The 72,089-nt window shown below is 35.0% G+C and overlaps 1 protein-coding gene across 1 annotated transcript; it reads right to left on the bottom strand.

The window, feature by feature from the left end:
• Nucleotides 1-26,873: 26,873 nt before the first annotated feature.
• Nucleotides 26,874-64,603, bottom strand: HSPA4 (heat shock protein family A (Hsp70) member 4). The gene is made up of 19 exons (XM_051978255.1): nt 64,147-64,603; nt 55,117-55,174; nt 54,568-54,708; nt 52,294-52,416; nt 51,111-51,210; nt 48,771-48,904; nt 43,233-43,477; nt 42,130-42,206; nt 40,441-40,592; nt 39,648-39,754; nt 39,133-39,266; nt 37,756-37,937; nt 34,702-34,791; nt 33,434-33,586; nt 32,640-32,765; nt 30,079-30,186; nt 28,873-28,992; nt 27,633-27,794; nt 26,874-27,284 (listed from the first exon to the last, which is right to left on the bottom strand). Exons 1-19 carry the CDS (start codon nt 64,251-64,253, stop codon nt 27,081-27,083), a joined length of 2,523 nt encoding a protein of 840 aa, XP_051834215.1. The 5' UTR covers nt 64,254-64,603; the 3' UTR covers nt 26,874-27,080.
• Nucleotides 64,604-72,089: the final 7,486 nt, after the last annotated feature.

Below are 72,089 nucleotides of genomic sequence, written 5' to 3'. Positions count from 1 at the left end.
ACGCTTTCCCTTCTTTAAAATCTCTTTGGGATATAAGCCCAGTAGTAACACTGCTGGATCAAAGGGTATGCCCAGTTTGATAGCTTTTTGAGCATAGTTCCAAATTGCTCTCTAGAATGGCTGGATGTGTTCACAATTCCACCAACAATGTATCAGTGTCCCTGTTTTCCCACATCCCCTTCAACATTGCACATTATTTTTCCCTGTCATTCTATCTAGTCTGACAGGTGTGTAGTGGTATCTTAGAGTTGTCTTAATTTGCAGTTCTTTGATTAATAATGACTTGGAGCATCTTTTCATATGGCTAGAAATAGTTTCAATTTCTTCATCTGAGAATTGTCTGTTCATATTCTTTGACCATTTATCAATTGGAGAATGACTTGATTTCTTATAAATTAGAGTCAATTCTCTATATATTTTGGAAATGAGGCCTTTATCAGAACCTTTGACTCTAAAAATGGTTTCCCAGTTTATTGCTTACCTTCTAATCTTGTCTGCATTAGTTTTGTTTGTACAAAACTTTTCAATTTGATGTAATCAAATTTTTCTATTTTGTGATCAATAATGATCTCTAGTTTTTCTTTGGTCTGAGAGGTAAATAATCTCATTCTTTCTGCCTAGGTCATGAACCCATTTTGACCTTACCTTGGTATATGGTGTTAAGTGTGGGTCAATGCCTAGTATGAAAAAGCTTTAATAAATATATATATATATATATATATATATATATATATATATATATTTTAAGATCCAGAGGTAGGATTGAAACCCATTTCTCTCCTGGCCCCAAGTCCAAACTTCTTGATTCCATGCTGATCTATTTTGTTGTTAGCTCATTTTCAGTCATGTCTAGTTGGACCCCATTTCATGATTCCATTTGAGGTATTCTTGACAAAGATACTACAATGGTTTGCCATTTCCTTCTGCAGCTCATTTTACAGATAAAGAAATTAAGGCAAAAATGGTGACCCTTGTCCAAGGTTACACAACCATTAAGGGTCTGAAGCCAGATTTGAATTCAGGAAGATGTCTTCCTGACTCCAAGCCCAGTATTCTATCCACTTCAATACCTAGGCTGTCCTTATCTCTTTCTATAGATGGTAGAAAAACTATTAGAACTCTCTTCCCCCTCTATATACCACTTTGTAAACTCCTTGAAAAGCAGGCTGTCTTTTACCTTTTTATATTCAAGTGCTTAACACAATGCCTGATACATAGTAGGGATTTTAATAATTTATTGGCTAGCTGATTTTGCCTCCTTTATTGTAAAACTGGAAAAGCTATATAGGATTAAGGGTCATTTCTTTCATGAGATGCCATATGTGATAGTCAAAAAATACTTAAAACCCTTGAACTACTAAGGGTTCATGGGGTTCACTGGCAGCAAGCTGCCAATGCTATAAACGAGTATTTTTGCCACACATAAACCCCACCCAAGTCTTTTGACCTTTTCAAAAATCTTGCTGATTCATTTCAGTTAGGCCCAATTCTTTATGACCCCATTTGGAGTTTTCTTGTCAAAAAAGTTGGAGTGGTTTGCCTTTTCTCCAGATAATTTTGTAAATTTGGCAATTGGGGGTTAAGTGACTTGTCTAGGGTCATACATTTAGTAATACATCTATCTGAGGCTGGATTTGCACTCATGAAGATAAGATGAAGATAAGTCTTCCCAAATCCAAACCTAGTATGCTATCCTCTGTGCTATCTTCCCTCTCCATCAGGGATCTTACATATGTCACATTTCCATGCCTATCTGATATGGTGGAGGTCACTTGTATTAACCTATACATAGTATAGCTCAGTGTGATATATCAAAGGTAGGAAAGCAAAGATGTGTCTGAGAGAACCCATCTCTTCTTTATAAAGCCTTAGGCTGCCTCTGTGTACTGCCCTGATGAGAAGGAAGTTGTGACCCAGGTACCAGATGCTGAGTTGGGGCACTAATTGTGCAAAGTTTTATGAGTAGCATCCCTAAGCTGCCTTCCTTGTACTCTCACCTGAAACCCAGCTCATAGTCTTGCAAATATTTGTTTCTTCTTTTGGCACTACAATACACATCTTCCACATGATGTTCCCGTAATTAAAGTACTCCATCAATGATTTTAAGCATGATGTGAAATTGTACCAAGGACAATTTTTTTTTTTATTTCTCTTTTATAACATGGGAAAAAGGTACTTCTTGCTGAGCATGGCCCATAACCCTTTCTGTTCTAAATGTCACTGTGACTATTTAATTTCTCTTCTTCTCTAATTTAATAACTAATGGTTCTGCTGGTCATATTTATTGGCTAAATCTCTGTTCCAAAACTAGACCCATAGTATTAAATCACACATATCAATGAGGCAGAGAAAAGAGAAAAATATAGCTAAGATTCATGATAGAAAGGAAATACACACAGAAAGAAAACAGATTATTGGAAATAGGTATGAAAGACACAACTTATAGTCTTCAGGAAGATAGAAGAGAGTAACAGAGCTTTCTCAGAGTTTTACTGGGCTATGCTTGCTGGGGTGCTTCCCAGCAAGTATTTCTGGAGCTCTGGTGACTTAGCTCAAGAGTGCAGAATGGGTACAAAGATATAAATTATCCTTATTTTAATAGTTCATGGTAGTGTGCATCCAGAAGCATACCCAAGAAGGAAAAAAAAGTTAATTCCATGTACATGGAATGTTATATATATTTTGACATAAAAAATTGAGAGAAGTAAAGGTATTCACCCTTTTCTGTTCTGCATTTAGTTATTGTTTGGGCCAGGTCCAGTCCTGGGGAAGTCTCATTTAATAGTCAGACTCCCCATTCTCAAATCATTTGGCTCTTTAAACTCCTCATCATACATTACCAAGGGCAAATTTTGTGTCTTTTGTCTAGGATCTCCTGAAAAAAGGACAGTAGGGGGGGAAAAAGGGTAATCATTGTACAATATTAATCAGTTATGTGACAGGTAGTTTATTTCTGTCCAAAAAGAAATGGTAAATATAAAATCACAGCATGCATTAATAGAACCATTTAAAGAAGATCCAGTAATAATTTATAAATAGGTTTGATTAGAGGTCATCAGTACATAAAGCAGCTTGAAAAGCTACTGTGTGGAAAGGTGAAGAACTTACAGATTAAGCACATATTGATCAGACGCTGTTAACTAAAGAAGATCAGGCCTATATGCCCCAGTCACGTGATTTTAGATGAGACCTGGACTGCATTCCATTGTCCAAAGAAGGAATTAAGTGGCCAAAGCTGTATATCACCTTTTTCACTGCATTCCACTGACCAAATAGGGAGATAAAGGTTTATGTAACCAATCACAGCCTGTAAAGGGTGGGATTTTGGGGGTTCTTTGTCTGAAATGTATAAAAGTTGTAAGCATCTTCAAGTGAATGACTCTCCTCCTGTGGGTATCTCTGCTGTCCTTTCTGGCCCACAGGCCAGGACAGTCTTCTTCACGAGATTCTAATAAATTCTTTCTGTACATCATTTGGAGTGACTCCTGAGTAGTCAGTTTGGGTAGGTGCAATTGCCCCAAACAGTTTTGGGGGCTCGTCCAGGATGGTGTCTTTTGGGGAGACGGGTGCGCACCTTGAGCAGAGGCGGGCGCCCATGGAGGAATTTTTCCAGTGGTCTCCAACTCAAGTGTGTACGTCCTCCCTCCCTATCAGACAACAGACCAAAGCAGGGGGACTCAATGATGTACAGAAACTAATATTTTGGAAGGAACGAATATCCTGACTGGCCGGCACAGTTTAGAATCCGCACCGTGTGGCTCGGTAAGCTTTTGGAATAGTTTGGGGGTTTTATTGGCTGGGTTTTAGGGAACCTGAGGGAATAGCCCTTGCTAAATTTTGTTGAGTGCTGGACTGTGACAGGCCCCAATGGTAAAGAACTGTCAAGGGAGGCTGCCGAGAAACTGCTGAACTTAGTTTGAGAAACTAAGTTAAATGGGGAAATCACAGTCCAAAAGTGAGTGTCAGGACCTTAGCCAGGAAATTCTAGGTATACAGCCCATTAGGAAGTCAACTTAAGGACTGGGAGGAACTTCCCAGATACAAAGAAAAGGACAAAAGAAAGATCATTAAATATTACTGCTTTGTTTGGAGTGGCCAAAATATTGGTGGGGGGACGATTTGGCTGAGATTTGGTTCCTCTGAGGAATGGGTATGTCAACAATTGAATTTGTATGTGAATGGTAAAGACTCTTTTAACCCAGAGGAATCCACCTATGCTAATCTCTGGCTTGATGGGTCTGCTAAAGTCTTTTTGAACCAGCCCCAGAAACCAGAGTCAGAGAAAACAGAAAAAGAGCCAGGGGCTAAAGAGAAAGTGGTCAAGGAAGAGAAGCAAGATTGGGACGCTTTAGAAGCTCTGCCCTCTCCCCCAGGGGAGGAACAGCCGTTTGAGGCCCAGTTCGTGGCTGAAGCTCCAGGAGAGCAGATAAGAGAAGGCCCGTATTCTCCTATTTCTAGGGAATTGCACCAGGTACAGAAGGATGTTCAGAGTCTCCCCTTTAAGGAGGAGGCAGGATTACTCCCAAGAAAGACATGAGGTTCAGTGGGAGATGTAGGTAGAGAGGTCCTCTTCCCAGCAGGGGATGCTGATATGTTTCCCCTCAGGGAAGTCCTGTTAGATGGGACTCAAGGGGGCATTGGATATGTGAATGCACGCCTAGCAAAAAGTGAGGTCAGGGCATTTAAAAAAGAATTAGTTTCTGTTATGGAGGACTCAGTTGAGGCATCAAAACAGATCAATTCCTGGGCCCCAGTTTATATACTTGGGGGGGAATTAATGCATGTATTGTCAATATTGTTTACTCCTGAAGAACGCTGCTCAATTCGGGCACAAGCCATGAGGGAATGGGAAAGGAGGCACCCACCCCTGAATGATGGGGTGGTCCCCATCACAGAAGTATCCTGTGAATGACCCAAAGTGGGATGGTAATACTCAGAAGCATAGACAGAATATGCAAGATCTGAGCGAGTTAATTGTTGTGGGGTTGAGGGATGCCTTCCCAAAGAGGCAAAATATAAACAAGGCCTTAGCTATCACCCAAGAAAAGGACAAGTCACCAGTGCAGTATTTAGAAAGAATTAGAGAAGGAATAAGAAAATATTCAGGAGCAGATCCTGATAGCCCAGAGAATGAACAGATGTTAAAGGTGCAGTTTGTATCTAATGTCTGACTGGACATAAATAGGAAGTTACAGAAGACTGAAGGGTAGATGCGGTCTTCTTTGGAAACTTTATTGGGGAAACTACTAAGGTTTATGTAAGGAGAGATGAGGGCCGGGCTAAGGAAAAAGAGGGGCAGAGAAGGGAATGGGAAAGCACAGGGATAAGAGAGAAAGAAAGAGAAATAGGTTCATGATTCAGCAGATCCATAACTCGGATGCTGCTAAAAAAGGAATATAAGGGACCCAGACGGGGCTGGGAGTCTGAAAGAAACAATAAAGGAAAGGGTGCATTGAGGAATCCAAATTTAGAATGTTGGACATGTAGAAAACAAGGAAACATATTGAGTAATTTGTTAACATTGTAAGTTATGTTTTATGGAGTTTTTCTAACTATTCACTATATTGTGAATCTTAAAAGTTCTAAAGAGAACTGGAAGGAAGAATGCAGGAGATTTATGAAGGATTGATTTGTAGGAGCAAATTGAAAGCCCAAATAATATCAAAAAGGAATCAGTTGGAAAATGAAAGGAAATAAACTAATTGCCTAAATCTTGAGAAGGATTCCTAAGTGGGAAATTGAGTGGAGAAACAGGAGGGAATCTTTTGTCTAAGAGTGCAGGAGTGGAGGAAGGGTGGGCACATGGAATCCTCTCTTCCCCTCCTCCCCCTCACCAAGTGCATTCCAGTCACTTTCTGTAATGGCTTGGTTAATTGACTGAATATTTGTTTCTTTGAAACATAATGATTTTCTTGTTTAAGGAATAGGATCATAAATGTGATCTATAGTTTGAAAGTGTTATTTCAAAAAGTTTAATTGATGTTTTAAAGAACTTTTCAGATTCTTTCATGTGAAAATAGGAAGTTTTAATTAACTGTATTGATGCCAATTATTTAAAGGGACTCTAAGGATAATAGTTTTTGCCTTTGTCCTTTTGAAAAAGTTTTTGTTATGGACAATATGTAGTTTGGGATTTTTCTGTGTATTGGGTATTTTAAAAGCAAAATGATTGGTATAATATTCAATTTATGAAACATCTACTTGTGTATGTAAGAATTGTGTGAACATTCTGGGATAAATTTCTTACTGTTAAAAGTCTTACAATATGTAGATGATCCTTTTGTGGCAAGAAGGAAAAAGAGTGACCTTGTCCAAGTCACTATCAGTTTGTTAAATTATTTAGAAGCACAGGGACTGAGAATCTCTTAAGACCAAATGCAATTTGTGAAATGTGAGGTAAAACATTTAGGCCATTGTATAAGTGAAAGAAAAAAGAAATTAGATCCTGTAAATTACTTGGGGGAAAGAATGGAAACAGTAAAGGGAAGGGATTGGCACACAGGCATTGGTCACTGAAATTTTGACTAATCTTATGTTATTTAAGAACATTGCAGTGATTCATGTGCAGGGGCACCAAAGAAGAGATTCATTTGAGACAAGGGGAAACTGCTTTATGGATGAGGAGGCGAAATGGGCTGGAGGAGAGGAATCTGTAAGCATGGAGGAGATGATGGTGCTAATTCTGGCATTCTGCCTCCAGTGCCTCCACCTTTCCTTACCCCAGAAGAGAAGCAGGAAATTCAAAGCCTTGGCGCTCAGGAGGTTAAAGAGGGGCACTGGCTCCTCCCTGATGGCAGAGAGGTACTGACCACAGCAGGTATAGGAGAAGTACTCCCACATTTATCAGGGCAGTCCTTGGGGTGTCCAAGGCCTGTGTGACGTGGTGCTAAGTCTGTGGCACTGGTTTGTACACACTAGCAGGCAACTGGTCAGCGGGTATCCTGTTTGTCAAAGGATGAATAGGGCAGCCCAATGACAAGCCCAAAAAGGAGGAAGGCCCCCCTGGTATCAGGCCTTTCCAAAGCCTTCAGGTTGACTTTACCATCAGTGCTGCCATCAGTGGGGCATCTCAAATACCTGTTGGTCATAGTGGACCATCTGACCTCATGGGCGGAGGCCTTTTCCCTTGCCCGGGGAACTGCCTCAGCAGTTGTAAAAGTCCTCCTTGAGCATATCATTCCAGAGTGTGGGATGGTATAGCAGGTAGATTCGGACCAAGGCACGCATTTCACAGCTAAGATCCTCCTATCTGTGGCCCAAACTCTAGAAATATCATGGTACTTACATACCCCATGACCTCCGCTCTCATCAGGTAAAGTGGAAAGGATGGATAAGGAAATTAAACAGCAACTGACTAAATTGGCATTAGAGACACAATTGCCCTGGACCAAGTGCCATCCCCTTGCCTTATTAAGAATAGGACAAAACCCCAAAGGGAGATGGGATTATCACCTTATGAATTATTGTATAGTCACCCTTATCCAAAAGGGATTCAAAATTCTTCCTGGGATCCAATATTTGAGACCAAGGATTTGTTTTTAAAGAAATATGTTCTGTCTTTACTGTAACCTCTGAAAGCTTCAAAACTAAAAGGGCTTATTGCTCAGACTCCTCCCTTAGGATTCACAGTGCACAAGTTTTAGCTTGGAGACTGGGTCCTGGTTTGGACGTGGAAGGAGGACAAGCTGACCCTGAGCTGGGAAGGACCGTTCCAGATCCTGTTGACTTCAGATACAGCAATACACACCAAAGAGAGAGATTGAATACATCATACTCAAGTCAAAGGTCCCGTGGATGTGCCAAAGAAGTGGGCAGTAGAGACTGATCCAGGAACATTGAAAGTGCGGCTGAAATTACAGGAAACTTAGTAAAGACTGATGAATTATGCATGTAAAATCTTTTTGACTTGTCTCATTTGGGGAACTCTCTTGGGACTTTTCTTGTTTGTATTAGATATTACATTTTGTTGAACTATATTGTTAGGATTAGGGATATTATATACTATCAGGAAGAATGGGGTGTGAACCAAACCCAAAGGGTTGGAGACTGTGTTTTGTATATGCATGTATGATGTTATGTGGGTACATCTTTTGTACTGGTACCTCGAGAGCAGTGGGGCATGAAAATACCTTTCAAACCCTGATCCAAACAATAGCCACTAGCTTTAGATTGACTGACTGTTGGATATGTGGGGGACCTGATCAACTTACACAATGGCCCTGGTTCCTGTTCCTTGTCTCCAGCCTGAATCTCGAGCAACAGGTCAGTAATACACAACGGAACAGGTTTTTGTTCAGCAAAAGAAAAGCATCACTGGACTCTGACCAGTACAGTTTTGGGAGATATTGCCTGAATCAGACTGGTACAGGGCCATGGATGGGAGAAAGTGAATGTAATGGACATTTACTCTCAGGCCAGAGAAGGGAGCTGCCATAGACTGCAGTAGGTATTGAATAGATGGGACCAAACCAGTATAACTTGGTATGACAGATCAGTGTTCACTTTATCCAACATTCTATTTTTTTTTTTTTATCATTTCACTTAGCTAATTTATTTATTTAAAAAGTGTTTTCTGTTTATGTTTGTATAGTTTCTGTGCCTATTTTGGTAGGTATACTCCCAGGTATTTTATGCTAATTATTTTATTTATTTTTTAATTTTTATTTAATAATTACTTTATATTGACAGAATACATGCCAGGGTAATTTTTTTTTTACAACATTATCCCTTGCACTCATTTCTGTTCCGATTTTTCCCCTCCCTCCCTCCACCCTCTCCCCTAGATGGCAAGCAGTCCTATATATGTTAGATATGTTGCAGTATATCCTAGATACAATATATATTTGCAGAACCGAACAGTTCTCTTGTTGCACAGGGATTTATCCAACATTCTAATAGCAGCGAGGGGTGTGCGAGGAAAATGCCACCTGCCTGTTTAATCCCTGACCCAGAGGGACCCCAGATATGGACATGTATAACCTTGAATAGCATAGCACTAGCTTCAACTTACACTTCGATGGAATGGAAGTGGGAGAATAGAGAAGGCACTGTTAGGAAAATGTTTAATAATTTCTGGAGCCGTCAGGATCTAACTGGGAAAAATGGTCAATGGGTAGTTGAAAGGCATCTTTGGAGATAAAATTCTAATACAGGAGGAGAGCCTTAGGTTCCTGGGATGTCAGGTATTTTTCACTTTCAAGTGGACCTGTTATATATGTTATATTTTGGTATGAAGATAATCCTGCCCCGAAGGGGCATTATTGGATCTGTGGTGAGGGGGCTTATACCCATTTACCCAAAAACTTAACTTGGGTTTGTTATGTAGGTATAATTAGACCTAAATTTTTCTTTCTCCCATCAAGCGTTGGAGGCAATTGGGAATATGGTTATATGAAGATTTGGAAAGGGAAACACGAAGTGCAGACCGCTCCCTAACTTATATTGATACTTCTTTGACCCAGACAAATGATGCCAATGGGTGGGAGATGCCTGGCCTCCAGAGAGAATTATAAAAGAGTACAGACCGGCAACATGGGCCCAGGATGGTAGTTGGGGATACCGAATGCCGATATAGATGTTAAATCGGTTGATTAGGCTACAGGCAGTCCTAGAGGTAATAACCAACCAAACTGCTCAAGCCTTAGACTTACTGGCTGATCAGGCAACTCAGACAAGGGAAGCAGTGTAACAATATCGGCTAGTCCTAGACTCTTTGCTAGCAGAGGAAGGAGGGGTCTGTGGGAAACTGAATTTGTCTATCTGCTGTATGCAGATTGATGATAATGGGCAAATTGTTAAGGAAATCACGAAGAACATCCGTAAGGTTGCACATGTACCCATGGAGGTTTGGAAATCTCCCTTTACAAATGGCTGGTGGTCATGGTTCAGTGGAAGCTGGTGGAAACAACTGTTGGGATCAGGGTTAATAGCTATAAGTGGAATCATCCTGTCGCCACTATGTTTACCCTGTATGATTACATTGGTAACAAAAATAGTTTGGAGGTCACTGTCAAGAATCTTACAGAGGATGCCATTAAAATGATGATTTTACAAAAGGAGGGATGGGAGGTGGTAGCAGGGGATGATCCTGATGAAGCGATTAACAAGCAATGTGTAGAACTGTTAATCTAATTTGACCACAATGTTAGTTCTTCATGAGGAAATATATATACATATATATTTATGAATAACAGGGGTGATTGTGTGGAAAGGTGAAGAACTTACAGATTAAGCATATATTGATCAGACGCTGTTAACTAAAGTAGATCAGGCCTATATGCCCCAGTCACATGATTTTAGATGAAACCTAGACTGCATTCCATTGTCCAAAGAAGGAATTAAGTGGCCAAAGCTATATATCACCTTTTTCACTGCATTCCACTGACCAAATAGGGAGATAAAGGTTTATGTAACCAATCACAGCCTGTAAAGGATGGGATTTTGAGGGTTCTTTGTCTGAAATGTATAAAAGTTGTAAGCATCTTCAAGTGAATGACTCTCCTCCTGTGGGTATCTCTGCTGTCCTTTCGGCCCACAGGCCAGAACAGTCCTCTTCACGAGATTCTAATAAATTCTTTCTGTACATCATTTGGAGTGATTCCTGAGTAGTCAGTTTGGGTAGGTGCAATTGCCCCAAACACTACTCATTAGCTAGTTTACATTTTGCTTAAGCTTGACACTATCCAATCAACTCTGGTGAAATAATAACTAAGCTGGGCTAACCATCTTCCCCTTGGTTGCCATTTCTAATACATAAGCTTCCCTTGCTACTGTTTTTTTTTGTCCATAACCACAAGTAACTGCTCCAGTGGATAGTGGAGTTCTATACTTTCAGGCCTTCCAGGACCTTTGAACCTTTTAAAGCTCACAAGACAAAAGCTAGTCCTGAACATGTCCATGATATTCCTTTTCCTAAGGTTTACAAAGAACCACATGCTCAAAGTACTGTATAGTAGAGGAAAGAAGAGAGAAAAAAAAAAAGGGGAAAGAGTGAGGGAGAGGGAAAAAAGAAATGTGTGGGTCAGAAATCATTTAACAAAAAAAAAAGACTGGATAGATCTCTAGAAGCAAAGCAAAGTTTATTATACATTCTCCAGCATGGTGTCCCACCCATCAAACAGACAATAGAAGGGAGGAAGCACCGTAGGGGGCAGGGTCGAGGCTTTTAATTCCTGACACAAATTCCTCCTCCCACCACTGACCCTCATTCTTATTGGCTAAGGATCTTACATTCTAAATGTAGGAACTACCCAAGAAATTGAACTTGACCAATAAGTACATAGGTGTCCATATTTGGCTGAAATGGGGAGGATAACAAGAAGGGGACTTAAGTATGCCCTTAGGGGATAAAAGGGAGGGGATGGCAGGGAGGAGACTTTAAGTATGCCCTTAGGAAAATAGCAGGGAGGAGACACTTTAAGAATGCCCTTGACTTAATACTTAAAGTCCTTCAGGCCTACTCAAACTTTGAAATAGATGAAGCCTTACTCAATTTTCACAACTGTCTTGAAAGATCTCACTTTATCTCGTTCACAAGTCTTGAATGTTTCCTGGTGTAGGGACTCTCAGAGATTTCATACATTCTGTAGTTACTTTGAATAGGCTTTTATTTTTCTGTTTCTGCTGGGTTTTCTTACAAGAGGAAATTTTCTCACTGAGTTCATGTAATAGGCAATTGCTGCCAAATAATATTATCACACTGCAGAGATTCCAAAAAATTAAAATCTAGGTTTTATACTGCTTAAGCTCAGAACTCAGAAAAATAATTCTGAGCTCTGATTAGAGGGCTAACAAAAGCTTTCTTAGAGTAAAATTATGTTAGAGACAGAGAAATGTTTTGAAATACAGCAATCACATATCCTCTTATTTTGTATAAGTCAGATATAGACATCAAACAGAATTATAATCTCATACATCCTCTAAGAAAACAGATCCAGCCAAACAAACTCAGTTATACATTAAAAGTTAAGTTTCCAAGATTCAGATTTACAATGAACTATTTCAAAGGACACATTTTCACATTACAAGAATAACCAAATATTTGGAGCGAGTAGGATCCTTCCACAAATAAAGCAAGTTAAATTACTTTGGGAAACCTTGACTCTTCCTTTTGGCTTCTTTTCTCAGGAATGTAACCAGTTTCAGCCCAGTCAAACAGCCTCTTAATCAGAAGAAATTGATGTGGGAAAGATTCCTTTCTAGATTCCCACCCCCTCCTAGTTAATGTAAATTACCCTTTAACTCACAAATCCTGGTCCCTTTGAATTCCAATAGAAGATCCGGACTTGTCCCAGCCCCACCTGGATATGAGGCAACTTTGGGGCTACACCCAAAAGCCCCTGGAGCTAAATCTCCTATTATAAAAGGGACACGCTGGGACCCCCTCTTTGCAGAGATCCCAAACATGCTAGCCATATGAGGACTCTCTGTCCACTGGACCCTCTATCCAGTGCCCTCCTTATCTCTATCTTCACCTATAATAAACCTCTTTTATCAATCTAGCTTTTAGACCAATAAATGCCTTTATTGGGGACTCGCGCTGCTACTAGACCTCATTTACCCCAAATCTAGACCTCAACAAGAAGCAGAGGAGTGCAAACAATTATATCTAAAGACTGTTATAAAGATAGTATATAAAAGTATATATGTGTGTGTATACATGTGAATATATGTATAGCTAGATAGATGTATAGTTATATAAAACCAAGTTTACAAGATTTTAAAATTAGTCTAGATCCTTTTAAAGTGTGGTTTGTGACTCAATATGGAGTCTCATAATTGAGTGTGGGGGTCATGAAATTATGATTTATTATCAGGAAATGTTTGATTTATATAGCTATTTTATATACCTATATCCTTAGGGTTGCATGAAAATTTCTCAGTGAAAAGGGATTACAAGAAAAAATTTAAAAAGCCCTATGTTGAGAAGTTCTAAAATTCAGTCCACAAAATAGAAAGTTATTGTTCACTTATATACCAAACAAGTACTAGATTACCTGGGTTCAGGGGTGTGTTGGAATCAATTCCTCTTGGTTCTTGAGAGCTGGTCTACTCATTTTCCAATTCTTTGCTACCACAATGCTAAAAACATTTTGGTACATGTGGGTCCTTTTCCCTCCTTTATGATTTCCTTGTGAAACAAACCTCATATTGCTAGGTCAAAGGATATGCACAGTTTTATAGCGCTTTGGGCATAGTTTCAGATTGCTTTCCAGAATGTGGATCATTTCACAACTCCACCAATAATGCATTAGTGTCCCAGTTTCTCTACATCCCCTCCAACATTTATCATCTTTTCCTGTTATGTTAGCCAATCTGAGAGGTGTGAAGTGGTACCTCAGAATTGTTTTAATTTGTATTTCTCTAATCAATAGTGATTTAGAGCATTTTTTTTCATATAACTATAAATGACTTATTTCATCTGAAAATTGTCTGTTTATATCCTTTAACCATTTATCAATTGGGGAATGACTTGTATTCTTACAAATTTAACACAGTTCTTTATATATTTTAGAAATGAAACCTTTATCAGAAATACTCTATAAAAAATCTTTACAGATTTTGTAAATCTAAAAAGATTTTTTCCCAGCTTTGTACCTCCCTTTTAATTTTGCTTCTGTTGATTTTGTTTGTGCAAAACCTTTTTAATTTAATGTAATCATTTTGCCTTTCATAATATTCTCTAGTTCTTCTTTGGTCATAAATTTCTCCCTTCTCCAAAGATTTGATAGGAAAATAATCCCTTTTTTGCCTAATTTGTTTATGGTATCATCCTTTATGCCCAAATCATGTATCCATTTTGACCTTATTTTGGTATGGGGTGTGAGATATAGGTCTATGCCAAATTCTGACATATTATTTTCCTGTTTTCTCAGCAATTTTTGTCAAATAGTAAGTTCTTATTCCAGAAGAGGAGTTTGGGGGTTTATCAAATACTAGATTGCTAAAGGCCTTGATTATTGTGCCTTGTGCATCTAATCTATTCCACTGATCCACCACTCTACTTTTTAGCCACTACCAAATGATTTTGATTACTGGTGCTTTATAATATAGTTTTAGGTTTGGTACTGTTAAGCCTCCATTCTTTGTATTATTTTTCATTAATTCCCTTGATATTCTTGATCTTTTTTCCTTCCAGATGAATTTTGTTATTATTTTATCTAGTTCTATAAAATAATGTTTTGGCAGTTTAATTGGTAGGGCACTGAATAAGTAGACCAATTTAGGCAGAATTGTCATTTTTATTATATCAGCTCAGCCTAGCAACGAACAATTGATATTTTTCTAATTGTTTAGAACTGATTTTATTTGTGTGAAAAGTGTTTTGTAATTCTGTTCATATAGTTCTTGGGTTTCTCTTGGCAGGTAGACCCCCAAGTAGTTTATTTTGTCTACAGTAATTTTTAAATGGAATTTCTCTATCTCTTGCTGATGAGCTTTGTCAGTAATATATGGAAATGCTGATGATTTATGTAGATTTATTTTATATTCTGCAACTCTGCTAAAGCTGTGAATTGTTTCCAGTAAGTTCTTGGATGATTTTCTAGGATTCTCTAAGTATATAATCATATCATCTGCAAAGAATGATAGTTTTATATCCTCACTGCCTATTCTAATTCCTTTAATTTCTTTTTCAATTCCTATTGCTAAAGCCAACATTTCTAGTACAATATTGAATAATAGTGGTGATAATGGGCATCTTTGCTTCATCTTTAATCTTATTGGGAATGTATCCAGTTTCTCTCCATTACAAATAGTCCTTGCTGTAGGTTTTAGATAGATGCTGTTTATTATTTTGAGGAAAGTTCCCTTTATCCCTATGCATTCTAGTGTTCTTAATAAAAATGGGTGCCTTGTTTTGGCAAAAGCTTTTTCTGCATCTATTGATATTATTATATGATTTCTGTTAGTTTTGTTATTGATATAGTTGATTACAATAATAGCCCTGCATTCCTTGGTCATAATGTATTAGTCTGCTGATAAATTGCTGTAATCTCTTTCCCAATATTTTATTTTATATTTTTGCATCAATATTTATTGGGGAGATTGGTCTGTAACTTTCTTTCTCTGTTTTGGCCCTTCCTGGTTTAGATATCAGATTCCTTTTTTTCCTATTTTCCCAAATAGTATACATAGTATTGGAATTGATTGTTTTTTAAATGTTTGGTAGAATTAATTTATGAATCCATCCGGCCCTGGAGATTTTTTCTTAGGGAGTTCATTAATGACTTGTTCAATTTCTTTTTCTAAAATGGGACTATTTAAGTATTTTATTTCCTCTTCTGTTAACCTGGCAATTTATATTTTTGTAAATATTCATCCATTTCAGTTAGATTGTCAGATTTGCTGTGATAAAGTTGGGCAAAATAGCTCCTAATTATTGCTTTAATTTCTTTTTCATTGGTGGTAAGTTTACCCCTTTCATTTTTGATGCTAGTAATTTGTTGTTTTTTTTTTTTCTTTCCTCTTTCTGATCAAATTAGCCAAACTTTTATCTATTTTGTTAGTTTTTTTTTTCATTTAACCTATTCAATTTTGTTTCTTAGTTCAATAGTTATTTTATTCATCTATACTTTGAGTTTCAAAATTTCTAATTTGGTATTTAAGTGAGGGTTTTTAATTTGTTCTTTTTTCTAGCTTTTTTAGTTGCATGCCTAATTCATTGATCTCTTTCTCTATTTTATTTATATAGCTATTTAGAGATATAAAATTTCCCCTAAGAACTCCTTTGGCTGCATCTCATAGGTTTTGGTATGTTATCTCATGTAAAGGACAAGAACTCTGGAGAAATATACTTAAGGCGCAGTATGATTGATTTAATTCTACAACAAGATGTTAACTCAGTAGAATTAAGATAATGATTCTCTAGTTTACATGTACTTAGTACTTAGTATAGTTTTACAAGTTGACATCTATTCTTTAAGATTGACACCTATGATGATGTACTTGTAATAAGAGTATTTAAACTGAGGACAAAGTCAGCCACAGACATTCTATCTTTGATCAGCCTGGAGATGGCTCTCCTGTCTCCTGCACTTTGAGAGAGAAGACTTGACCAGCCTCTGGTGGCTCTCCTGCCTCCTGCATTCCTACACTGAAACCAAGACCCATTCCTGAAGATCTCCAGAAAGCTAGCCTGGCCTCCGGTGAAGGAGACAGATTGTGTAGGAGATAATAACAGACTGTGAAGGAGATAATAAAGACTTTGGACTCTATTCCTGACCATTCTTGTGGTTATTATTCTGTTGAGACCAAGGCTGGTCCTGAGGCCTCCAGAAAGCCAACCAGAACATTACAATCTCATTATTGTCATTTTTTTGGATGAAATTATGGATTGTTTTTGTGATTTGTTTTATATATATATATATTCTTTTGCTGTCCCATTTTAAAGAAATTAAGAAGTTTTTAATGCTAGCTTCTCTAGTAATTCCTTTTTATCTCTCTGTATTCATTCAAAACTAAGAGATATTGCATCTCATCTTTGAGATCAGTATGTTTTACTTAGTCTTTGAATATTATGTTTTTTGCTTATCTTCTTTTAGATTGTCCTTCACTTGTATATATTCTCTTTTGTTTAATATTTGCTATCACAAATATCTATCACAGATTCCAATTTTTCTATTCTGTCCATTATTTTTCCTGTGCAGGACATAAATTCTGTTCTCTTAATTGTCATTTCTCTTTTATGCTACTCAGGAACAGCATGTTGTGGTTTCATGTTGTGGTTTCATGTTCTCAAATTCCAGAAGGTCCTCTGTCTCATTAAGTGTTGAATCATGTTCCTTGGTTTTGCAGTATTTATTCATAGTTCTTTTGAATTTTCTTCCTGAGGTCTTTGGTCATTTCAATCTCTCCCCCTCCCCCCATTTTCTTTTAATTTACTTTCAGACTTCTGAAGGTTTCCTTGGAGACTGGATTTCAAAATGTCTCAGCCTCCTCTCACATTGGACAATGCCTAGTTTACCAACTTAGGTATGTGCCTCAAGAACTCCTGGGTAATCAAAACTGACCCTATCTGGATTGTTGTGTTCATTCCCTCAGGCTTAGTGGAATACTGAACAGCTTTTAGTTCACTGGCAAGGCAGCAGCAGTCAGAGATGCCATAATGGTGCCATGGAATTGTCTGCCCCAGCACTGGAAGTTCAGAGCTTTGAAAATAAACTTCTGCAGCTTGAAATCTGGCTCTCTATAGCACAGGAAAGAGAGAGAGATGAGAATAGCCTATCTCATATCCTAAACCATGTATAAGATCCTTGGGTGGGGCTAGTAAAGCTCATTGTAGATAGCAATTGGGAGAGGTGTGGTGAGAGAGCTCAGGATTAGTAAATTCATGATTTTTTAGGTTTTTGGTTGTTTTTTTTTTTTTTTTTTAAACTTCATTTGTATTGCAGGTATCCCAGATCAGGGTTTCTTAAACTTTTTCCACTTGTGATTCCTTTTCATCCAAGAAATTTTTATGTGACCAGGAGTATGTAGGTACATAAAAATAGATACACAAATAAAAATATATATTTACTGATAATAAATCATGATTTCATGAACTCTACATTCAGTTATGAGACCCCACATGGAATTGCAGTTTAAGAACCTGGTCCCTAGACCATGGAGACAGCTAAAGTCACTTTCTCCTGTACATATTTTCTGTTATTGGAGAGCTAGAGAGATCATGGGGAGCAAAGAAATACCTAGTCTTCCATCTTGTTGGTCACATGACCTAGAAATCTAATTTTTAAAATATGTTGTTATAACCTAATTGTTAATATTTTGATTTTTTTTTTGCATTAATATTCATCAGAGATTAATCTAGAGCTTTCTTTTGCTGTTTTGTATCTCTCTGCTTTAGGTATCATAAGCACATTTATATCATAGATTGGAAGGGTGCTTTATTCTAAGTATTACAACATTTATGTAGTATATAATGGAATTTATTGTTGTTTGAATGTTTGATAGAATTCATTTGTAGATCCATTTAGTCCTTAAGAGTTTTTTCCCTTAGGAATTCATTGAGGCTTATTGGATTTCTTTTTCTGATATTGGATTAAACTGTCTTCTTTAAAGCTGGGCATTTTAATTTTTTTTTTAAATCAGAAATATTATGCTTTAATCCACATTCAGTCTCCAGTGTTCTCTCTCTGATATGGATGTCACAAGTCTATTGGAATTGCCTTGAATGTCTTTATTGTTGAAAAGATCCAAGATCCTCAAAGTTAATCACTACACAATCTTGTTGTTACTGTTTATAATGCTCCCTTGGTTTTGCTCACTTCACTCAGCATCAGTTCATGTCATTCTTTCCAGGCCTTTCTGAAATCACCCTGCTCATTCTTTTTTTTTTCTTTTTTTTATTATTATAGTTTTTTTTTTTTTTAATAAGATATATGCATGGATAATTTTTCAGCACTGACAATTGCAAAACCTTTTGTTTCAATTTTTCCCCTTCTTCCCTCCCTAAGATGGCAAGTAAACCAATACATGTTAAATATGTTAAAATATATGTTAAATACAATATATGTATACATATCCATAGTTATTTTGCTGCACAAGAAGAATAGGACTTTGAAATAATGTACACTTAACCTGTGAAGGAAATAAAAATGCAGGTGGACAAAAATAGAGGAATTGGAAATGCTATATAGTAGTTCACACTCATTTCCTAGAATTCTTTTGCTGGGTGTAACTGGTTCTATTCATTACTGAACAAATAGAACTGATTTGGTTCATCTCATTGTCGAAGAGAGCCACGTCCATCGGAAACGATCATCAGGTAGTATTGTTGCTGTATATAATCTCCTGTTCCTGCTCATTTCACTCAACATCAGTTCATGTAAATCTCTCCAGGTCTTTTTGAAATCTTCCTGCTGGTCATTTCTTACAGAACAATAATATTCCATAAAATTCACATACCACAATTTATTCAGCCATTCTCCAATTGCAGGGTATCCACTCAGTTTCCAGTTTCTGGCCGCCACAAAGAGGGCTGCCACAAACATTCTTGCACATACAGGTCTCTTTCCCTTCTTTAAGATTTCTTTGGGATATAAGCCCAGTAGTAACACTGCTGCATCAAAGGGTATGCACAGTTTGAACATAGTACCAAATCGCTCTCCAGAATGGTTGGATGCATTTACAATTCCACCAACAATGTATCAGTGTTCTGGTTTTTTCACATCCCCTCCAACATTCAGCATTCTTTTCCTGTCATCCTAGCCAATCTGAGAGGTGTGTAGTGGTATCTCAGAGTTGTCTTAATTTGCATTTCTCTGATTAATAATGACTTTGAGTGTCTTTTCACGTGGCTACAAATAGTTTCAATTTCATCTGAAAATTGTTCATATCCTTTGACCATTTATCAATTGGAGAATGGCTTGATTTCTTATAAATGAGTCAATTCTCTATATGTTTTGGTGGACATTTTAATTTTTTAAAAATATCTATTTCCTGACCAGAAAAAAATTACCCATGCATGTTTTATATATAAAAAGCTATAATAAAAATGTAAAAAAAAATCTATTTCCTTTAAGTTCAGTTTTGTTAGGCATTATGGCATTGGTTCCCATTAGGCAAATGGTTCCCATAATTTCCTTTATTTCTTCTTTAACTATTAGAAGTTCTTTTCATATGAACAATTTTATTTTTCTCTTTTTAAAAAAAGATGTTCACTAAATATTTATTCATCTTATTTTTCTTTCTCAAAAACAACTCCTAGTTTTATTTTTCTTTGTGATTAGGAATGTCAAAAATTTATTCATATAAGCGAAACAATTATAGTTATTGGTAACATCCAGAGTTTGGCCATTTCTATGTATGGCTGACACATAGCATCTGAGGAAACTGAGAAACTGGGAAATTAAGGTATTTGGGGGTATACCAGCATGTTCATGAAGTGTTCTACTGTGAGGACAGGAATTGGGGAGATGACTATAAAATAGATATTGAATTCTTTGAAGGAGAAAGGATGAGTGTATTATATGAGATAACATATGCTACAAATTGTGATACAATTTTGTTAAGAGTAAAGTTCAAAGGAATGGTTGTTGATTGTTGATGACAAAGTGAGAGTCTGGAAATGGCAAGGGGAAATACATATTACAGCTTCCCCTCCTGAGAAAAGATAGTTCTAGAGATAGTATTATCTAGGTAAATCCAGGTGAGAATATGAGCAAGAAAACAAGGATAAAGTTAAATATGAGGGAAAAACGTGTTACTTATGGAACAGGAATTTCAGAGGGTACAATGGAAGGAAAAGATAGAGTTGGATTGGGATAAAGGATAGGATTAAGGAGAATGGGAATCAGAGAATGAGGGATGAAGTTGAGGAGGGAGTTATTTCTCTTTTTAAGTATATGTAATCAATGGCTAAAAGCTTATATGAGACTCTTCTGTTAGTGATTATTAAATGCTCCTGCATGGACATTGCTAAGAATTTGATAGTAAGATGTGGTCTTCTGGACTTCAGCTTCAAGAGGGAAGACACATTTCATAGTCTCTTTTTTATGTCTTTCAAAGGAGAAGACTCTGGGAAGAAGCTAATATGTAGAAGAGCTGGCACCTTGATCATTTCCTTATCTCCAGTTAACTATTCTAGGGATTTTAGGGAATTTTCCTTTGGATAAGATCTAAGACTAGGATAAATGAGTTTGCTATTTACTACATGTGTAATAGCTTGGGGTATGCCTTTCCCACTAAAGGATAACAGCTAGGAATTCAACTTGAACCTAAAAAATCTTTTCCCCAGACTAACAATATTTAAGGGAAAACACAGATATGATTCTACCTCACTAGTTCATTTCTCTGAGGGCATAATAAACAGCCTCTGACCTCAAACTCCTATTTCTCTTCCTGGGAAGAATTAATGCCTCCTTTGGAAAGAGATGGGGCGAAACAAGACCAAAAATATTTGTTCATGCCTCCCTGAAAAGCACATTTAGCCACTCATGTGGATACCCATAACTTACCCGGGAAGCATAATACATTCCTTACATACATAATAATTTCAACTTGTAGCTTTTTTCAAAGTTGTCCTGCTTGCTTGTGCTTTTTAAATGTTTCCTTCTGTTCCTTTTTTGCATTTTTAAGATAACTCATTGCCCACTTTCTTGGGTTAGATTACTTTTAGGCAGCTGATGGCTAACTTGGAATTGGAAAAAAGTAGCAGGTTGTGGCGGGAGTTTGCTAGCCTAGCTGGGAGTAGCAGTGGGTAGGAGCGGCTAAAATGAAAGGAACTGGTCATCATTCTCTCTTTAGTTGTTTCAGCAGCTGTTTGATATCAACCAGGGATTTGTGCACCCAGAGAAGTGAGCAGCAGTGGGATTCCTTGGGTTGGACAGGACAATACATGTGTTGTCTGAGCATTCAATCTTGTAGCAGTCTAAATGTGCTAAGCAGGGTCATATACAGATTCCTAGCACCCTTCTCAGTTTTAACATTAAACATTAGGAGAGTTAAATATGTTCTCCCACACCTATCTCACCCCTCCACCCACCCAATGCAAATTGTTGGATAGAATCATGAGCTGGAAGCATCTTTGACCTGACCTGCTACCATTATGGTTCTATTCTTACCACTATTGCCACAATTTAAAAGGCTTTTGGAGATAATTTTCCCAAGTCTAATTGAGAAGTAATAGTTCTTATGAAGGCAAATCTATAAGCTTTTGAGAATCTGTTGCCATTCTTCCTCCCCCTTACCCACTCAAACTTATCAACTATCCAAAGGAATTCTTGGAATCATGATGAGGTATGTCCATGAAGAATTGTCATTGACCTCAGGGACTGGACAGAAGTCCCTTGTTTATTTTTTTAAAATAAATTCTTACTAGTATCTCATTACATTGCATAGATGTATTCTTCCCCCTCCCCCAACATAAACATTTTCATATATAAGGAACAATATATGAAATCATGAATCTCTATTATATACAACTTGTTTTTTCAAGTATTTAGCAAATTCATCACATTCTGAACATTTATTTTACTAACTCAACACATTAATTCCCCATTGCACCACCAGAAAAGGAAAAACAAAATCCTTGTTAACAAATGTCTAGCCAAACAAAAGAAAGTCTTGCTTTGACCATGTCCAATAGATGTATACCTCAATCTGCACTCCAAGTCCATCACCTCTAGGTCAGGAGATGGGTAGCATGCTTCATCGTGGGTTGTCTGAAATCATGATTGGTCTTTGTATTGATCTGTACTACTAAATTTGCCTTTTGTAATGTTATTCAATGATATTTCTATATAGTTTTGGTTCTGTTTTCAGATGCATCAGTTCATATAGGTCTTCATGGGTTTCTCTGAAACCATTATTTTCATCTTATGACATTTAATTTAAGGACAGAATAGTCTCCATTATATCCCTTATAACTTATTCTGTCATTACTCAAACTTCCTTCGTTTCCAACTGTTCTTTGTCACCCAAAGAAAAAGCTCCTAAAGTTAACGTTTGAGTGGCATTATTGGGTCTAAGTGCATGCAGCTTACTAAATTTGGAGTTACAGTTCCAAATTTTCTTCCAAGAATGGGAGGAGCAGTTTATGTAGTTCAATGTACCTTTTTTGAACTGCCTGTCAATAATCATTTCCTAATGTTAACTCTGCTAATTTGACAGGCATAAAGTGGAACTTTAGAGTTGCTTTAATTTACAGTTCTCTAATCATTAATTTGGAGCTTCTCCTCCTAACTACCTGTTCCCATTCTTTGATTATTTATTTGGGAAAGACTTTTGTTCTTATAAATTTCAATCAATTCCCCACAATTCTGAAATATTTATCAAAGATTTTTTCTGCATTGGCTTTATTTGTGCAAAATTTTTTGAATTTCATATAACCAAACTGTTTTGTCATTCTCTATCTTTGGTCTTGGATTTTTTTCTCTTTTCATTATCTGAAAAGTAATTTTTTGTTCCTCTAATTTTTTTCGTATCACTTTAAGTTATGTACCCATTTGGAACTTAGTTTAATACATGTGAGATGTTTCTGCCAACCTGCTTTTCACTTTTTCCAGAAGTTATATTTTCATTGTTAACAACTGGGATCTTTGGATTTATCAAATACTATGCTACTGTGCTAATTTCTTTCTGCATATTGTGTACTTAATCTGTTCCAATGGTCTTCCTTTCTTTAAGCCATTTTAAAAAATGTAGTCTAGTTGAGGCTTAGTAACTACTTCTAGATTTTGTCCCCAGTTCTACCCACCCATTATTTCACTTGAGATTCTTGACCTTTTGGTTTTCTAGATGATTAATTTTTTTTTCTAATTCTACAAAGGACTACTTTGATAGTTTGCTACAGCATTTGGTATTAATATAGGCTCAGCTTACATGTGCAGAACAATATTTCTGCATGTTTTAATTTTTGTAAAGAATGCTTTATTTGTATACTTCCTGTTTCTCAGCATAGATTCCCAAGTATTTTATATATTAATAAATTATTTTCAATAGTTTCTCTCTGCTGGGCTTTGTTGGTATAACATAAAAATGGCTTGAGGGTTTATTCTCTATCTTGCAATTTTGCCAATTAACTATTTTTAAAATTTGCTTTCTCTAGTTTGCTAAATTCTCAAATAATTTCAAAAATATTTATTTTTCTTGTCTTTTGTCTATACATTTCTACATACTATTACTTATATTAAGGAAAAATCCATTTGTTCCCATTACTTCTAATTTTTAACATTAAGTGATTTTATCAGAAGCCCTAAGCCCTTTCAGTTATATTCTATGTAAAAATCCAATCTGATCATAGTGTACAATCCTCATATGTTGTAATTCCTTAAATTAAAAAAAAAAAAAATTGACCACTGGGGATTTTGGCCTATGGCTTTCTTTCTTTGCTCATCTCTCTCTCTCTGGTCTATCAAAATTCATTTTTATGATTTTCCTATTAGTTCAAACAGCTAATTTTTCTTCAAATATCTGATATCATTTTCTAGCAAATGCATCTGGGGGCCAGGGTTTCATTTATGGCTTGTTCCATTTTAGAAGGATTAAGTCCTCTATTTTCTGTTAAATTTGAACTTTTTACATTTTAAAAATTATTGATCAATTCACTTAGGTTGTCAGTCTTATTGGCATGTAACAGGCTAAGTTTCTACAAATTAACTGTTTTATAAATGGCTTGAAAAGAAGTACTCCAAGTTTTTCACTAGTATAGCTTGAATACACGCACACACACACACACACACACACATGCAAATATATATATATATATATGCATATATATAAAGGATTAATAGTCCCTTTCAGCATGTTGTTTCATGCAGGACTGATTTTGCTGTTGATTTTGCCTAAAACCACAACTGCTATTCTTGCATCTTTTAATTTCAACTGGAGCAAAATGCATTTTGATCAAGACTCAAATTTTAATTCTATGTCCATCATTAAGTTTTAAATGTTTTTTTTTTTTTTTAACAAAACTGAATTAGTGGATTCTGCTTTCTAATTCACTTGGCTGTCTTCTTCCATTTAATACAAGTGAGTTAATCCCATTCAATTACAATTGTTAATTGTGTATTTCCCACTGTCCTATTTTCCCATGCTTTTCAAGATAAATCTATCTGAAGTTGTGACTCTGTGTCTCTCCTTTGTAGGCTAAAAAACCCCACCACTAAGGCATTTATTTGTCTTTCATACCTGTATCCAAATCAGATCAACTCTTCTCTTAGGCAGTGTAGGTGACATAGTGGATATAAAGACTGGAGTCAAGAAAATCTGAGTTCAAAAATCAAGCCCCAGATTCTTACTAGTTGGATGACCCTAGACAAGTAACTTAACTTGTCCCTGTTTCTTCAACTGTAAAATGAGATTAATAGCACCTGTCTCACAGAGTTAATGTGATGATCAAATGAAATATTTGCAAAATGCTTAGCATAATGCCTCAGATATAGGGCATTTAATAAATGCCTATTTTCTGCCCTCCTTGCACAATGGCTCTTAAGACAAGGTCTTAAACAAGCCCAGTTTCTAACCACCTAAAATGGTTTCCACTAATCCATTTTAAATTCATCTCACAAAATTATTCAAGATTCCTAGGCAATCTGGTCCCCAAACTGAGCAGAATCAACAACCACCTTCCAAATATGTTAGAATACTTGATTAATAAAGTTCCTTCATGCTTTAGATCTGTGATCCTATGAATTAAGTTTAGGTTGAACAAAGAATATAAAGGAACCAATGTTCTATTTCCTCAGAATGGTAATGGACAAGTACACAGTATAAAGATGATGGTATTTGAACACAGAAGGCTTAAATTCTAAAAACATGTTACATCACTTGCTACCTGTGTAACCTAATATATCATTAAGATCATAGCCTCATTTTTTAAAAAGAGGAAGCCAGATCAGATGTTTTGAGGCTCCTTTCTAATTTATAATGCTATATTCTGTGGTGATTCCACTTTCCCATTATGCCATAGATAATTGCCATGGTATTTCCATCTCTCTCCACTCCTCCACCCAATTATTTGCAATGTATGTGAATTAAGATTTGCCTTATAAATCTATTATGTGATTAGTTCTATTATGTGACATTACTAACAAGTCATTTAGAGGGATGTTAGTTTTACCACACACACAAAAAAGCTGTTAATGACAGTTTCTATAGAATCCCAAACACTAAACACAACACACTACTCTTTCTCACTGGGTACATCCAAAGGTAACAAAAGAATACTTTTTTAGCAAGCATCCAATCTATGGACCATAGACCTGTAAAGTTACTGTAAGGCGCACATCTCACTAAACAGCCTAAAGCAATAACTATCTGTAGGGCAAATGTCTCACATGTATATGTAGTACTGATTTGTAAATACATCCAGCTACCATTGTGAAAAAATATGAATTCAATTAAGTCACTGAATTCATAGTAGTTTTAAGCTTTTTTTTTTCATTCCACGATATAAGTTGGGGTGCAGATGGGGCAGAAGTCCATGAGATTTTTTTATGGCGTTACATAATATAAAAGTTGGAAATCACTGCTTTAGTGCAAAATTCTGAAGTCCAACACTAAGAAAATATCCAAGGTTTCCATTATATCTATTCTTTACCAATTTAATACCCATGCAGAATAATCCAGTGTATTTATTTGTTAACTTTTTGTATCTTTTGCATCTATTTGATTCAAAACACACATGAGTTATATGCAGGTTCATCATAGATATTCTATCGTAATATAGCCAGTGTGTATATGAGTTTAAGAAATTTGCATATCTTACTAGGAAATTATTCCCGCAACCCTTCAAGGCTAAGCAGCACTTTACAATATAGACAAAGCACTCCTGTTAAGAGTAACCACCTTAAAGAAAACAACTTAATCTGAATAGAGACCAAAATGTACATTTCTTGAGTGTTTATCTTGATACACCTTACTTCATATCTACTAAATTTAGGAAAACATATCATATATTCATTAAAGACCTGCTAAAACTTTGGCCACTGGGATATACAACACAGCTTAAGAAGCATCTTTCAGTTCTAAATGCCTGATTAAAATGTCCCCACTCATTTAATTTATATTTCAAATAAATTTAACATATATGGCACTTGCTATGAGGGAATCTGTTCATTTAAGGAGTGTCTTAATATACAAGCAAAAAAAAAAAAAGAATCAGAGAATCATTATTTTCTGTATTACAGAAAAACCCCAGAAAGTCATGCCATTCTAGTTTCCCTCCTTCCCACCCCCTAAAAAGTTCAAAATAGAGTTGTATTCCTAACAAGCTTGATCTGCAGCTAACTACAGTTCTCTGGTCTAGATCTTCATAATAAATTTCTTCCTTAATCTGATCAAACGGAGGGGAGAAGGGGAAGGGGAAGAGAAGAAGAGGGAAGAAATAACTACTGCTTTAGGAAATTCAAAATGAATGAATACAACATAAGAACTAGGAGGAAAACAGACAACATATTGGATGGTGTATTGATGCACTTTGCAGTTTTCATATTCAATACATTTTCCCTTCAAGAGAAAAAAAAAACCATAAAATGAACTCTAAATAACTTGCAATATTAATCTGTTCTCTTTGCTATTTAGAACAAAGTTGACAACTTAAAGCTTTATGATATGGGCTTTAATATAAACAAGTACTGGAATTAATCAATGTCCATTTCAGGAAGTTTCTTCTCAGAATCTGGGGAGGCGCTTGGATCTATATTCTGTTCAGTGGCCTGAACCCCTCCATGGCTATCACCTTGTCCTTCTAGTGGTCCATTCTGTTCCACATGCTCATCATCTTTTGGAAGCTCCACTTTAGGTCTAGGCTTTGTAACTATAGGGTTACAAATGCTTGTAAGCTCCTAAAACAGAAACAAAAGCATTGGGATTTTGGGGGGTAAATGGCCAAGAAATAATTTACTTTTCTATTTTAATCCCACCTCTAATGCTTACTACCTGTGAGGCCTAGGCAAATTACTTAGTTTTTCTGGAATTCAGTTTACTCATCTGTAAAATGAGGGAGGTCATGACTAAATGACCTCTACTGGCTCACTGAACTCTGGATGAATAGTGTTGGAAGAAGTGACATTTTATCACAAGTTCTGTATAGTAAAGTGACTTACATGTTGCTCTCAAAATTATGCTCAAGACCTACACTGAACCATGTAATTAAGCTAACTAAATGGGAATAAGATCAGATAGTGAATTACTTTAATTTTTGCTTCAATCTCCTTTGTCTTTATGATTGGATCCACAGTAAGACTCTGTCTGTTTTGAAGATTTAGCTTGTTGTTCATCCATTCCATTGCTTCATTAGTGCTCTTCTCAACTTTCAACACATCTGCTGCATCCAAATGGTCATACTGTTCGTCCTATAACAGGATGAAAAACTAATCAATCTTTCAAGCCAGCCTGCCTTAAGATATTGTCACCTCCTAAAATACAGACAAAATATTATCTTACACCAAAACAGAAGTCAGACTACACTCAGAAAAATATATAACAAGGTACTTTCAAATATCTTTAAAGAAGAAATAATTCATTGATGTTTTATGAAGACAAACTTTTAAATGCCAAAAGCATCTGAAGAGAGTAATTAATTAAGAGAAGCTTCATTAATATTCAAATCACTTTCCACATTTTAAAAAAAGGTGCTAGCATAAGGAGTTGAAGAAAAAATAAATGTTTATCCTTATAAAAGTCTTTCACTAGGTAGAATTAAAAAGATTAGTTTTATTATATAAGCATTAGAAAATATATTCAGCTGTTAAATTAAGGGTTTGCAATCCAGTTTTTAGAAGGAAGTTAAATAGGACAATTGGGCCTTGACTCAAGAAGATCTGAGTTCAAATCCAACTTCAAACACTTATTAGCTGTGTAACTTTGGGCAAGGTACTTAACCTTGGTCTGTTTCAATTTCTTCCAATTATAAGATGTTGGTAATATCTTTCAGAGATGTTGTGAGGCTCAAATGAAACATCTGTAAAATGCCTGGCATGTAGTAGTTGTTATAAAATTCTAACTATTTTTAAAATTTAATATACTGTATTGCCTACAAGAGGATGTAAGAGGGAATACTAAAACACCCAGTAATTAGAGGATACACAGCGTAGTAAGTAGAAAGAACAATGAGACTCAACACCAGATCGGTGCCAGAAGAGTGTGGCTGGAGTCCAGGTCTTTGACATGGATTTGCTCATGTAACTAGCTTCATCATAAATTAGATGAAATCAATCTATCTGTGCCTCCTCCTCCTTACATATAAAAACAGTAGTGATAATTTCTTGAGTATTCTAAAAAATGTCTTAAAAAAAAAAATAACTACAACAACACTAATCAGAAACCTGGATGATTTTTTTTTTAAAGAACAGAACACTATAATTTAAAGGGAATTTCTAAGGAAAAAACCTACACATGCTTAAAAACAGAAACTCTTTGCGAAATAGATACCTTGTTTCTGAAAGAATCAATTATTTTCATAAACATTTGGATCTGTTTCCCCAGTTCTTCAAATGCTTTTGGTCTTTCTTCAGATTCCTGGAATCGATTTTTAATGGGCTGACCCAGATTCTTGGTGAAAAAGAAAGACACAATGTATTATTAGGGTAGTTTCAGGATAAAGGAAATTATTTTTTCTTTGTTATATAGAACACTGAGTTGTAGAAATTATATATTTGAAACAAGTATATTCAATTCCCATTTATGACATGAGGATAATCAATTCCAAGTCTAAGTAATAAATCAGCTTCTAAGCTCCACTCAATCACCTTAGCATTGCTTCTCCTCTCTGTGGCCATATCTATTAAGCACAGCAGTCAAACTGAGGAATACCCAAGTCAAATGCCACAACATTTATTCCTGCCAAAAAGGAGAAAGGCAAGAAACTAAGCTACAGTTCAGGGAGAGGTGCTTTACTCTTCAGTAAAGCACAATGCCTACCACGCAGAAAATACTTTCTTTATTAAGTGTTTATTGATTTGACATTGTTTTTTCCTTATTGCATGTTGTGCTAAAATTCTATTCTCAGTGCATGAAATGCTAATTTAAAATTTTAACCCCAATCACATTAAAAGCCCAATCCTTTCAGCATCAAATTAGAACATCTTTTCCATCACTCACTAATGAAAAAAGTTTTCAAAACTGCACTTGCTGATAACAAATACATATTTACAATGAAATTGCCAATGCTATAACATAACTATTACAAATGAGATTGTGTATATTAGAACAATAATAACTTGAAATAAAAAAATAATTAGTCCACCATATTGCACTTTCTCATTATAAAAGTAGCAAAATGAATAATTCAAAAATACCTTACACATTCCCTGGTCAGTTGTTTCTGGAAAAGTCACATGATGATCTTCCTCAATTTCTGTAAAATCCTTTCCATCCTGCCTTATAGGGTTGTTGCATATAAAATGGAATATATGCAAATCACTTTGCAAACCTCAAAATGCTACAACAATGCTGGCTATAATTGTTATTGCTCATTATTATACCTAGGTAGATATTTTAGGAAGCCCTAAAACCTCTAGGAATGAGGTTCCAAGATAGATTTGACTTCTGCTGAATTTATTGGTATTAATAGTTTCAGGAAATTTTAGGTTAAAGTTTATTGCAGTTTCATTATGTCACAATAAAACAATATTTTACCTTCAACTCTGTTAATTTATCAATATAAACATGTTTGGGCTGATCTTCTCCATCTTCATACAACCAATTTTCAGTATCTTCTAGTTTCAAAGTAAAACTGTTACGATCCTAAAAGCATAAAAATATTTAATACATACATATAATCTAGAAAGAAAAATAATTAGTTTATAAAGTATGTTCAGGCAATCATCTTATTTCTCTCCTCCTTTCAATCACTAAAAATTCCCAGAAAATGTCTACCCTGGTTGCCTCTACTTATTCTCCTTTCTCACCCAGTTGTTAACATAATCTGCAATCTGGCTTCCCCCATATCATCATTAATATGAAACTGCTACCTCTAATGGGCCAAATAAGATCCTATGGCTTCCTAAGAGTTCTCATTCTTCTTAACTAAACACAGCAGGTGACACTACTATTTAATATATGCTGACTTCTGTCCCCATCCCACTTTTCTCCTCTCTGGACTTTGGTGATACTGCTCTTGCCTGGTTTTGTATGGCCACTCTTCAGTCTCCTTCACTTACCATGAATATCCCCAAACTTTCTTTTCTTTTTCAATAATCTCATCAACTCTCACAGATTCACTTATTTCCATGCAAATGATTCCTATATCCAGATATTCAGCCCTAATTTCCTTCCCAAACTGTAGTCTCACAATCCAAATGGATGTTCTGGAAGCACCTTAAACTCAACATGCTCAAAATATGACTCATTATTTTCCCTCCAAACACATCTCTTCTTATAGTTTTCTTCTCTCTGTTGATACCACCAACATCTTTCCCAAAATTGAAATGATTCAGTAAAAGCCTTACTTTCCTTTTTCTATTTATAGAGCCACAAGCCTTTCTACTACCTAATTTCTCTTCTCCAATCTATCCAAACCTAGGTTCAACAACAGTCAAAGCCTTGTTCAAGAAACTTGTGGAATTCTATTGATTATAGAAATGCAAATTAAAACAGCTCTGAGGTACCACCTCACACCTCTCAGATTGGCTAAAATGGCAGGAAAAGATAATGATGAATGTTGGAGGGGATGTGGGAAAACTGGGACAACAGTGCATTGTTGGTTGATTTGTGAAATGATCCAACTATTCTGGGGAGCAATTTAGAACTATGCCCAAAGAACTATCAAACTAGACATACCCTTTGACCTAGCAGTGTCATTATTGGGCTAATAATGACCCCAAGAAATCATAAAGGAAGGAAAGAAACGTGCAAAAATGTTTATAGAAGCTCCTTTTGTGATAGTAAGGAATTAGAAAATGAGTAGATGACCATCCATTGGGGAATGGCTGAATAAATTTTGATATATGAAGGTAATGGAATATTATTGTTCTATAAAAAAAGATGAACAAGCTGATTTTAAAAAGGCCTGAAAAGATTTTCATGAATGGATGCTGAGTGAAACAACCAGAACCAAGAATACAACATACATAATAACAGCAACAATGTGTGATGAGCAACTCAAATTCTTGGTTCTTTGCAGTAGTTCAGTGATCTAAAGCAATCAATAGATTTTGGACAGAAAATGCCAACTGCATCCAGAAAAAGAACTACAGAGATTGAAGGTAAATCAATACATGCTATATTCACTTCTTTTTCCTGTTGCCTTTCCCTCACCCCTCCCATGCTCTGATTTTTCTCTGCCAACATGATTCATAAAGCAATGTGTATTGAAAATAATTTTTTTTAAATTAAAAAACAAACAAACAAAAAAACCTAAAGACATTTGTCAACTGCTACTGCCTCCAGGATAAAACACAAACTGCACTATTAGGCATTTTGTATTCTTTGCACCATGACTTCAGCCTATCTTTATAGATGTACTTTACACATTTTCCTTCACACATGCTCTGTTCCAGTTAAACAAGTCCAAGTATTGTACCTATCTCCTATCTTCCTGCTTCTGCACAGAAAATTGTTCCCTCTTACCCCCATATTCCAATGCATAGAATAAACTCCAGAGACAAGTGGTGGTGCAATGGATAGCTGGGCTTGGAATTAGGAAGGCTTAAGTTCAATTTGGCCTCAGATAACTTACTATGTGACTAGCTTGTATCACTTGACTGCTGTTTGTAAAATGGGTATAAAAAGAGCATTTACCTTAAAGGTGGTGAGAATCAATGAGATATTTGAAACATGTTAGCATGGTGATTGGCACATGGGCAATATTACATAAATGTTAGCAACTATTATTATAACTATGCAAGGCTTAGCTCAAGTACCACAGTCTACAAGATTCCCTCCTGATACTTATAAGTCACTTGTATCCTCCTCTTCATGTTTCAGATTATTTTATGTTTACCTCATATAATTTTGAATTGACATATATATATAATGTTTACTCCCTCAACTCCCATGCCCCATTTGAATATAAATTCCTTAGTATTCTAACAATAAAAACTTGTCAAATCCATGAAATTCGAGATTCTGATCAACTTCAATCACTGTTCTCTATAGATTCAAATAATCATGTTCATTCTGAACTAATTGTATTATTTTGCAAAACATTCATGGATCTTCAAAGAGCACAAATTTTTAATTTCCCAACCAATACTTACATCCTCACTAACAAATTTCTCATACAGGCCATTTAATTTATCTCTCATTTCATAAACATATTCTTCCACTGCATTCTTGGCATCATTTCTTTCCTTTTCCAGCTTATCCTGCATGATCATCTTACCCTGAGAAAGAATAAACTAAATTAGCAAGATTTTGGCTAAAAATGCAAAATTATGAATGTTAGAGTCCAGGAGGAAAACAAAAAAAACCTTCCCACATTTCTCAACCAAGCCCTCCTAACAAGAGAATGACTTTATTAAGAAAGAACACATTTTCAGTACTGAATTAAAAAAAAATTTTCAAAGAAGATTTTAGCAAATGGTATGTCAGTACTAGTGGGAAGAGAACATATCTTGGAGAACTAGGAACAAACAATATTCTTATACTTTAATAAGAAATTTGAAAACAAATGGATTAATTGGTAATGTGTGCTAAATAAAACATATTGCTTAATACAGTTAACAACAATAATGGAATGCAATACAATCTGGGATAATTCAGAATAAATTCTCCCTCTGGCCAACAAGTTATGTCACTCTGACCAAAGTATGTTATGTACTTGTTAATGTACGATTTGTATTGGAAGAAAGGGAAAAAAGCTCAAGAATTCAAAAACATTACATACACTTCAATAAATCTCTGAATTCTACAAATTATTCCATAGAACAGGACAATTTGTAATGATCCAGAAGATTAACAAAGATATCTCAAGTTAAAATCTATTTAATCCACCAAACTCAAATGTCTCTGTGTTCCAAAGTTTTGTAACTAAGAAGACATTAATAATTACCTCATTTTCAATGTATAAATTCAACATTTCTCTTCCTATCTGCCATAACAACTGATTTTCAATAGGGAGATCCACAGTGGTAGTTTTAACTTTTGCTTTCTTAGCTTGAGGTGGTTGATCCATTTTTTTATCTTTGGACCCCGTTTGAGAAGTCTACAAAACAGAAAATAATGACAACCAAATATGTAAGGACAGACTGTTTTCAATTTTCATTTGGATGTTGAAGCAAAATTTGATCTAAGTCAGTTTGATACTGGAATGCATTTCCTCCCTAGAAATAATGTAATAAATTAGTGGTAGTTAGTTTCCAAATTAAGTCTGTAAAAGTCTTTTAATGCCACATTGCAGTAAATTGTAAAAAAAGATTTCTGCTTTATGTAAGCTTTCAAACTAGATGATTTTTAAGGTCCCTTGGAACTCAGTCTATGAATTAGAATATTACTCTATCACACATACAAAAAGTATATATTTACTACATATTTTAGTATTTATGGAAGAATTTCTGAGAAATTGTTAAGTGTGCAAAAAAAACCAGAGCCTTTAAAAAAGATTTTCTTTACTTGCTAATTAAAAATATAAACACTTGCCTAAATACCTGGCAATATTGGAAAAGGAGGGACTAACAACTAAGCAGGTGTGACAACATGTACCTTCCTTGTTGCTGCTTGCTCAATTGTTTATTTGTATAAACTAGGTGGTCATGTAAGGTATCTGGACAAAGACCATAATTATCCCTTAAAAGTTCTTTCACTAACACAATTTAGATTTGAAAACTGACTTACATAGCTGAAGAAATTTATCCATCAAAATTGGTCATTATCTTATCAAACTGGATGACAAACAATGCTTTCCTTCAAAAGATTTTCACAGATACAATCAAAATTAAATATAAAGCTACACCACATGGATTAAATTTAAACTAATCAGTTATGCTAGTATTTATAAGCTATACTTATAAAAATCTAAAATAATGCAAATTTTAAAAAACAAAATATTAAAACAAACTCCAAAATTTTTATTGAAAAATCAGTTAACACAAATACAATGTCTATGGGATACTTTAATTACTAATAGCATCCTATCCAGTCAATTGGATTATTTATTAATAATTAATCCAAATTTAATGTTGACATTTCCTGATGGCTTGTATTCTAGCCAAATGTTAATCACAGTTAATGTAAACGACAAAACTTATAAAAATTCTTCAGCATTAAAACAAAAGAATGCCTAATACGGCTTATTTTGAAGATTCAAATGCAATCTTATACCTCCATTTCTTCAGATTCTGTCTTATTTTCCCCTTGTATCTGATGTTGGTTTTCCTCAGTTTTCTGTTCTTCTTGATCTACTTGCATCTTCTATGAAAAGATGAGATTAGATTTAATATAGTCAAGCCAGAAATGTACACATTTTAAATAAAAGTGTAATTATAAAATGTTTAATAAAATGAGACAACACAAGTATGAAAGCATGATTAAAGATCACAGATAAAAAAATTAGGAAGAAAAGCATATCATTTACCTTTCACATATATGGGGAAGTGATATATCCTTCTCCCAAACAAGGGAAAATGGCCATTACAAAAGATAAAATAAACTGATTATAAAAAAAAGGAAAAGCTGCTCCCAATTCCCAATATAAATAATGGCTAAAAATAAATATAGCATTATTATAGCACTTCATATTATCCTCAATTTACAGATTATCTGAGGCAGAAGTTAAATGACTTGATCAAAGTCACAAAGCTAAAATACGCAAAGATGACAAAATATAGCAATAGTCAATATGGGAGTGGTTATGAATAGATTTTCAATCAGAACCACACTACACAATACCATTGTGTGGTGAGGGTCCTTGCCTTGCACATACACAAGGCATACCCAGAGACTTGTCTTAGGAGAAGCAGAAGAAATATATTTCTTTCTCACGAGAAAGGAGACATCCAGTATTGAGCAAAAAATAAAACCATGAGTAAAGGTGAACAATTTTCAGCAACTAAGCAGAATATCTACCCCAGCCCCAGGCTCTTCAGAGCTTACTTGAAAATTGCCCACAGCCTTAAAAAAAAAAAAAAAAAAAAATATTTCCTCAACTGGGAGAGATTTGGAATCTTGTCTTTCCTCTACAAGGGGAAGTTTGGTGCAAGAATTAATGCCCCAAGGAGGCTTCAACAGTGCAAAACTAAAGGTAAAAAGCAAAAAAGTTTCTTTTAAATCTCAGGCCACATTCCAATTAATAAAGTCAGTCTCTGTCTCCAAGCTTACATTCTAGAAGGGGATAACAAACTCCACCCTTGATTATTCTTTGATATCCTTGTGTATTTATTTTCTAATTTGTTTCACTTCTCCAATTTAATTTTCATAACCAAACAAATGTTTATCCCTCCCCCACAATACAAAACTTATTTTTTAAAACTAAAACCAAATTTGATTTAAGTATTTTAGATTAATGCCTTCACTTTCTTGTTTGTTTGTTTGTTTGTTTTTTGGCTGAGGCAACTGGAGTTAAGTAACTTGCCCAGCATCACACAGCCAAAAAAATGTTAAGTTATCTGAGACCACATTTGAACTCAGGTCATCCTGACTTCAGGGCTGGTGCTTTATCCAGGGCAGCCACCTAGCTGCCCCAATGCTTTCACTTTCTAATAGTATTAATGGGTAGATGAGGAAATAACTGCCTCAGCATCCTTTTATAATAAAATTGTATCAATTCAAACATTTTTTGATATATCTGTTACATGCAAAATTCTCACAGTCAAGTAAAAATCATTCAAGTTTGGCTTTTTTGTCTGAAGACTGGGCCTGGAGAAATAAATAATAGCAAAGCAGAACAACAATGATATAAAAAAGTTGAAAGATGGTGTCTGCACTATATACACACACATAGTAATCAACCAATTAGCACCATTAAGGCACCTACTATGTACCAAGCACTATGGGAGACACAAAAGTAAAGAATGCAAACATTCCTATTTAAGTTTATATTTCAATGGAAAAAAAACCTATCCTCTTTCACTTTTCTTTTTCTCTTCCTCCTAGTTTAGGGAAGGCACTATCTACTGGTGAGAGGTAACACATAATTATGATGAAAAGGTAAGCTAGAATGGACGTAAAGGGCATGGAATAGCAAACAAGATGAGTTTACACATTAACCCAACTTCAAGAGGGAATCATGGGGTTTACTGAGTATGGAAATGACAGGAGTCAGACTTGAGTAAAGGGAGAAATTATCTCATTTGGGTTCATGCAATACATTAACTGCTTATAGTTCTACTAAAATGCAGAAATTAGAAAGATAAAAATCTAGGTTTTTATTATGCTTAAGCATAGATTCAGAGGCATAGAAAAATAACCCTTAAATAAAAATTAGGATTCTAGGAAGGCTCCTTATAGACAAAATAATGTCAAAGTAGCAAAGAAATAATTCCGTTAAAATCATTAACTACAGGCTACAAAAGTTAAAAAATGACAGATTATAATTCCATACTTCATTATCACAAAAGGTAAACAAATTTAGTTAAATACAGTAATATTCCCACATATCCCCTAAGTAAACAAACCTAACTAAACAGATTATATTATAAATTAAGTCAAATTACAGATGAAACTAGTTAGAGGGTTCTTAGATAGGATGATTCAAAAAGATTTACAAAATCAGGGTCAACAGAATCTCTTTCTCAAGTCAAATTATTTGGAAAGACTTGATTCCCTTTTTGATTTATCTGATTAAAGTCTGAAGTCTTAAGTAAAATGTCATCCCTTGTAACAAGCCCTAACAACCTCTCCCCCTCCAAAATAATAAAATTAATAATATAAATAATAAATAAATAAAAATAATAAAATTAATAAAAACTTTTTTAAAATCACAATTTTTCTGTAAAATCTACAAGTTTCCGTAAGACATAATTCAATTTATTATAAAGAAAATAAGCAGAATTCATCTACTCAAAATCTTTAAAATTTTTAGATACTACAACAGAACTAAAAGACAAAATAACAAATTACCCGTGAGAATCATTTAACGTCTCTGCACAACAAATTCATTCATTCATTTATTTTTTTTGGAAGGATTTAGTGAAAGGAAGAAAGGTAATTGTGGTTAAGTGACTTGCCCAGAGTCATACAGATATTAGGTATCCAGGGTTGACATTGTATCCCACTGCACTATCTAGCAGCCCTACCCAACTGGATTTAACATTTAAAAAGTGCTACACAATATATAATCCTAGACAAGGACAGTAATCTGTCAAATATTAACCATCCAGCCAGTTTACCATTTTTGTAGTGGCTTAAAGAGTGCAGGCTTTCAAGGCCCAAGATTACCTCTTCCTCTTTTGCATGCTGATCTGTTTCCATAGGCTCTTCACCTTCATCAGACTTGTGTACCTCCACAAGGGATGCACTAGACACACTAAAAATACCATGTACATTGACTCGAACTTTTACTTTAACTTTTGAACTGGATCCATCAGTCTGCGGAGTCACCTTCTGAACCAAAAACTGGGCTAAACATATGAGGGACAGAGGAGAACAATAATTAATAAAAGAAACTAACTGTAAAACAAGCAAAAAACAAAACAATGAGACTAAGAAGCTACTAATGGAGATTCTGATTAAAAACCAAATTAATACAATTAGTATCTCAGACACTTGCAAAAAAATTTCAAAGGTCACTTTAAGTAATATAAAACTTAGGGGTATACTCAAAATTATAGTCAGTCATCTTTAATTCTTTCTTTTTATACCTAGATACTAGTTAATTCTTGCTTCTACAGCACTCTATCCTTCTTCATTCCTACCATCCTAATCTAGATCTGCCAATCTATGCCTAAATTAATGTAAGAGCATCTGTAATGATCAAAGTAACTCTACTGTCTCTTAATACTTCAAATGCATCTTTCATGTCATTGTCAAAATTGTCTTACTACATAACTTAAAGTCACTGCAGTGGTCACTCACATTTACACCCACCTTAATAATTTCCAGTTATTTGCTACAGCTAAAATTTAAATTTCTAGCTTTCAGGCACTCTACAATCGATCTCCAATATTATATGTGCTACTTCTAAATAAGAACCTATTGCTCCAGTCAATCTGGCTTAATTTTTTTTTTTTATTCAAACATATACCTGTGCTTGGACTAACCTCCCAGTATGAGATAGATGCTTTCTCATCTCTCACCTCCAATACAAATCCATCCATTATTCTCTAACAAAGCCTTTCCCAACAAGAATAGCCTATCAATGATTTTTTTATTCTCTAAAAATCAAACAACCCCCTATCATTTCTTTAGCATTTAATATAACCTGACTGTAATTTCTTGTATCATCTACTCATATTAAATAAATAAATGTGAGGATAACAACATATTATTGTCAAAAATTAAGGTCAAAACCACGCATTCCATTTCTTTTCAATCAACTGTTGTAAATACCAATGTATACATCTTAGGCACTAAGTATTTTCTAATATTATTAGTTCTGAAACTTAGTAGGATCAGGGTTGGAAGGACTACTTGAGAAGTCATTTTGTTAAACCTCCCCTATTTTATGATAAGTAAAGACCAGAGAAGTTAAGTGAACCCATGTACTAACTCAGAGTTTTGCATTCCTTCCACTGTAACCAAATTTTAGAAATTGTTCTAATTTCTCAATTTTCCAAATACACAGGAACATTTCTGAGAATAACCCCTTTAAAATACCTATGGCAGGATCTGGGTAAGGTAAATCCTTAGGAGAACTGTAATAGGCCTCAAGATTAAATGGTTCCTTTCTATAAAATGTGAGAACTTTAGAGAAAGGAGCTGCATGATTCTTCGGGAAGACTTCACAATCACTAAAAAGAAGGGGAAAAAAGAAACATTTAGAATAATCACAATATTTTAACCCATGAATTTTTAAAGCACATTCTAATTTTAATCTATTATTGGTTTTTAACAATTCCAAATTTTCTCTAGAAAACATTTTACCAATCTATTAAAGAAAAAAAGATACAATTGACTATAAATTCAGGAGAGGCAAACACTGTCATCTAACATTTTAATACCTCAACTCCCCTAAGCATGATGCCAAACAATGCATACAAAAATATTAGTCAGACAGCTTTTCTGATAAACATGTCTTATTTTAATCTATGCTATATATAATTCGTTATAAGTGTTAAAGTTACTACAAAGAACATGGATGAAAGTATTAAGTATCTGGGAGATCTTATTACCTTATTCCTTCTTCTGCTGGGGAATTCCATCGAAGAGATATTGGATATGGCACTACATCAGTAATAGAAAATTCTCGTACTTTGAAAGCAGGAGACAGTATCGCACACTAAAGCAACAAATTAATCAAGTAAAAATAATAATGTAATGGTAACAATGTAATACATGATCAACATATTTATAATTTATTAATTTCTGAAAAATTTTATTGCGCTACCTTAAAAAAATGCACATATTTGAATTCACATGTTTATTTTACTGTATTAGAATTAGCTTTTGCTGGCTGTCTTATAAAATTGTCTTCTGAAAAATCACCTATTTATATGCATGGCATGGTTCATATAGAGCTTGCCAAACTAACAAAAGATGACTTTAGTGACAAAGGAATATGCAACATCTATAACATTATCTAATCTTAGTTCCTTCCCCCTTTTTGCCAATCAGCACAACATAATTTGTCAAAATTCTGGTAATCACCTAGTTTTAAAGTGACTATATATTGCTATATTAGCTTAACATGTGTAATTGAGTACAATTTTTTTGTTTCACAGAAATTACTTTTAAGAAGTTATATTTCAAAATCATAACTTGAATATTAATAGTGAAACCAAAGTTAATTTGAATTAAATAAATTAAATTAAAATATTAATGAAAATTGCTTATAATCTGACATCAAATGGTAATCAATTAAATGAAAGAACAAACCAATGCCATATTATGTCCAACAAAACAATCTACCTATGGCTTTGAGTGAAATCAACTGAAATCTGCTATTAGCTAATGAAATTAACTCACCTGCAATGCACACCCTCGTGTGACTGCTTCATCTGCATTCAATGTTGTACTAAGTTCTTTACCAAAGAATTTGCTAATCTTCTCTTTCACTGCAGGGATTCTAGTGGCACCACCAACTATCTCCACTGCATAAATATCCTCTTTCTTTAACTCTATTTAAAAGAGTAAGAAATACTTAACATTGCTAAAATCTGAGTTATTAGCTTGTAATAAAATATAAAGGCACTGATTTTATTACATTTAAAAATTCATTACCAAATATTTTTTTCATTACCCACATGAATAGACAATGAAGGTCCAGAGTAAAGTAAAAAAATGTAAATTGAGTCAGAAAGAATTATATAAATGACGATCTAGTCATCTAGTGTATACATAACTGGATATGTGATTTTGTTTTAACTAGTGTTACCCCAAGGATTATTTTGTCAGAGAGACAATGTTCTGATTGGTTTTTAAGAGTCCCCCATTCTGAATCTGTATATTGGCATTTGGATCATATAAATAAAATTTCCTATGAGACAGGGACATGTCAGGTTACCAAGTTTGATGGTACTATCGATCTGACAATGAAAAAAAATAGACTGTTTTGGCAAAGAAAATTTTTTCAGCCAAGATGACAGGAATGGCTGTTATCAAGGCATCCAAGTAAAGGAAGCCTGTTCTGGTATCAGTCCATCTCCCAAGTTTCACATGAGTCTATTATAGCATCTTAATCACTCCTTCAAAATAACTTTTGTTTCTATTCATTAATTCAACAATCATTTATTGCTTTTATCTCTATTGCCTATTAGGTATAAAGCAATCATTTCTATGTCTAACCTCAACTCCTCTCTCTGCAACTGAATCCATTTTCGCTTGTTCTGGCCTTCCTGGTGATAACGGTTGATCACCATCTTCCATAGAAAAGCCTTTCGTATGTATACCTAAGGACAATTATTAGGGTACACTCAGCTTCTCTTCTCCAACCTAAATATAACTTACGTAACTATAATGAGTATTAAGACTTACTCTTTTAGGGTTTTATCTACAAAACTAGAATCTAGTCAGCACATAGAAAACATCACAACTAATATATTTTTTAAAAATATAATCAAAGTTAGTATTACATTATTAAGCTTAAAAGACATTCTTTCTGTAAAATAACTAAATGGATAAACCCATTCCCCCTTCCCCCTCCCCCCCAAATGCAATTTTACAAAAGCATTTGTTGGGAAAAGCTAGCCTATTTCAAAACAAAATATCAACATTTTTAATCATAATTAATTTTTTTGGGAAGTCTGATATTTAGAAATCACTTGTCCAACAAAATATTCAACACTAATGAAACATCAAAAATTATTACCATAAAAAAAAAAAAAAGCAAATCTCTAACTCAGAATATCAATAACATTTTAATTTTTTTTTTCCTAAAAAGGGAACCAACATTTTAGTTTAAAAGATATGAATTAGTTATTAAGGCTATAATCTGGATTCTCTATTGTTGAATTTTCCTAAATATTAGTTCAGGAAAAGGTGGGAAGAGTGGGGGAGGGATAAAAATCATCCCAAGTAAAACAACCAATCAGTTCATACTATGGAACTTTTACAGGCAATTGTAGGAAATAGTAATTAAAATGTCTAATTCCCAGTAGTTATATATTTGGCTTTGAGACATATTAACTACTTATTTTCTAATAATAAAGAACTTACTGGCTTGTTCCAAAACACTTCGAAGTGGTGGCTCCACTCGAGCTAAGAGATCATCACACATCTCCAGAAATTTGCTCCTATTTTAAGAAATTATAAGTTAAATTACATTCTCCTTTGAACAAACTAGGATTTAAAAACAAAAAAAATACTTATTTACCTCCTTAACATCCTAAAACTTCCAAATAAACTGTGGTGCTTTAAAGAGACCATCTCTTCACAACCCAACACATAAGTGCTAATTAGCAGCCTCAATAAAAACTGTGGCATCTTTAAGTAATATCTTTAATCTTAATAAGTAGCATCTTTAATTGTTCCTAACTTCTACTTCATACCTTTTAAGAAGGAGTGAAGGTCATCTTTCTCCAGTATTTTCAAGTATTTATTAAATATCTACTAAGTAGTAGGGAGTCTACTTGCTAGTCACTGAAGTTGTAATACAAAGAATGAAACAATCCTCTATTTTATCAAAAAGATTCCTAGTCAAGTGACAACCAGGCCAAATAAACATAAACTGTCAGAGTCTATATAGCAAACTAGAAAGGCCTAGAGACAGATTATTTGTTGTCAAGAACTTACTTATAATATGAATTTGAAGAAGGCCATCAGGTAATTGTGAAAGGATGTATATATGATAGCCAGTAGGCTGTCTAGAGGAGGAAGTTGGGGGAAAGGAAGAAGGGGAAAAAAATTGGAACACAAGGTTTTGCAAGAGTGAATGTTGAAAATTATCTATCCATGTGTTTTGAAAATAAAAAGATTTATTAAAAAAAAAAGTCAGGTCATCAGGGAATGATACATTCTGAAGATTAAATAAACAAGTTTCTTAAATCTAAACTATTTGTTTGGTCATTAATGGAAGGATGACCTAACAAATACTAATCAAAACTTGTGAATGAATGGTGGATTGTTTTATTAGAAATTTATTTGTTGGCCACAGTGAAAACTGTGCTTTCAGTTTTGCTCGTCACAGACATTAACTTATTAATCATCTCAAACAAGAATCACTTATTGAATTCATATTTTAGGATTATGGTTAAGAATAATACAGCAGAATCTAAGTTTAAAAAAATTTTTTTAACTTATCTTGAAATCCCAAGAGATACCTGTTCATAATTCCAGATACATCAACATCATTCATGAAACATTCTATGTTCATAGGGAGGTCCGAAGCATTTGCACTCATTAATTTCTTGAGTTTTTCACACTCCTGAGAAAGTCGCAACAATGCACGAATTTTGGACTTGATGTCTAGTTTGTATTTCTTCCCAAATTCTTCACAGAAGTGATTTACTAACATCTCATCAAATTTTCTACCTCCTAGTGTTGGATCAAATGCAGTGGCAAGAACCTAAGGAAGAATGTGATTAAATTACTCCATTTAGTCATCAACTGAAAAAATATATTAATTTTAATATACATCAATTCTTTATATCGACAGTGCTTTAATATTTGGCAAAGCAGTTTCTTTACAACAACCTTCTGAAGAGAGATTATCTGCAAAATTACCTAATGAGGATAAAAACAAACAAAAATTATACAAAACAACTATAACTAATTTACAATATCTTTAAAGGGCAGGTACAATGAAAGTAAGCTTAGCCCTTTTAAAAAATGAACACATTAAGAATGACAGCACTGTTCTAATAATCCTTGGAAGCTTACAACCCCAAATTCCAATCTCCATTAATGGATAAAAGGCTAAATACTCTTTCACACAGGTGACTAGAAGGCTTTGAATTTTTCAGTATTCCCTCCTGTAAAGGTTACTACTTGAAAAATCACCATGAAATGGAATTAAATGTATTTTGATGACTATTTACATTTGAATACAATAATTTCATCATATAAAATATACTGGGTACCTATGAAATTTACTCAATTAAGTGAATCATCATTTTTGTCCATTTGTTGCTGTATGTCCACATATATATTCCCCCATTCTACAAGTTGCTAGTATGTAAGCTATTCTTACCTTCTTGCTTTTTTCCTCATATTTTTGAATAGAGCTTTCTATAAATACATATATCCCCAATTTAAATTTCACAATTTAAAGAAAACAGAATCCAACGAGTCTAACAGCCCTAAAAGACAATTCCTTCTAAATAACAGAACAAACGCCACACAGCCTCTTCTTAGAACAATTTATTTATTTCTTTACTTTGCTGGGTTGACTGGAGTTAAACGACTTGCCCAGGAGAAGTATTAAGTATCTGAGGCCAGATTTGAACTCAGTTCCTCCTGACTTCAGGGTTGGTGCTCTATCCACTGTACCACCTCGCTGCCCCTACACAGCCTCTTCTTGAAGAATGGGTGCCAGCCCACCCATTCAAGTATCACAGAGCTCATTTTAGAGAAGTTAGAAAGGTAATAAAATTCAGAAATAAGATTTGAATACAGGTCTTTCAATTCTCCAGCTATCCTATCTTATCAACCATTCAACTACACTGAACTCCTACAATACAACCATGGAAAGTCTGTTACTGCTTGAATCAACCTTAAATGTTAACCTTTGCAATATCTACCTCAAAGCTCCATGAACAAAAAGAAGCACTTTATCCTTTTTCAACATGACTCCCCTTCCAAAACTGTAATACTGTGTTGTCTTGACACCACATCCCACCTCCTCAAATCTTTTTTCCAGGTTGAACAGTTCCTTCAATTAGTTTCATGCAAGGATCCTTCACTGCTTCTCATCTGGCTTTTCATCTCCTTATAGCTCTCTAGTAATTCTCTCAATAACATTCCCAAAATGTGACAGCTAGAATGAAACACAGAACTACAGGACATCACGATCATCATTAACTCCTTATTCCTGAAATCCATACTTTCTTAAATGTAGCACAAGTTTACATTAAGTCCTGGGGGTTTTTTTTTGGTTGCCACATTTACTCTAACTTAATAATGATGGTGACTTTTGTACCAGTGAAGCGCCTAAACTTTTTTCAGACAAACTACTATGATTTCCTTCATCTTATGCTACTAAAATTAAAATTTGAGCCCAAGAGTAAAAATTTCACCTTAGAATGAAATCATTGTTAGCAGCTTTTCCAGATTTTCAGGAGGTGTATCACATTAACTATCCCTCCCCCATTTCAAATATCTGAGAAAGACTGCATCTATGCCATTATCCAAGTCACTGATAAAAATCATAACCAGTATACAGACAACTAAAGATCTCTGGAGAACCTCATTTTAAGGTGATACTGAACTAATAATATAAAATATAACCCAAATAATCTTTGGATCTGGCCATTTAACTAGTTTGAAATTCACTTAAAAGTACAATTCTAGCCCTACATCAAATGCTATGCCAAAAACTAGGTAAATTATGTAGCATTCTTGTAATAGACCAGTTTTATAATCTTGTTTCTAAAAAAAGGAAATCAAGTTAGACTGGCACAACTTGTTCTTGCTTAAGTCAAGGTTTCTTTCTGGTTATCTTTTTTTCCCCACTAGTTGTTAACCATTCATCCATCTTTATAATAGAACATTTTAGAATTTTGACAGGAATTGAAGTCAGACTCACTGTAATCTGCAGACTCCTCCACACTCCTTATTTTCTAAAAATTGTAACACTGGACTTTTTTTTTTTTTTTTTTAACTATTTCGAAGCTCTGTTCTATGAAGAAAACAATGAGGTGAGGAGTCAAGATTGATGTTTTCAAAGACGATCAATGACATCACAAGGTGACGTCTTAATTGCACAGTCATCAGTCTCTCTCTTTTTGAGTTATCAAAGTCCAGCGACAAGACAAAAGTAAAGAGAAAGCTGGTGATGGCCAGGAATGCAATGGAGAAGAACTCTGGCATCTTCAATATCTGAATTAAGTTCTATGAGCTCCACAGAGCCTGCTTTCAGTTACCTTTGTAATGAAAGGACGGGGGTCTTCACATTTCCCTAACTCACTGTCAGGTTTGTGGCCTCCTCAAGTTACTTTCAACATTAGCCTCAACATTTACCAGGATGTAGCTGCTGCACATTTTACAGTTTCTTAAAGCCACCGGTGAGATTTAGATTAAGGTGGACACCAATAATGGACAAACAGACCTGAAAAAAACTTGGCAAGCCCTCACAAGAGATGCTAGTCTTCCTTGAACACTCCATATACCCCAGTGTCAAGTAGCTTCAATGAGAAAGAAAATGAGAATCTACTGAGCAAGATCTAGAGGACACCAACCCATAGATCTGAGGCAAAATTTGCCACGGAGGATGGGGATGACTGATTCTGCAGGACCTACATGTAAATATTGTCTTTGCCAGGCCCTACTTATCAGCTCATCTATAGGATAGGAAAAACAAAAGGGCCAGGAATAACTGAGCAAAATCACTCTTTATCAGCCATTTTGTGCATCTTTTATATAACTCCCTAGGGACCCCCAATTAAACTTTTTTCTTTTTTCCCCTTGTACTATTCAGACGCCATTTCTACTAAGTTAGTACTGAAATAAGCATTGTTACTTAACAGATATTCCCTGCCCTCAAAATGCTCACAATCTAATGGAAGAGACAAAATGCAAACAAATATATGCAAAACAAGGTGTATACAGAATAAACAGGAAAACATAAAAAATACTGTTTGAAATTCATAATTTAGTCCTCTCTACTGTACATTATTCTTATATCTTCCCTCCAACACACATCCTTTCTCAATCCCAATAAGTTATTCCATCTCTTGACTGCAGGAATCTTTTCTTGCTGTCTTAGAACATTCACCCTCTCCCCACCATTGTACTCTTTAACTACTGACTTCCTTGACTTCTAAATAAAATCTCTCCTGTAGGAAACCTTCACCAACTTCTTTTTAATTCCAGTGTTTTAATTTTTTCCTGTTTATCCTATATGAATTTGATCTAGGCTCAACACTCTGTCCAATGCATAGTTGACCTACAACTCAATATGGTGAGGTTTTACATGAGCATTATCTTCAGTGTGAAAATTGATCCCTTGAGAGATGATGAATTTACCAAGAGAGTATAGGTAAAGAAATGGAATGTACATAACAGTCTTGGAATACATACTCAGTTGGAATAAAAGGTGGATGATGATCTAACAAAAAAGACTTCAAAGGAACAGACATGTGGAGAGAAGAATCAAGAAATAGCAATAACATGAAAATCTAAGGAGAGTGCATCATGCAGACTGTTGAAATGTAAAATCAAGAGTTCAGGAAGGGTAATGGAATACTACTATTCCATAAGAAACAATCTGATCTATTTTCAGAAGGGCCTGGAGACTTTCATGAAATGGTGCTAAGTAAAGTGAGTAGAACCAAGAAAACACTGTACACAGTAACAAGATTATGTGATGATCAACTCTAATAGACCTGGCTCTTTTCAACAATGAGGTGATTCAGGCCAATTTTACTCAGTAAATTTCTGAAGAGAGCCACCTGCATACAGAGAGAAGATTTTGGGGACTGCATATGAATCACAACAGAATATTTTTACCTTTGTTGTCTTTTGCTTGCTTGCTTTTTTTTTTTTTAACCCTCCCTTTTCATCTGATTCTTCTTTTGCAGCTATGATAAATGTGGAAGTATGTTTAGAAGAACTGCACATATTTAACCAATTTGGATTACTTGCCGTTTAGGGGAGGAGGGAGAAAAATTTGAAACACGAGGTTTAGCAAGGGTGAATGTTGAAAACTTTACATGTATCTTGAAAAACAAAAAAAAGCTCAGAAAGATGAAGATCATTGGTAACTTTGGAGAGAACAGTTTGATTTGAATGACAGAATTCAAAAATCAGATTACAATGAAGAGCTGAGTGATGGTATGGTCAAGTGAGGATTTTGTTTTTTTTTTTCTCCTAAAAATGGGGAAGACAATAATGCATATCTGTTGGAGTAGAAACTGAGAAAAGGTGAAGATAAAACAAAGAGGAGAGAGACTGAGGATAAGACAAGAGAAAAATTGAAGATAAAAGAAGAAAGGGAGAGATTCAAAATGAGAGAGGAAGGAGATGATTGCAGGGGTAAATTACAAGAGGAAAAAATAGAGAATGAGACAAGGAAAACAGAACGGGGATAATGTAAAGAGTTTTAAGATACAGAGAAGCCATCATTAAGCAAAATAGCTAACATTTACATGGTATATTAAAGTTTTCAAAGGACTTTACATATATATATTACCTCACTTGGCATTTTTATAAATTTATAACTCTGTGAGGTGTTATCCCCATTTTACAAATGATAAAACTGAGACTCAAAGAAGTTAAGGAGGAATAAGTGGAGAGCAAAGGAATAAGCATTTATCTACTAATACCAAGCACCATGCTAAGAGCTTTTACATAGATTATCTCACTTGATCCTCACAATTACCCCACTGATTGCTAGGTGCCTCATGAATCCAGTCATAGGATTCATCAACATATAAAGCAGAATTAGAACTCAGACATTCCTGACAAGTCCGATGCTCTATTCATATCACTATGTCTTTAGTCCCTATCTTAAAATTTAGAAGACTTATAAGAACAATATTCTGTAATGATATTGTACTCCTTTTTAAGTATACAAATCATAAAACCCTCAGCCACTTTTCATCAGTGGGTACAAATAGTTTTAGAACTATTGTACTACCTCACAATCCATTCCCAATCCAAACACCACAATTACATTTCCTTGACAGAAAAGGCATATTTACTTTGAGTTTTCCTTTGTTGAATGCACACACAGACACTTGGTAGGCAGAATGTCCCATGTCAACAAAGACAACATTTCTTGGTTTCTCTTCTAGGGCAGGTAGATCTTGTTTATAGATTCCATATGCAAGGGCAACTGGAGAAAAGAGAAAATGTTCTATGTTTATAATGTATGCTATCATTCAATGGCAAGCAATATTTCACAACAGTAAAATTAGAAGCATTAAAATAGATTGTCTACATTCATATTACATTTAAATGGGAATATTGTGAAATATAAATGAAAATTATAGCACTTACATTTTATGTAAGATAAATATTTCTTTATGTAGTTGCAGTTAAGAGTTAAAAGAGAGGTAGTCTTTATCCTAACTAGTTATGGGACCAAAGAACACATTAACCTTTTAGCTTCAGTTGCCTGATGTATAAAATGAAGATGCGTGTACTAAAAGTATTATAACAGAATTATCTTGATGAAAATGATGTAAATGCTTTGAGGCTGTTTATTTTAATCCTGATTCCAAGCTGTCCCTGTTCCTTTTACCCTTTCCTCCATAACTCAAGTACCTGTTTAAAGTTTACCTGAGTCCCTCCCTCCATAGCTCCTCTACTAAGAGACTCCACAATTAAGGAGAAACAATTGTTTAATCAAAATAGTTTTTCAATTGAACTTTCTGAAATCAGAACAGTCACCATTTTTTTTGAATGTTATTAGGATTTCAATCTGTTTAAAAATAATGAAGATTCAAGAATTCCACTTCTTAAATCAAGGCACTCACACCAAATCTCTAAGAGACCATTCAAATCTTCTATCAACCCAAAGGAACTTCTCAGAAACCTTAAATCTTAAAAAAATTGTCCAAGCACCGAGAAAGTGAATGACTATCCCAGAATCAGACAGTATGTGACAGGCAGAATGTGAATCCAAGTCTTCTGGATTCCAAAACTACAAGTAAGCTAAATCACAAAAAGTATTCTGATATTAAGAGAATTAGACTTGAAATTATGAGAGCCCTGTATCCACTGCAAGGCATTTAGTAATATGTAACCAAAGGCAAGTTCTAACTTTCATTTTATAAAACCTCAATTTACTTATGAATAATAAAATGTATATATCAGTGCTCATAGTATTGGCACCATATAAGGCTGCTGTAAGGAAAGCATTCTGCAAATCTTAAAACACCATATAAATGTAATTTATTACTTACTACCTACATATAGCTTACCTAAGATAAAACAAAAGTTACATATACTACTCAAGAATTATCAATTGGAATATTTCATATCTTAACTTGCTTTTATTGTTGCTAAATCTCCTTTCTTAGTTTTTTTTAAAACCTCAGATGAAATTTATCCTGCCCTATTTTGTTATAGATAAATTGATACAATGCATTATATGAAGTAACTAGAATACCAAAAAGCTTAGTCCTTCCAAATATAATTTAATTAGTTTGTACAGTAAACTACTATGTAACTAAGTAACTGATGAGTGAGGATAGAAACAAGAGAGAAAGAATGTAACTGAAAAAAAAGTAGCAACAAGAAAAAAAACCAGGCTCGTATCACTGATCCAGTTGAAAAAGCAATTTAAATGTTAGAACACATCCACCAGCCCATCTTCTATACCTATTGAACTGTATAACTCAGATATTACTCCCAAAATCAAAACAAAAATAAAGCTAATAAACTTTTGTGAAAAAATATAACCCAACCTGGCAAATCCTCAGCATTATAAAATCCTTATGAGGCCAAATTATGCTCAATATAGTCCATTTTTAAAGACAGGAATGCAGACTAATATAAACAAATGCCAGAAATATCTCCATAGCATTCTTACCCAATTAAGCACAACACTCCTCCAATTAATAGGTTTTTTACTATTACTCTAGTGCAGAAATTTATAATATAACAATGCCTTGAAAATGTGAATGATACCACCTTTAATACTATACACAAATACATCATTTTTATCACCATTCAAGTCAGAGACATTTTTACCGTATTTAATAGGACCATCCCTGTGCCTTGTGTTATAAGAAAAAACAAATACAAAAATAATTCCTCACCTCAAGGAGTGTAATTACAACTAGAGTGATAAGATAAATGCCAATTAATATGCAAGGACAGAAAATGCCAGAGTAAATAGTATAAATAATTTCCAAAGAAGGACTTGATCATTAATGGCTGGAATATTCATACTATATCTCCAAGGATCTGGAGGAATTAAGACAAAAAAAAGAGGAAAAGAAAGCACTTCAAATGCAGAGAACAGACAAAACAGTAGTTTTATCATCTGATGGCTTTATTTACATTAGATAATTAAGTCCCAGATTCCCTTTTACCTGCAGTAGTTTCATTCATCAGTCGTAGGCAATTGAGACCAGCAATTTGTGTGGCATCCAGCACAGATCTCCTCTCAGCATCTGTAAAGAAGCAGGGGACCTACAAAAAAATATTAAAAATTATAATGAAAGAAATATTTGCTTAAATGAGATAAAGTACAGTGCTTTGTAATCTAAGAGCTATTATCATTGTTACTAGGTTCAAACTACAATGTCACTTCATGGAAGTAATCAGATGCTTTACAGCTGTTAATAGTTCAAATGAATTTTCATACAATCCATGCATTTTATTCCCCAGAAGTGGTTCTCTGAAAAAACCAGCACAAAAAAGCCTGAAGCCCTCCCTAACCCCTCTGACCCCATAAGGATGAGAGGGTCAAAAAACAGCTATTGTTAACTGGGAAAAAAAGAAGAGAGAAAAATAATTGCATTTGAGGTACTCATAGGGACAGTGTTAATAAAAATGTCTACAGATGTGTAAAACTGGAGATTAAGAGAATTTAAGTTTAAGAAATTTATATACCTTCTGCAATCATCTGGCTTGGGTGAAAGAAAAAAGCAAGGAAAAATAGAAAAGTTAAAAAAACAAAAAACTGATTAACTACCCTGAATAATCCCAAAAAAGTTACTTTACATTTCATATTATAGTTTATTAAAGTCAGGGAAGCTACATCTCACACAGATTTTCCCCTCAAAGTTACACGGGGCAGAAATAGATTATTTTGGTTCTTAACATGAGGAAAGTCAGTTATCTGATAAATTTATTTACTGCGAATTTCAATCTCTAACCATGAAGGAAATATTTAGTGTCTAGGAACTAGTCAAGCAAGATCAGTTACAAAATAAAAATTTCCACTGGAAGCCATTAGAAAAAACTAAGGGATATGAATGACAGCTCTGAAAGTAAATACTAAAAATTGATATTCTAATATAAAACAAAAATTACAGAGTGCAGTATTAGGCATAAAATCTGGGTTCTAATTCCAGTTCTGTCATTTAGCTAACTATTAATCAAATCACTTCAACTCTCTGGACCTTAGTTTTCGCAGCTGAACTAATTTTAAGGCATCCTCTCCCAAGCTTTAATATCCCAGGGGAGGTGTGAGTATTCATGATTTAATTTCATTTGTAAGCATAAGCTTTCAAACAAATACTTCTCCAGAATGAGTCCTTGTTAACTTACCGAAACTACACAGTCAACAACCGGTTTCTTCAGGGCATTTTCTGCAGTTTCCTTTAGTTTGGACAAGAGCATTCCTGTGACCTGCTCAGTGCTGAAATTCCGCTCTTCCTCCATATACGTTACCTACAGGAAAATTCAGAAGCCAAAACATCAAAGATAACTGGCTACTCCAACTAAAAAATATTTAAACCAAACTTATCATCTTATAGGTAAATGAAGTGCACATTTATTGCATTTTTTATATAAATTTTGTATTTTAGCATCTATGAACAATTGTACTAGGCTGATGATTTTAATATTGTTAGCAACTAAAATGGAGAAATTTTTGTGCTCAGAAAAGCCTTTGGAAATAAACAATTTCTGATTTGTCTTCAAAGATCCTTGCTTCTTTCTTGTTAATCCTAATGAGCAACTTTAATGAATAGGAAAGACTGTGAGATTATTACTTACTACTTCAAAGTTTTAAAAATTAAAAAATAATGGAAGTGATAAAAATTTCAAGTATAAAGATAACTCAGGATCTAGATCAATAATTTTATGTCTACTAGCTTCAAAGTAGAGAAAAAAATTTCAAGAAATTCTTTATATCATTTCTACATATAGAATTAAATTCTATATAGTTTTATATGTATAGAATATAAAGCTATTATTTCTTTGAAAATCAGGTGTCCCTTAACACTGATTTAGTCGTTGCTATATTTAAATTTTTCTCCTATATAAAACTATTTGCAAGTTGCTATCAAGATATAAATTATGTCATGCTGGGTAGAAAAATCTTATCTACTATGGTAATTTCTTAATTGCTTGTCTATATTAAAGAAATGAATTAATTGCAGTCTTGTTTTACCAATACTCCCAATGTTTCTCTATTAATCAAAGTGGGGGAAAAAAAATCAAGAATTTCTAAAATAAACAAACAAAAATAATTCTTATTCCAATGACACATGGAAGTCAGTGTGAGTTCAAGAAGACCATAGAAGTAAAAGCAAACTGGAAAGTCTCCAAGTATAAACCAAATCACATCCTTCTATTATTATCACCTTAAATAAATTTGGAAAAGCTCATCACCACAAGATTGATAAGTGGTTAAGAGTAGTAGATACAGAAAATCACAAAAGGTTCCAATAAAATATTTAAAATGTATAACCTCTATCAATAGAAGCAGAATATTTGCTGGAAAATTATGCTTTTTGAAATACTGTACCTACTCCCCATTAGTACTGCGAGGGGAGGCTCCACAAAGTCTGAGAAGCTATAATCTGGATGGCCTAGAGTCAGAAGTGGCATTTGCTTTTTCATCACAGCATTCCATAAAGGGAGGCAATATATTTGTTTAACCCACCAGTGAAAATATTTCAGGACTATTGGGCTGCCTATTTGGACTTATTTTCTTGTGTTTAACTTAACAAAACCCATCCACTATATCAAATTCTCAACAGGTAGATATGGGTTGAAGCTAATGAAAAACTTAACAAGTAGAGCTATTCAAAAGTAGAAAAGGTATAGTGGCAATGAACCAAAAATTGAGTGGATTCCCATCAGCTGGGGAATGGGGCTGAGTAAATTATGGCATGTGAATGTAATGGAATATTATCATTCTATAAGAAATGATGAGCAGGTTGGTTTCAGAAAAGCTTGGAAAGACTGACATGAACTCATGCTAAGTGAGCAGAATCAAGAAAAATTGTACCTAATTCTAGCACCTACTACTTTATCAAACACAGAACAATCACGATATAATCCTTGTAAATATATACAATGTACAATGCTTCAAAGAAAATTCTTATTAAATCCTGGTACTATCCCACCAACTTTTCTCTATCAAATTTAAATATTCAATTTGAACACTCATCCTTCAAGAATTCTTTATAAACAAAGACTATCTTTTATTTCTTTTGCATCACGTAAGTCTGACCACATATTGGATGAACACAGTGCTATGTCAATTATTCTCTGAATACTGGTTAGTTATCAAAAAGGTATGCAGAAAATTGAGGGGATACAGTAGGAAGTCAAATAGCTTACTTTAATCTCCACTTATACCAGAAGTTACTTAATGTTACCATCCTCTATCCCTTATCAAATTTAAAATTTGATTCAATTTGCTTTAAACAAAAAGTGTGCACACACATATAAATGTGTATTTATGTATATGCAATGCATACACATACATATGCGAATTGTTCTTTATGAACAAATAAATACATATTGTTTGTATCAACACATGCTATACTGGATCCATAATTTTGTCATAAAATTTTCTTTTACATTTACCTTGATGCCAGCTGAACCTGTTGGCAACTGCACAACTTCATAAGCAAGGTGTGACTTCTCTTCTTGAACAAATGGATCTGAGAATGCTCTGCCATGAAATCTCTTAAAACCCTGGACTGTGTTCTTTGCATTTGAAATAACCTAAAAGAAACAAATCTAGAATAAACAATGAAGACTAGATACTAATAGATATGAAACAAAATGTAACGATATAACCTCACTTTCAATTATCTTTCCTTCTTAAAGCTTTAGTTTCTTTGAAGGCTCTATTGAAAATGATCTTAGAGACTATCTTTAATCTTTCATTTTATAGGTAAAGAGTGAATTCTATAGGATGACTAAGTTTCAATGCTACATCACAGTCCTGAAAAATTGTGGTCTAGCTTCCCCCCTCCCCCATATTCTCCCATCATTCTCTAATAATTTTTTTCAATTCTACCTTCAACCTTTATTAAACATGAACAAAATAAAATTATATTTTGAAAAGATTATACTTTTTAAGAGGGCTTATAATTGTCTACAGAAGGAGTAAAAGGGAAAAATTTCTACCTGGCTTTTAGCTGCAGCTCCAATTGAACGATTCTTAGGACCAAAAGAAACACAAGCTCTAGAATAAAAAATTGAGATATTTTTAGAAAAACTTTTGAAATTTACAAGTGTAATAAAAATCCTGAAGGCTAAAGCCTTATTGCAAAGAGCATTACAATAGAAATGTTAGTGGAAAAATATTCTGAAGCCAAACCAAAAGTATTTATTTCCTTCTATATTTGATAAAGGAAGAATTTTGGAATAAAATGATGATGCACTATAATAGTATTTGCCATATATTTCTTCCAAAATAATAAAGGAGGGGGAAGAAGTGTTTTTCAAAAGAACTGACTTGTAACTAATGTGTAGTTCAGACAGTTTCCTGCAACTAAATTTTTCTGGCTACTATTAGCCAGTGTCTTATATTCTTTAGGTAGATAACTTCTCTATCACACCTCCTGCGTGTACCCAGCAGGGACTGAGGACAGCAGACAACTATTTTCATAGTTACCCATTTTCGAATGAAGATTTCTTGTAATTATGGATTTTTCATAGTTAGTGTGACAGAGAAGTTATTTAGTATATTGATTTGCTGTTATAGTTTTTTATTGACAGAACATATGCATGGGTAATTTTTCAACATTGTCCCGTGCACTCACTTTTGTTCCAACTTTTCCCTTCCCTCCCTCCACTCCCTCCCCTATATGGCAGGCAGTCATACAAAGGCAATATACATGTTAAAGTATATCTTAAATACAATATATGTGTACAGATCTGTACTGTTCTCTTGTTGCACAAGAAAAATCGGATTCAGAAGGTAAAAATAACCTGGGAAGAAAAACAAAAATGCAAGTAGTCCACATTCATATCCCAGTATTTTTAATATATTTTTTAAATGAATAAGAAATCTTGTGAAAAGTCAATCACATGCAGGTTGGGCGAACAGTGGTAAGGAGAAGGAATCCACGAAATTTTCTTGGAAAAAGTGGCATTAGCATTTGAATTCAGCCTTGTTTGGTTAGCTATGGGTGTAAAAGAAACATTCCCCATATACATTAAATATTCTGGTTGGTTTAAAACAATGTACAGAACACACAACTTTCTTTCTATTTCCCATTAAACCAAACTTAAGCTCCTCTGCCAAGATTTTTAAAATTTCCCACTATCTAAAATGACAGCAAATATTTATATAGCATTTACTATGTGCCAGAAATTGGGCTAATAAGAACTTTACAATTATTACTTCCAACAATGCTGGGAAGTAAGTATTATTATTATCCCCATTTTACAGATGGGGAAACTTAGGTAAACAGAAGTTATGTTTTATCCAGGGTGATAGTGTCTGAAACTGGATTTGAATTTAGATCCTGACTCCAGGACAGACACAAACTACTGTGCTACTTAAACTGTACTCCATTGAGGGAGAGAAAGTACTAGTTATGGAAGTGGCCATTGGGTTCTTATGAGATGAACTTTGAAGAAAGGGTTCTGGAAGGAGATGAGGTAAAAATACATTTCACACATAAACAACAGCTTATGTGAATGTCTACATAGTAGTGGGAGATAAAATGTCTAATTTGGGGAATCGCTGGTAATCAAATCTGGTTATAACATAAAATATACGAAGGAGGCTAATATTAAGTAAGACTAGAGAGGAAGTGTGGAACTATATTGTAGAGTTTTGTGTTTTTTCTTAGAAACAATAGGGAATCGTTAAGATTTTTATTTTTATCAAAAAATGACTTATGAAGCTTATTTTGGGAGTAGTGTAGACACACTGAAAGAAGAAGAGATGAAAACCAGGAAAACTAATAGAATCAATAGTACTTGGCAAAAGAATAGGAAAGGAGAGAGAAATGGGGTGGGGAGGGGGTGAGTAGGGGAGAGAGAAGAGGAAAAGGGGTAAAGAGAGAAAAACAAGAATGATTTATATATAACAGTGGAAAAGAAAAACTGGAGGGAGGCAGGGGGAACTGCTAGATGGAGCAGAGGGTAGAGTACCTGTCCTGAAATCAGTAGGACCCCAGTTAAAATCTGAATTCAGACACTTAACACTAACTAGCTGTGTGACCCTGTGCAAGTTCAGTAACTCCAATTGCCTCACAAAAAAAAAAAAAAAAAAAAAAAAAAAAAAAAAAAAAAAAACTGGATTTGGAGCAAGAACCATTGCTGATTTTTTATCCTGGCTCTGGCCATTGTTACCTATGAAACTCTTAGTATAAATCATTTAACAAGTCTCTGGGTCTCAGGTTTCTCATTTGTAAAATGAGGTTTGATGATTAAATGACCTGGGATACCTTCCAATTCTAGATCTATGATACTACAATTTCTAGGTTGCAAACAAAGATGATGGGGAGGAAGGCAATACCCTCACAATCAATAGGAAATTGGTGGCTAAACCTGGGGAGATAATGATTATTTTGGGTTTGAGATGTTACAATATATAGTGGGGATTTTAAGAAGTACAAATGAGGAGAAGATACATTTTAAACATAAACACAAGCCTGAGCAACAGGACAGAAGTAAAAAATAGGAAATGGCGCATGAAATTTAGATTAACAGTCAAAAAGCCAATTTTACTGAACAGGAAGGAAAATTCAGTTTACAAAATTAGTAACAATTTCAATAGGTAATACAGATGTATAGACTCATTCTGAAATGACAACTGGTTCTAAGTAAAAGTGGTAGAATATGCTAAAGTCCATCTTCCAGCCACAATTTCAGGGTGTGAAAGAATGGCTAGCTCTAGTAAAGAATGACAAGAATGAAGTATCTTTAAAAGGCGGGTTTTCATGAACATCAAAAGACGGAAAGAATTTATGAGGAAGAAATTGAGAATGAAGTATACACTAGCACAAAATGTAGAGGGCAAAAGAAGAGGATAGTACTAGGAAGGGATAGAACTGAGATGGACAGAGAACAAAGAACAAGTATAGGACAAAAAAGCTCATGGGATACAAAAACAAATCATGGGAAATGATTAGATAGCCAGAGGAAAAAAATAAAATAAAATAAAGTATGAAGAAGATTTTCTTTGTATGTGGTAATTTTATTTGTGGGAAGTTCAGAATAAAAACGAAATTAAAAAAAAAAGGAACATTAGCTTTCTCTAGCAAAAATTAAAAACAAAGACAAATATGTTTTCATCTTATTTCAACATTCCATGGTTACAGTTTAATAAAAAGTGCATTTTAATCTGAACCATACTCTAGAATTTGGTAAGTGCTTGAAGGTGATGAAGATCATTTTCTTTATATTATACATCTACTGGCTCCTTATGAAGTTAAACCATAACCGGAAGCATTTTTAAATGAGTCATCTTAGTTTTTACTTTGAAATATATTCCATTTCCTAGAAGTTTATCATTTTATTGTTTTCAACCATGTACAAAACAAACCAAAAAACAAAAAAAAAAAACCTCCTCCATTTTCTTTCTTTTTTTTTTTTTGCTGAGGCAATTGGGGTTAAGTGACTTGCGCAGGGTCACACAGCTCAGAAGGTACATTTGAACCCAGGTCCTCCTGACTTCAGGGCTGGTGCTCTGTCCACTACCAACTAACTGCCCCACAAACCCCTTCATTTTCAAAGAACAGAGAACCTTTTTCAAGTCTAAGAAGTCTAATGCTTAATTTATCATCATCACTATCAGGAGAATCCTTTTAAACTCCAATTTCCAACTTTACCTGAGACTCCAACAAAGAAATTAGTTAACTGAATACAAATTAAGACAAGAAGTAATTTAAAATCCCCACTTAAAAAAAAAAAAAAAACCAAAGAAACTATCTCCTAGGTAACTTCCAGCTCTAAATCTTTAGAGAACTTTGAAGAAATCACATGGGAGAAGTAGGAGAGTTGGGATTCAAACCCAGGTCCTTGGCTCCAAATCCAGTATTCTTTCCATTATATCATACTATTACCCCTTCATTAAAACACTGTAGTACCATGGCAATGATCCAATCTCCATCAAATCCAGTAACAAGCGGGAAATATTTTAATTTGTTAAAGTCAACTAGATTTAGAAATTTACCATCCTAAGTTTGGACACCAAATAATAATTTTTATTTTTGACCATAGCAATCTATCAAACTATTCTAAAGCAATGAAAGATGATATACATCAGTGGGAATATCCAATCCAATGAAGCATTTCCTTGTTAAAAATATTCTATCCGAAGAGCTAGTAGGTATAAATGCAGGCAACATTCTTAAATCATCAAAATTATGCCTCAGTCCAAATCATTTACTAACCCCAACCAAAAGATGAATTACTTATGAGTCATTTGTATGATATAGGGTCTATATCCTCTTGATACAATTGTATATGTTCCACATTAACAAAAAGTTTCAACTTCGGATTTTGAATTTTGGGATTTGGTCATTTGTAAATAATCATGACTTAAGATTTACATTTAAGTGACTGTTTACCAGCAAAGTACTTTTCCTTTTCCAATTCTTTTAAGTTTTCTTTCAAAATTTAAGTTCTGTTAATTCCAAGGAAAGAATCAGGGAGTTGTCAAAGCCCTACTTCATAGCCTCCCCAAAGTACTAAAGGTATACTAATGGTCCTGTAATCTAGGCAACCCTAGTTTAAAAGTAAAGGAAATAAATAATTCAATCAAAAAATAATAAATTTTTCCCACCCCAGCTTCTTTAGTGCAATTCTGTGTATATCAAGTCAAGGACAAAAGACTATTTTGCTTAGAGAACCCTCTGCTGGCACATTTGTTGCAATTTCCCTAGGGCTCCTCTTCACCCATACATCCAATTAAATTATCATCTCTTCCCCTCAGTCCTTTTCACTTATTAGTTTAATTTTTATTTTATTGAGGCAGCGTGACATAGCAGATAGATTGGTGGATTTAGAAACTATCAGAAAAACCAATCTGAATACTGCCACTGATATTTACCAGCTGTGTGACCATAAGCAAATAACTTAATGTCTATGCCCTAGTTATTCATTCAGCTCATGACTATGACACCCAATTTCTAGGCTATTGTAAAAATTAAACAAGATAATGTATGTAAGATATTTTGTAAGCTACAAAGTATGATATAAATCAGTTATTATCACTTGCCTTTAAGTTTATTTCTCCACTGCCTTGGGACACTGCACCCTTTCCTTCTAGATGCACTTCTGGCAAAAGCAAAAAACCAAAGTGTGCTCAACTGTATACCTGAATGATCCGGAGGATTAACTTTGCTTATATGCACAAAAAGATGTTTGTCCTAATATTTTTAAAAATACTATTAAATTACAATATTGCATCATTCTAAAGTAGAAAATTAAGTTTAGGAATTGTTTGTCCATGGTATCTCTTCAATTTATAATCCAGACAATACTTAATTGATTTGATGGAAGGACTTTCCTTTTCTTTCTGGACCAATTTTAAAAGTAGGAGCCATTGTTTTAAATTTGGTAACCTGGAATAGCAACCAACTATTTGCTCTAAGAATCAGGGGGTAAGTTTATTTTAAAAATATATTTACACTTTCTAACCTTAGCTTAGTTTCTCTAATTTTGTTGTAAACTTCAAACAAAAATTTTCTCCAAAAAACCTCTAGTAACTGCTCCAAATCTTTTTCAGTCAAGGTATTCTTGTCACTGAAACCCCAATTATACGATTTTATTGAGAACTGCAAATCCAGATAGAAAGTGGCATCAGTCTTTAACAACCTATAGGCCATTTCTCATTTTCCTAATTCATGAATATGCTGTAAGTAAATAGAATGTGACTGATGCCACTAGTAGTTCTTTGCCATTTTTTTTTAAACTAATTTTTTTTCCTGGGGCAGCTAGGTGGCGCAATGGATAAGAGCACCAGCTCTGAAGTCATGTGGACCCGAGTTCAAATCTGGTCTCAGACACTTAACACTTCCTAGCTATGTGACCCTGAGCAAGTCAATTAACCCCAATTGCCTCAGCAAAAAACAAAAACAAAAACCCCCTAATTTTTCCTAATAGCAAGAAAATGTTCAGAACTATACTAAAAAATAGCACTGCTATGCACCCCAAATTGATTCAATGTTTCATTCAAAGCTATCCCCAAACAATTCATATTTTCTTTTTCATCTTTCAATTCTGTGTTTAAAATTCTCCACATTTGATAGTTGCTTCATTCTCAATATCTTTCATCTCTCATTTTCAAGCCACTGCTAAAGCCTGTTCATTTCATCTTTGAAACAATTCTCAAATATGCCCTGCCTTTGATACTGCCAGAACTCCAGTGCCTGCCTTCTTCAACTCACACTTGGATTACTGCAATAGACTGCAGCTGGATCTGATTTCTTAACTTTGTTCCCACTCCAAACTATCCCTCATTCCAGCCACTAAAGTGATTTTTCCTATGGTGCAGGTCCTATCATGTCATCTCTCTACACTCAAACTTCAATGACACCTTATTATCTATAAGAGCAAATACAAAATGCTATCTTACTATTCAAAACTTCTTTGTCTAGCCTCCTACCTTTCCAGTTTTACACCTTATGCCCTGCCACTTACTCTGACAGTAACACTGGTCACTTGGCTGTTCCACTCCATCTCTTGGCCCTGGGCTCTTTCTGGTTTTTGCCTATGACTTGAACATTCTCCCCCTGGAGCTCCAACTACTGACCTCCCCAATTTCATTTAACCCCCAAATAAAACCCCATGTTCTACAAGGAGCCTCCACCAATCTCTTAATTCTAGTACTTTCTTTTAATTACTTCCTACTTATCCTCTCTGTATAGCTTGCTTTGTATATATTTATATGTTGTGTCCCCCATTAGATTGTAAACTCCTTGATATCAGAGACTGCCTTTTGCTCTTTTTGTATCCCCAGTTCTTAGTACAGTGCCTGGCACATGATAGTCACTTAATGTTTACTGACTGATTGATAGATTGTTTATTTGTGATCTATTCAGTTTACATCTCCTAAACTTTCAAACTAAAAGGGGAAGTGTTTGAAGTGAGAGGATATGCCACTTCATCTTTCAAGATATAGCATATCACATATTAAGAAGTTCCTTAAGGAACTTAATATTGGAGAGAAAAAAAAACATCTAAAGAGTTAGCACCACAGCAGAATGCTGTGCATTAATACAGCTGGTCAGTGCAGCAATCTCCCCTCCAGCAACACAAGAAAACTTCAATTTTATTATTGGAAATCACAGGAAAAATAAATAGCAGTTGCTAGTCACCCTGCAATGCATCTATTCTGTGCAGTTCCATCTACATTGCAGAGGTAATGGTATTTCAGAGATACTCAGAATGTAAAAGGAGGAAAGGTTCATGCTACAGTGGAAAGAATCTGCCTGCCTCTGCTGGGTTGCTTTTGTGACCTTGGACAAGTTACAACCTCCCAGGCCTCAGTTTATTCATTTATAGATTGAAACTGGATTAGAACAAGAGTTTTTTAACAATTTACTTTAATAAATATTTTGATAATTGTATTTCAACTTAATTGGTTTTCTTTATACTCCTACTGTATTTTATGCATTTTAAAACACTGTACTAAGAAGTTCATATGTTTCACCAGACTACAAAAGGGTCCACAATGCAAAAAAGGATGGTGCTAGATAATTTCTAATGTTGCTTCCAGCATTAGATTCTATGACCCTAGAATAGGTATGATACAGTGAAATGAGGAAGGAAGAGAGGGTGATTCCAGATTGGAAATCCAGTCATGCTACTGTCTCACCTTGTGTCCCAGGTCAAGTCTCACTTTTTCAGTACCTCATTTTCCTCAACTGTCAAATGAAACCTGAATTAGATCTCAAAGTTGAAATAATTTCCAAGTTGTATAATCTTATGATGTGTAAGGTAGCATTCTTTAAAACAACATGAGCAGTTGTTCTTGTAAAAATTCATTAGGACCAGGCTTCCATAATTTACTTCAGAACTTGCAATATTCTAATAAAGCTATCAATAAAAGCTAAGTAACTCTCTTTTTAACATTGGGGGAAATAGTCTAGAGAATCCATGATAAAACTTGATAAAACACCTCCGGAAAGAGAACATTTTTTGGACATAGCCAATGCAGATATATGTTTTGCTTGACTAAGCATATTTGTTACAGTATTCTTTTTATCAAAGGGGAAAAGGAAGGAGGAATTAAGTAAAGAAAAAAAATTGGGGGAAATACACTTGATTATGTTCTAATTCGGTAGGAAAGCTCAACAATGAGGTGGGTCTGCTCTAATCCTGCAGAAAGGTTAAAAGTGGGTACTGAAAAAAGTATCAATTCCTTCTGATTATCAGAGATAGTGTTGGGACTCAGAAGGCTCCAATTCAAACCCAAGCTTTGCCAATTCCAACCAATGTGACCTAGGGCAAATCACTTTCAAACTCTCTGGGGCGAAATGCTCATTTATAAAATAAGTTCGACTTGGGTGAATATTAAAGTCCCTTTCAGTTCTTAATATGCGATCCTAAGACCTCCCGGATTTCCATCCGTCACCTCCAAGGTGAAGTGGTCTCCTTACCTATAGCCCCCGCCTCTCCAAAATCCCACCCAATCTCAAGGACCCTCTTCCCACTGTAGTTAAACCCAGTGGCTTTTAAAGTGGCGCCACTCCACTTCCCTCAGACCATCAGTCCTCAAAAGCGCTCTCCCTTCCTACATGAGCAATCCTGGGACCCTACTTTGCAACCGAGCCTGCTCTCCCTAACTTCTCTTCGTTGGGAGCTCGGTACTTAGTACAGGATTGGCGCTTAATAAATGTTATTTTAACAAATTCAACCTCGGGACGGACGGGGACACACACACACACACACACACACACACACACACACACACAAAATCTCCTAGTAGGCCAACCCCCAAATCCCTTGGCCTCCCTCGGCCTCCGTCCTCGTGGCGTGGGGGGGAGGGGAAAGGGTAGTAGGAAGAATCCCGAACTTTCCCCGTTTGAGCCTCCGTTTCCTCATCTGTGCAATGGGTAGTCTCTAGCAAGTTGTCCGCAAAGCATCAGACGTCTATCAACCACTCCGTCCCGCACCCGGCCCGAGCCCACGAGGCGTGGGGCTACGACCCTGACCCGCTCATCAGCTCCCGCCACCCTCGCCCTCACTCACGGGGTGCAGCGGTCACTGTACTCATTGGCGATGGTCTCTATGCCGCCGGCCCGGGCCACAGCAACGTAGCAGCTTTGGAAGCCCAGGTCTATGCCTATCACCGACATGGCCCCGACCTGGGACGCGAGCCCGGCGGCCCCGAGCAGTACCGGGGGCGGGGGAGGAGTTGGAGAGAGAGCGAGGCGAACGCACGAGGCCCCGCGTGGCTTCCCAGTAGCGCGCGCCACCCGCCGCCGGGCCTGAGGACTGACGTTCGGACAGACGGAGAGAGAAAGAGCGAGAGCGAGAAAGACGGGAGGGAGGACGCGAGGTATGAGAGCGCACGAGCTCCGAGCCGGCTCGGCTGCCGGGACACAGGCGGCCGAGAGGGCTGCGGGGGCGGGGGCAGGGGCGGGGGCACGGGCAGGAAGGGGGGGAAAGAAGCTCTCGAAGGATCTCGTCGCTTCTGGAGGAGGGCGGGGTCAGGGAGAAGGGAGAAAAAAGAGCGATTCTCGCGACGTTTTCCGACTTCTCTCCCCTCCTCTATCCGGGGCTCCTCCTCTTACGCTATCTACGTCATATATTGGTCTGGGGCGAGGGAAGGGAAGGAAAGGGACGGGAAAAAATGGGAAGGGTTTCATTTTGTTTCAGTGCGCCTGCGCTGCCCAGCGTGTCGTCCTTTCTGCAATTAACTGGAACAATGAATGAGGAAACGCCAAAGAAAAATTAACTTGTGAGCGTATTCACATAGTTTAACATGCTGCCGTCATCCCCCCAGTCCACCCCACGTAAATTATGCTCGGTGCTAGAGCGCGAGATCTGAAGCTGATAACATCTGGCGACCTGGGGCAAGTCCCCTAATCTCTTAAATCTTTAAGTTCCTTCTCTCTTTAAATGATCCCGTTGGATTCGATGACTTTCCAGTTTACAAAGTATTAATATTGCAAAAAACAGAACTAATTAACATGTATAAAGGGACTTATGGTTTGGAGATATCTCGTTTTATCTTCAAAACAGTTTGTCCAGGGAAGTAGGTACTATTCTTATCTCCATTCTACGGTTGAGGATACAGGTTGAGAGAGGTTGCATAGGCTTATAAGGGCTATTAAGAGTTTGTGACTGGATTTGAAGCACTTTACACGTATTTTATCCATTTCCTTACATTAACTCCTCCTCTGGAGACCTACTGGATGACTACATCTCTCAGGTAGAAAGATGTGGATTATGCTAGGTTGAGGAAATTTGGGAGAAAGTCATTTAATCTCTCTATACTTCCAGGCACTGGGAACTTGCCTTAACAATTGCCCTGTACTTAGCACAAATCTTGGGTTTTTGGTTCAATCTTTCAATTGTGTGGGATTTCTCCTTACTAGATGGACCATATCATGCCAATACTGTCTGTATTTTCTTGGCAGATCCTAGAATGCTTTGTCCTTTCCTTCTCCGGTGAATTAAGGCAAACAAGGTAAAGTGACTTATTCAAGGTCACACAGCTAGCACGTATCTGAGGCTGGATTTAAACTTGGGTCTTCTTGACAGTGAATAGAGCACTGGGTTTGGAGTTAGGAAGATCCGAGTTCAAAAATCCTTGCTAATAGTTCTATGTTATTCCCATTCTATAGATGAGAAAATCCTATGAGAATGAAATAGCCTTATCAGCTTCTCAATTCCTTTCAAGCTTTTTCTTCACTCTCTTAATTTTTAATCACATTCACTTGATTTTTAACTCTATAACTAATTATCCAGCCTTGGTTCACTGAGAAGAGTTATGTGTTTTGTCAACTTGCTTCCATTTCTCATAACTTTCAAGCATTATCACCTTTTCTGGTGAAAAAGAAGTAATTTTCCTGTGATCTCATTCCCGCCCTCTTTCTGGATGTCTTTTGATTTTTACACTAGTCATTTCCAAGAACATCATAATAAAGGAAAGTATTTCAGTAAAACCAATTGACACAAGAGCAACATCTAAGAGTAACCTGACATGTTATTTCCCTAGTTCCCCATCTCCAGCCTCTCCCCACCAAATGAGATTTTTTAACAGGTTACAAAGAGAGTAATGAGGAAGTGGTAATATCTGACAACTTTTTCAAGAAATGTAGCCAAGAATGATTGCACATGTGTAATCTATATCAAATTGCTTGCCTTCTCAAGAAGGGGAGAGGGAAGAAGAGAAATTAGGACTCAAAATTTAAAAAAAAATCGCAAATATTAAAAATGTTTATATGTGAGAAAAAAATTTAAAATTATAAAGGAAATTTGGCTAGAGAAGAGAACTTAAAATGGGACTGTAGAAAGGAAATAGATGGGACTGTAGAAAGGGACTGAGGAGACCAGAATGTGTGTAGGCAAATCAGAGCCAGTAGTAATTGAGAGATCTATTATAATAATTCAGAGAAAAGAGAGAAAAAGCATAGACTCCACTGTTTGGTATAAATTCTAAGGATGTCAAAGATAGAATTTAAGGTTCCAAACATGACAAAATAATCATAGTAACACTTTGTAGTAGTAAAAACTAGAAACAGCTTGGAAGCACACTGACTAGCTAGAAACATATGGAGAAAATTGTAAAAAAAAATTATACTAAGCTTAAAAGAAAAGAAACCTACAAAAAAATCTCTACTAAAAATTCTATTACTCTAAAAAAAATAGATAAAAGTAATGAGTAGTTAAAGAAAAACTACCAATTAGGAGAAAATATTACAGGGTAAAAGAACACCAAAATACAAAAACTCCAGAAGAGAAAAATATTGAAATAATTAGAAATAGAACCACAGAAAAGAAATCAGAAGTGTATGACCACTAGAACTCTTAAGGAAGAGTGAAGGAAGGAAATTAGAACTCAATAAAAAATTCAAAAGGAAAATCACCTGCTTAGAAGAGACACTGGAAAACTTCAGCAAAGCAGTGAATCTGGGGAAAAAAAGAAAGAAAGAAAACAAACTCAAAAATTTCAAAGATGCAAGAATTATTAGAGGAAATCAAAAGAGCAAATTTGAAAGTGTGTGTAAAATAAGTATGATTTTTAAAATAAATATATTTAAATTTTTTTTTTATTTTTAATGATATTTTTAGAAGAGAGAATCTAAGGATCATTGACCTTTTAGAAAACCATAATTGAGGAAGAAAAAAACTGATTATCTGTTGTATCTGGAAAAATCTCTCTGCTTTTTCTGGCCTACTCTTTTTCTGTCCAACAGGATATATCTGTTCCCTAGTCATGCTTCTTTCTCCTGTCTAGCACCCTTTCCTTTTTGCCCTTTTCTGTCCCAATAGTTTGGAACAGATAAAATTTCTAACTATAGCAATAAGAGGGAAAGTTAGTAGCAGCAGCAGCGATAGTATAATGTGCTCAGGCTTCATAAGCAAAGCTAGAAGCTCCAAAAGCCATGATAATCTTTCAGTGCTGTATAGAACACTGCAAACTTGTCCTAACAGCTGAGAGAGGGGAATACTCACTCAAGCACAAACAAAGGAACAGGCTGATAGTACCTCTATTTTCCCTCTTCTCAGAAAGACTAACTCCTTCAGTATGGTCCTCAACTCCAATTACAGGGCGAGGCCTTAAATCTGTGAGATTATTTTGCAGGGTCTGTGATTCAATTCATGGGAAGTTGGAGGAGGGAAAGAGTGATACACACCAAAAGGTAGTCTATAACATCCTACTAGATTCTAATCAGGGCTGGACTACTAACTTGTTAGTTCTTAATTTGCCTTTTGTCATATTTATCTATTTTTCTAGATTTATGATTTCATTTGTGTAGCAGGCTCCTAATTCCAAGCATGTTGGTAACTGTTCTGCAATGTCATGGTCTTAGCTATCAAGGCAGAGACACGTAACTAACAGGTATCTAGGTGAGACTTAAATTCAAATCTTCCTGACTCAAGATCACCACACTTCACATTCTTACATACGTTTTTAATAAAACTGCTCTTCATACATTATTTGTATGATGCTTTCGAAGAGCTTAACAACCTGAGAGAAAAAAGTCAAATTCTGATTTCCAAAGTGTCAATAAAATGTCATAGAATCGTTATTTGAAAACCATCAAAACTGATCTAACCTATGTAAACCTAAAGATATGTTTCTGCTCTAAACTAATATAATCACTACTATCTTTCTATACTAGATCCTTTCCTATTCACTGCAACTCATTCTTTCAAAAAGTTTCTCAAGTAATCTTATGCTTATATAAACTTTATTTCATTTAAAATTTTTTTTCTTAATTTATTATTATTTTTTGCTGAGGCAATTAGGGGTAAGTGAATTGCCCAGAGTCACACAGCTAGGAAGTGTTAAGTGTTTGAGTTCAGATTTGAACTCAGGGCCTCCTGATTTCAGGACTGGTGCTCTATCCACTCCAGGGGTCCTCAAACTACGACCTGCGGGCTAGATGCAGTAGCTGAGGATGTTTATCCCCCTCACACAGGGCTATGAAGTTTCTTTATTTAAAGGCCCACAAAACAAAGTTTTTGTTTTTACTATAGGCCAGCCCTCCAACAGTCTGAGGGACGTGAACTGGCCCTCTATTAAAGTTTGAGGACCCCTGCAAAAACTACCTAGCTGCCCCTAAACTTTATTTCAAAAGGCTTTCCTACTGAGGTTATGGTTACTTTTACTATAATTTTAAGAGCCAAAAAGTATGTTTAGGATTTGGCCCTTGAGGCTGTCAGTGTTTGAAAAAAAAAAAAAAAAGAAAAGAAAGTTAATAGAAATAGTTTGAAAAAAAAACTATGGAGAAAACAAAGATGAGAAAAAACTTTTTTCTTGGGCAAATTGTCTTAGCTATTATTTTAGAGAGAAATTTTAGGAAAAAATAATTTCATGATGAATGAGTTTTGAGAAAATTTTCATATGATTGCTTGAGAAAAGATGAATAACAAGAAAATTCCAATAGACTTGGGATGGAAAATGCCATCCACATCCAGAAAGATAACTATGGAGAGTAAATAAATGTGAATCAAAGCATATATTTTTCTTTTTGTTTGTTTTGTTTCTTTCTTTTTTTTTTTTTTTTGTGGATTTTCCCTTTTGGTTTGATTTTTCTTGTACAAGATGACAAATATGGAAATGTGTTTTAAAGGCTTACACCTGTTTAATCTCTATCAGATTGCTTGCTGTCTTGGGGAGGAGGAAAAACAATTTAGAACCCAAAGTCTTACAAAAATGAATGCTGAAAACTTTTTACATGTATTTAGAAAAATAAAATATTATTGAGGAAAAGAAGATGAATTAAAAAAAAAAGGCCTTTCCATTTTATTCTTCTGCCTTTTATGCCTCTATTCTAGCCAGTACAGAAAATGTTTATTCATTTTATTATTAACATTCTTTTTAAATTTTGAGTTTCAGATTTTCTGTCTCTCCCATTCCTTACCCACCTAGTGAGAAGATAAATAGTATACCAATTGTGCAAGTGATAATCATGTGAAATATATTTCCATATTAACTGTATCACACATACATAGAAAAAAAGCAAGAAAATTGTACTTGAGTTTGCATTCAAAGCATTTTTTCCAACATGAATCTCCTTTGGAACTGTTTTGGATCACTGCATTGATTAAAATAGCCAAGTCTTCTCACAGTTTATAACATTGCTGTTACTGTGCACAATGATCTCCTGGTTCTTTTTGCTTTACTGTGCTTTAGGTTTTTTTTTTTTTAGGTTTATTTAGGTCTTGCCATGTTTCTTTTTTTTTTTTCCCTGAAACCACCTTTCTCATCATTTCTTGTAACACAATCATATTCATTCATCCAGAATGAACCAGCTCACCAACAATTTATTAATGTAGTTATTTTCCCACATTCTTTCCAGCACTTGACATTTCTTATAGGTGTGAAGTGATACTTCAAAGATGTTTAGTTGATATTTCTCTAATTTTTAGAACTTTTTTTTCAGATGACTATATATAGCTTTGCTTTCTTCTTCCGAAATCCCTTGACCATTGAGGAATGGTTCTTATTTTGGTAAATTTGGCTTAATTCTCTATATATTTGAGAAGCAGGGCCTTTGTCAAAAAAAGTTGCCATAAAATTCTTTGATATTACTTCATTGTCTATGGCATCTTTTAATAAATTGTAGTTTTCCTGATTATCTCAGTTAGGTTTAATTTTGCTTTTGTTTTGTCTGAGATTATGATTGCTACCCTTTCCCTCCTTACTTCAGCTGAAGTTTAATAGAATCTGCTTCAAAACTTTATTTCAAATCTGTGTGTCTTTTTGTCCCAAGATATACTTGGGTATATCTCTTGTACATAACAGGTTGGATTCTGGTTTCTAATCCATTCTGCTGTGTACTTCCATTCTATGGGTTAGCTCATCCCATTTATGGTCATTTCTCTTTATCCTATTTTCCTCTATTTATCCTTCTTTCTCTTTTTATTTTATGCCTCTTCAAAAGTCAGTTTTAGTTCCAAGAATGTATATGTATATGTGATAGGGGCGTCAGGCAAAACATCATTAGAGCTGGGTTTTTAAGGATGGGTAAGATTTCAGGGGCCTAGTAGTTTTTTTATAAGCACAGGACAAAACAGTGTTCAGATCATGAATTCATGAGAGATATTGTTTCTACTTCCCCCTGATTCTTGCTACCACTACAGAGGCAATCCCTTAGCCTTCCTGAACTTCAAAGTTATAAAAATCACTATTTATAATATGTTGCTAAAAGAAAGAGAACAGATTTCCTCAGACCCCACATAATTTTTGTATTTTTCTTATGAATCACAAAATTTAAGTTAGAAAGAACCTCAGTAGTCATCTTTATTTTGTCATTTTTCAGTTGCATTCAACTCTTCATGTCCCCATTTAGTATTTTCTTGGCAAATATCCTAAAGTGGTTTATATTTCCTTCCCCAGTTCATTTTACAATGAGCAAACTAAAGGAAATGGGATTAAATGATTTGTCCAGGGTCACACAGTTAGTAAGTATCTGAGGCAGTCAACTAATCCAACCCAAATCTGAAAAGAATGCCTCCTATAATATATCTGACAAATGGTTATTCAATCTCTGCTTGAACATCTATAAATAAGGGGGTCCTCCATTATGATCAGTTATTACTTATAGTTCTTTTATAATTATTTCATTTATGTGCATATTTTATATCATAAGATCACAGATTTAGAACTGGAAGGAAACAGATTATCAAATCCAAACCCTTCATTTTATACATTAGGAAGCTGATAAACAAAGAAGCTAACTTGTTGAGTATTACACCATTACATGAATGATAGAGCTTCAATTTGACAAAGCTGGGTACAATGACTTCTTAATTCCCACATAGAATACTGAATTTGTACAGAGAAGTTTTTGTCATTAATAGTTTTTTTTCCCCCAGTGAATAGCACAGTGCTCTATACCTAGCAGTACCTTAATAAACAAATACCAGTGATTGTTGAATGAATGACTGAATAAGCAAATATTATATATATATATATATATACAGAGAGAGAGAATACGTATGACATATACTACATATATACTATATGACTATCTATTCAGGAGTAATAAGCATCAGACGTATACAGCATAATCTCATCAGTCCTAATGAGTAGTATCTCCTTTTCCTGTAGAATTTAACAATAAGAAGTCTGTCACTGACGCAGCAAAAGTGAACAGAGCAAACAGTTGTCTCAGTTTACACAGCATAGGCCTTACACTCCTGATTTTCTTTGGCACAATACTCAGCAACCTAACCCATCATCCTCACTGAGATGTTCTCTTCTAAAAATAAGCTGCAACCAACATCAGCTTCAAATCCGTTGTCCTGCTATAAATAGTTCTCTGTATCATCAAACATATGGTTCATGAGGCTATTCTGGGATATTTGAGCATCAATGAATCAGATCAACAGAGTTCAGAACTATGGTAAGTTTAAAGGATCACGTTTCCAGGAATTCTGTTGTAGATTAAACCATTTACAACATGGTTCTTAAAACATGCAGCTTGTTGGTGACATGAACAAATGCAATA

The sequence above is a fragment of the Antechinus flavipes genome, chromosome 2, assembly GCF_016432865.1.
Source record: "Antechinus flavipes isolate AdamAnt ecotype Samford, QLD, Australia chromosome 2, AdamAnt_v2, whole genome shotgun sequence".
Classification (NCBI taxonomy): domain Eukaryota; kingdom Metazoa; phylum Chordata; class Mammalia; order Dasyuromorphia; family Dasyuridae; genus Antechinus; species Antechinus flavipes.
The sequence above is the reverse complement of the archived record's forward strand: the minus strand, read 5'-3'. Positions and strand labels throughout refer to the sequence as shown.

Bases quoted from the DNA above. Each gene is read 5' to 3' on its own strand.
- HSPA4 (XM_051978255.1), bottom strand. From the start codon at position 64,253: ATGTCGGTGATAGGCATAGACCTGGGCTTCCAAAGCTGCTACGTTGCT. The intron at 51,211-52,293 runs GTAAGTTAACAA...ATTTTTTTGTAG, and splicing joins TTGTTGACTGTGTAGTTTCG to GTCCCCTGCTTCTTTACAGA. The intron at 42,207-43,232 runs GTATCTCTTGGG...TTCTTAAAATAG, and splicing joins GTATCTGGAATTATGAACAG to GAGCAAATTTCTGGAGATGT.